A 72,089-nucleotide genomic window follows, 5' to 3' on the forward strand; every position below is an offset into this window, starting at 1 on the left:
AGATTGTGAGTTTATTAATTGAACATCCAGAAACAAATTTGTTTAATTAATTCACACCCTTATTTTTTTTCTTCTTTGCATGATAAAATAGTTGTTACATTTTGGATAGTGCTTCCAGTTTTGGGTTTCCAATAAAGAAGAAAAAATAATCCGAAAAAGTGATAACTAAACGAGCTAAGTGAAAAAAAGCAAGATCATTAAAAAGAAACAAAGTTCAGTAACGAAAAACGGGCATATCCAAAATTACAATAGACACTACAAGAAAAAGCTACGGCAATAACTCGCTAAAAGAGAAGTAGCTTAAATTGTTGATCGCAATAGCATAAAATCAGTGTAAATCCACCAACATAAAGCGTTTACGCCAACAAAGGAAATACGTAATTACGTTATCACTTGTAGTGAAAGACCATATATAAATTGTCGTTTTATTCCTTATTCAGTAAACATAAAAAACCAAGTAATACGTCCACCCCTTCACTGACAATATGCGTGAATATAAAATTGTTGTCTTGGGTAGCGGAGGTGTAGGCAAATCGGCACTGACCGTGCAGTTCGTGCAAGGTATATTCGTAGAAAAATATGATCCCACAATTGAGGACAGTTATCGCAAACAGGTGGAAGTGGATGGGCAACAATGCATGTTGGAAATACTGGACACGGCTGGTACAGAACAATTTACTGCTATGCGTGATCTCTACATGAAAAATGGCCAAGGCTTTGTTCTCGTATATTCGATAACAGCACAATCAACATTCAATGATCTGCAAGATTTGCGAGAACAAATATTGCGTGTGAAAGATACAGATGACGTACCAATGGTGCTAGTAGGTAACAAATGCGATTTGGAAGATGAGCGCGTGGTAGGAAAAGAACTGGGTAAAAGTCTGGCTACACAATTTAACTGCGCCTTCATGGAAACATCAGCCAAAGCTAAAGTAAATGTCAATGATATTTTCTATGATCTGGTCAGGCAGATCAATAAAAAGTCACCCGAGAAGAAACAGAAGAAACCTAAAAAATCCTTATGTGTTCTGCTATAAGACTACAATTTTAAAACAAATATATAAAAGATATGGTATTGATTGAAACAAATAAATAAACAAATAGTGAGGATAAAAAAATGTTTGAGTACCAAGGATAAAATTGCGAAAAACATTGCTGTTATATGTGGGGGTTTTCTAAAGTCCGCTATCCTTCTCGCTGTCTCTTTAGATATACATATAGAAATAAAAACTGGAATACATACATATGTACTTGTAATGATGATAGACAAACAAAAAATTAATAAAAAATTATATTCAATTTAGGCGAAATTTTGAAATGCCAAGTTTATTTTGTTGTATTAAAATGAAATAAGTTTGTATTATTTTATCTTAAAATTAAACTTTTTATATGAAACCAAACGGCAAGTCTAAGCGCAAACATTTAATGTCATTTAAGTGAAACTCCATGTGAAAGTAAAGCAGTAAGAAAACAAATAAGCCGCATTGTCAAAATCATTCAAACCGTTTATACAATTTACAAAGATACTACTTTGCTACTATTTTACAAATTTACAAAATATCTATAACTAAGAAAAAAAGAAACGTATAGTTTTGAATTAACACGCTTGTAAGTTAATATGAATGATATGTATGTATATTACGGTATCAGTAAAGTCAAAACGATTTCTCACACTCTTTCTTTAAGGCATAAACAAATCGGGGTAAATATGTTATATTTTATTTTCACACAAAATGATTCTACGGTTGTGAGTTTTTCATAATCATTTAATACCTCCGATTATAATTGCTCCAAAACTTAAATTTCCACTTTATTCATAGATGTTCTTTAAATTTCATCGTAAAAAATATGTATTTTATGTTAAAAGTAATATATTATTAGCCATAACTGAAATGCGTAGGCCAAATCGTAATAGTTGAAATAACCGTTTTGACTTAAAAAAAGAAACCTAAGCAAAGGAAATGCCAAGCAAATAACTAAAACATAAATTATTGGAAATATAAAAGAAACGGAAATGTTGAGAAAATAAGAATTTTTGCCATTTAAGGCACATAGTTGTATGTACAATTCATATAGACCAGACCAGCACATTTATTGCTAGTCTCTTCTATCAATTTCATTTTTTTCCATTTATTAATGTTTATATAGAAATAATGTAATAGCACTGTCAGAAAGACAAAACGATTCCCATGTGCCCTATAAATAATGAAAAATCATTAGTAATCAGATTATCGTACTCATACATTATGTAGTTGAACCACCTTACATCAAGAGATCAGAATATTATCCATGACGAAATGAAATGCATATTGCGATTACTAGACCAACGAGCCCTTCACCAAACAATCAAAATATAAAAATCCGTTAGTTACCACTTTTCATTGATAAATTATTTGATAAAAAATTTAATGTTTTCTAGCATTATGAACAATTGTATAAATTTAATGAAAAGTTGCAAAAAAGGTTAAATGCAAAAATATTAATTAACAACAAAATCATTTGGATAAATGATTGAAATGGTAAAGACTTAAAACCCGCTAAATTAAAATTAAAATTTTTCATTATATCGTGGTATTTACAACACCCAGCAACAATGAACAATGTATAATGACCTAAAATTTGTGAGCGGTATAAATAAAATTAAACAATGCAATCGCAACAAAATAATATAAAATAATAGAAACAAGTGCATAAACCATAAATCAAAGTGTAACAAAAAATAATAAGAAATAGATTTATTGTCTTCTAAATATTAATTAAATGTATTACGTTTACATATAATAATAAAACAAAAAAATTGAAAACATTAAACATGAGGAAGTCATATCATTATTTAGCTTACAGCGGATAGGAAGTTTAATAGTTTTTTTTTAACTGTGGAAATTTTTTATGTGTGCATAAAGGAATTTAAATATTGATAGTGTTTCCTTGCCAAATGGCACATTTTCAAGGTCTAAATAGAAATAATCATCGACGTCATTTTTAAAACTGTCGGCTTATGTAACTGGAACGGCCCGGATTTTTAACTCGCTAAAGAATGTCCGTCCGCCATCATTTCTCAAAAGCATTTTTTGCAATTTTTTCTGTTGCTACAACAACCATAAGCTGGAATTTGTTGAAATCGCTGGAACGTTTTTAAGAATTTTGTTGAATTATTGTATGCGTCAGTACAAAGTTTCGTTTAAGTCGCCTGAGTAATTTCAGTATTTTGATGTTGCCAAAAAAAAAAAAAAATATTGCTCTCATTACTGTGTTAGTGACACAAATACATAAAGATGTGTATATACGCCCTACTTACATTTGTACATTCCAGTAAATTGAACTAATAAAGTTTTAGATTAGCGACTACATTGCTATTTCCAAAGTCACCGCCATTAGCTAATTTGTTGAGCCCGAAAAGCAGCCCGCAGCCGAAGCATATGTCATACCGCAGCTATTAAGTACCAAGCATGGCCATATTCTCGGCTTATGTTAGTGTTGGTATGTATGCGTTTATGTCAGCATGCTACTATATCAGCAAGCAAGCCGGCCGGTATATTACAGCCATTGAGGGTAGGGCATGAGCACTTGTAGAAATGGTATAAAAAGGCAGAAACTTAATACAACGGTCTTTGTGGAGAAGAATTGTAGTAAGGAATACACTTTGCTATTGTTGACAACGGTCGTTGCCACTGTTTGAGACATTGTCGTAATTATCAGCATAATATATAGCCTTAGGTCATTGCAGGCACTATAAATACGAGAGTGTGTAAGTATGTCTTATAAATATGTTGTTATAAAAATATAAATAAATATTTTCAGCGGAGTAGGTTCAAAACATACAAGTAAAACTAAAGCTTAATCCATTTAACACAATCGAGAGGCGAATTTATTTAATTGAACCTGCTATCAAATTTGTGGAACTCATAACGAATTGAAGGCGTTTCAAAATTCCAGTGGCGTTCGTAACCAAAGCATATCAAAATAAAATACATACACATAGCTTTGTGTGAATGTATGTACATGTACATGTGCTTAGATATGTATGTAAGTATCCAACGTTAAAGAGTCTACGCTCACATGTTATTAAATACATATGTATGTAAGTACAATTATTTCGAGTGAACTTTCCCAATAATTCCGATTGGTGGCGGAGCATTGGAGCCATTTCTGGAGTGACAGCAATAAAGTAAGATTAATGTAATGCATGTGTTTGAGTATATACATACATATATACATTTCATTTTGAACGAATTTGTGGTCACATCGGTGGTGCAATGAATAACTAAAAGACAAGTTTCAAATTCGTCAAACGGAAATGTGTGTGAATGAAACGTGGGAAGACAATTACATACATTCAAAGAAATTGCGGATGTAAACATGACGAGACAATGTAGGAAAACTACTACTTCGCACAGCGAATAGCAAAGTTCATGTACTGCTTGTCTGCTATGCAGATATGTAAATATGCAAACAAAGAGATTTACTATATTTAGAATTAATCAAGTAATAACAAAACAAAATCTTTCAATGGTTATCTACGCGAATATGTAGATTTTTATGTTACATTTGTGCATATATTTAAAACGACACGTTCAGTAAGTAAATAGTAAATAAATAAATTGAAAATCGTACTAATAATACTAAAGATGCAATATGGCGCCACTACTTTGGTGTATATTTATTAAAAAGCTAGCTGTTCCTTACGAATCAATTTATTTATTTATTCTAAAAATAAGAGAAAAAAACGGTCACTTACGTTACACTGATGCTATAACACTCTTCACAGGTTCAGTTTTTCTTAATTTCAATCGGTCAGTTTGTATGGCAGTTACATACATACCAGATTTGCTACAACGTTCCAATGTGAACGGAGATTGCATTGTTGCTTTGAAGAATAAACCATGCCACTGTTCGTGAAGTTAACTTGTCAAATAATTGAGTTTTTCATAAAATAACTTGATTTTGTTCGCTCAGGTTGTATAGAATTTATATGCTCTAGTGATCTGATCTGAACTATTTCTTCGGAGATCGCACTAACTTTCCATACATGCACTTGGATCCGATTATTCGGTTTGTATGACAGTTATAAGCCGTAGTTATACGATATCGGCAATCATCTCCCGCTTTTAACAGAGGAAATGTGTAAAATTCTGTATCGAATAAAAAGAGGAACTACATACATAGTTCGCATAAATATAGACATGTGGACGAACGGGCGGGCGACCAACAATTGGACAAATCGTATCGCGCGAACCCTAGGAATGAATACTAAAGAAGAAGAGTTTGTTTTAAGTTTTCTTTACATTTATTCATGTCTGGTAAAGTTTATTTATACATGCATGCATACGTAATTAGTTTTAACTATGATTAGTTTTTAGTTATTGGTTTTTACATTATATACTTTTTTCATAATTTACTTTGTTAGTATTAAGCATTTTCCATGATACAATTAAATGCTTTATGCAGACAGAAAAGTGTGTCTTTTCACTTGCCACTAATTGCTGCACTTTCTACGCTTCACTATCTTTAACAAAATATTCCATTTTCATCCTACATACAAAGGCATTGAGCTAAATTACGAATTGTGTAGGTATTAGTATGCTGAAATTATGTAATTAAATTACGCATATTCTGTACTTTTAAACTTTGTACATTGAGTTTGGTTCAACTTTAGTTATTTCGTAGAATTTGAGTAGTACACATTTGAAAATTGAAATACCGTTACACGTTCGTTATAACTAAATAGTTATATCAGAAATTTGTATTTAAATATTTTTCCAGCAAAAATCGAGGAATAAATAAAAAATATATTATTTACTTGTTTTCGCCTTTTAACAGTTTAGAAACATTTTGTAATATTAATTTTGAGAAGAAATTCGTTTTTTATAAATCAATTAATCTTTTATATTATTTAATAAGTTTTACACTTAGTTTTTTAAGCAATTTTACTACATTGATTTAATTTTTATATTTTTATTTTAATTTTAAAACATTGAAGTAGGCTGAAGGGATAAAATGTTCAATCCGATTTCTCGTGAAAATATTTTGTACATGTAAAACATTTTGCTGCATTGCCGTTGTTGAATGATATATCTAATAAACTAATATTTGGCACAATATGTACAATATGATATGCATTTTTAGTAGCAAATAATGAAATCATTTAATTTCTTTAAGCTTCTTATTTCGCACTCAATATTTAGAGTAGCATAACCATAATTCAATTACAGGAGGTTGTGTCAATAGCACAAAAACAATAAAAATTGTAAAAAGTGTGGATACATAGTGTCAAAATATGCCGTTTTCTTTTATATTGTTTTGTTTTTACGAATCAAAAATAATTTGTTAAAAAATTTCCAGCAATAAAAAAAGAGTTTTTTGTGTGATAACTCAATACGAATATATTTTAAATAACACAATATAATCAAAATTAAAACGGATAATGCATGAGAAAAATAAAAAAAGTGATTTCGAAATTATGAATACAAAGACTTCTTTCGCAAGAGTAAGCACGCTCTGCAGCAACAGGACCTTTTATAATTGAATCATAAGCATAACACAAAAATATATAAAACAATTTTTCGTTTTTCATTCCTTGTGCTCATTTTATTTAGGTATTGCGAGCAAAATGAAAACACTGACTTTTTTTCAACAAAGTTAAAAGTGAATTAAAAAAAGATTTAAGTATTCAGTTTCCATTATATAATGGTAGTGTTTTCTTGGCTAAAATTCTTCTTCTTATTTAAAATTGTTAGTTTTGATTTTTTTATAAATGGAATTGTGACTAGCGTTATTGCTAAAAATTAGGCAATATATTTTATAGTTACTTAGTATATTATAGTATTATATATATTGCATACATATTCGCTTTATACCGAAGATTCATGGGATATCAGCCATACTGTGGCTTTAGAGTATAATTTTTCAGCTTTAAATGTGAAATTGCATATATGTATTTGTGTTTGTATATGTATATGGCATATATCATATCTTTGGAAGTTTGTCTTCAGACTGGAGAAAACCCAAATAGTTGAAAATTTAAATTTTTGCTACTAATTTTTAAATATGACATTATAATTAACATTTATTAATGGACTTGTACATTACTTTGATATCAAGAGAATATACTCTTTCATTATTTATACACAAGTTTTTAAGTTTACTGTAATATTTAGATTATAATTATGTATATATTGTGGATATATGTATGTATGGATGTAAGTATATACATACGATTTTCATTTTCTTTATGTGTGTAGGTGTTCATGATGTATATTTTCAGTCCGATCCAACATTTTTCTTTACAAACTAACATAATAGGCCCAAACGCAGCATCAAGATAAATATTCTTTTTTTTTTTTTTCAATAATAACTCTTGTGTTGTTATGAGATTCATATTGAACTATAGGAAGCAAACGTGTGCCTGCATCTCCACATTCCACAACAAAAGGAAAATTATATTAACCATCACAAAATTATATAGTGTAGTGCACTTAAAGCAAATTTAATAGCTAAAAAATAAAAAATCTATAACAATTTTATTGCATTTTGCAGAAAAAAAACAAAAAAATAAATGCATTTACAATATACACATTTTAATACCACTTTTCAGTGAAATAACAAACAACAATCAGCCTTCGCAAATCTAAAACCAATTACAATGGCTCGTGTTTATATATTTCAATTATAGTTGAACTCTTTATTGCACTTCTAATATACATTACTCATCTCTTTGTTCCTATGCGATCACACCATTATTCTTCGCAATTCATTAGAGGACAAAATATTTAAAGCATTTTTTTGATAACTTAGTTTACTTAAGATAAAATCTACCATTTTAACGCTTTGTGTACATTTGGAATTTGTCTTTCGTCTTTTACAACCACAGATATATATAAATACATGTGTATATACATATATACATTATTAGTATATATGTATGTATATATGCTTATCGGCATGGAAAGCTTATGAGCATCACGTTAGATAATTGCAATCGCATATAAAGCTTAAAAGTACATAGAAAACAATAAATTTATGAAGATTAGCTGCAACCAAAATGCGAAAGCAACTTATACACTATATCAACAACTATTTGCTTAAAATTAAAAACTAAAACATTACATAATTATTTCGTAACACGCATCATACCACTAACAAGGTGATTATGGGGTTTCCCCAAGTTGTCACACAACTACCGTTTTTTACTTACGTTGTCCATGATGGTGATCCTCGTCGTCGCTGGGCTCCTCTTTCAGAGGTAGTGAATCTATTTGCTTGGCTGTTGTTGTTTTTTTGTTACGCTGCCATGTAAACACACGTGCCATTTGTAAAAACTTTTTTCGTGACACCTTTCCCATATGTTTCAATCGTTCTTTGAATGCAGCGTCATCTTCGCCCTTTCCTTTGCCGCATTGCTCTTTTTCTAACGCATTCATAAATTCCTGATTCCACCGTAACTGATTCATAAATTCCTCATTTTGTAACATCATTGCGAATTGTTCGTCGGGCAAGTCAAAATCACGCACTATTCCATCTTGTGCACTCGGTGTGATCCTTAGAAAGCCTGCCGGTAGTGGGCCGAGCATAGGTGGATTCCAACGTCGCGTACCATGATGACCACCACTACGTTTGGGTGTGACATTTGCAGATGATTTGTTGTTGGCACTTACCAGTCGCTGTTTGGGCGATGCACCAGTATTATGATTAGGTGATGAGCTGACAGCATTATTGCTGCTGAGATTCAATAACACAGCATTTGCAGCAGCTGCTGCATTTTGTTGACTACTTGGTGCAATTGTAGAACATCCGTCAGATGTATCAATTAATTGTGCTGTTGGAGGCTGATTATCTATGCCATGAAGATTTATAAGACTGCGTTGGGGTGATGTTTTTGCGTCCAATTCATTACGCAGTTTTTCATTTTGATTATCCGTCGACATAGCTAATAGCTGATCAATTGTGGCATCTACAGCGCCTTGGTTTGCACGCAAAACCGCTTCAATTACCTCGCGATCCATGTCTGGAAACATCGTCTTAAAATCGGACATGGCCTGCGAAAACTCCAGCTGCATTGTAGAGGCCATTCTTGTAGTTGAGTCCTATTAGACAGCGGTGACAATAAGTTATGTCGTGTTTTTTGACAATTCACTAGCAGGCCAATGTATGGCCAGAACTGTTATAATTTTTTTGTTTTTATATTTGTAGGTAATTTACTCAGCTTGTCGGCGTTTTTAAACACTTCTAATTATGATGGACTCAAATAGCTGCTATTATATTCGATGTAAAATACTAAGCAGCGCAAACGAAAATTTTTGACACCGAAGGAAAACAATGCAATAGCAGCAGAAATGAATCATTCACAATGGTGCAAATGACAGTAAAACATTTTCCGACGATGCGATGGTGAGTGGAGTATTTAATAACGGAAACGGAAGATGTAACGAAAAATATGTACATATACATATATTTAGATATTTGAAAAATATTCGTTATATACAATATATGTATATGCAAGACTCTAAAAAGACTTATCTCTTTTATTGCATATGATTCTTGGGTAAACATCACGTGTTTTTATGTTTTCTGTTCAGATTTGGTTTCGTTTGTTTTGATTATTTTATACCATAGCAAAACGGGGACTGAATTGTCATTTCGTAGTGAAATGAAGAATAAGTATAAATTTGTTTAGAGTGCCGAAATAACAAAAATTGCTTTACAATGTTATGAATCAAGAGCCAAGAAAGTTTGGAACAGAATATTGCATAGTGGTTTCGTTTGTAAGAGATATCGTTTTGTATTTTTCACTAAGTATCTATAAAATTATGATAAATATATAATAAAAAATTTGACATATATTCAGAATGCTCTCCAATCCTTGCCTTTATCCCGCGATGTCTCATTTTGGTATCCCCACAAAACTAATACGGCTGTGTAAGTTGACGTTGAGCAACACCAAAAGCTCCATCAGAATCGGGAAGGACTTCTCCGAGCCGTTCAATACCAAACGAGATTTCTGATAAATACTCCTGGAGAAAATAATACGAGCTGCGGAGCTAAATAGAGAACCATCAAAAAAAGTGTACAACTGCCGGCGTACGCTATCATTGGTCATATCAGCCGTCGTTTTACTTTCTCCAGATAGGACAAAAAATCGAAGCAAATGGGCCTGGTAATGAATGAGGACTAGACGAAATAACTCCTGTCATCAAACATATAGTCGTGGCATTCGCGACATGGCTCCCATGTCACTGTTGAGAGTCATAATTTCGAAGTCGTAGATAATTTCGCCTATCTTGGAACCAGCATCAACACCAAAGCGTAGATTAATACTTTAGAAATTACGAATAACTCAAAAAATATCAATATTAACTTTTTTAGAAAATTTGTATGCTTATTCACTAATTATGCATTAATATTTCTAGAAAATTGTAAAGTATTTTAAGCAGCAGTTTTCTTAAAAAAAATTACAAAAGTCACCTTTTTTGCTGATAACACTAGGTGCGCCCTATAATAGGTCAAGTGATCGAATCTGCTCGAAATCAATACTGTCATAATTCTTTTTTGGTATTTTTACTCCACAAGGTTGATTATGCTTAAATTAAAAAAAAAAAAAACTCATTAAATTTGTGCTAATTTGACTTTAAAAAGACAGAATTAGCAAGAGCAAACATTTAATATTTTGATTCGACACTTTTGTTGTTTTTAATATAAGAAATTTTTGCACAAAATTATAGACATTATTGAATACATATGTTTTAAAATTTGTCTGCACCATTCTTCATGGGTCAAGAGTCAGTTGGCATTATTAAAAATTGGTGTAGAACATTCTCCCATGAGGCGAGGGTCGTATTCATACCGAAAACGGCTAAAGGAATTATCTTTTAATCGAAAGAATATACCATATAGTCTACCAATACCAATAAGTCTTAGCTTATTCCTTCTGAAGATGCATGAAACTAGATGGCTGCATTTCAGTCACTAAGCATAAAGCAAGGAATATGCCTAATATCTCTTCATTTTTTGTCTCAACTCAGTCGATGATATAAAAAGTTACATCTCGTCGAAATTAAAAACGGCAGATACAGACGTCTGTAAATTTAATTTCAAGTACAACCGGGATATTTCTTGTTTAAGATCGACGTATCCGCTGACAGTTTTCAATTAATACTTGACAACTCATTCTGGCCATCTGGGGTATTTGTGCGCGAATTCGAGCACAAACGTGATAAGCCCCCTGTAGTTATCACTAAAATGCCAAGAAACTCCGTGAATACAAAAAACTAATTAACAAGAATTCGCTGACTATTTATTATCAAAATGTTAGAGGTCTTAATACAAAACTCACCGATTTGTATTTAAACAGCATTCATTGTAACTTTAAAATCGTTGCTTTCACAGAGACTTGGATAAAGCCCCACATATTTGATAGTGAAATATTCAATAGCGCATTTGAAATCTTTAGACCGGCTGAAAAGAAAAGGAGGTGGTGTCTTGTTTGCTGTTCATTCTTCCATTCCATCTGAAGAAGTCGATGTTTCGCATGCAGACTTCATAGAATTTAAGTGCATTCGCGCTTGCGCTAATAGTGCCCATATCTACTTAAATTTATCTTATATACCGCCTCACTCGGACATATCTGTATATATGCAGCATGCTTCATTAATATATAATATTTTCTCAATGGCCAATATAGTGATTCCATGATTGTTTTGGGGGATTTCAATTTACCGTTCGTATCATGGAAATCTATTGATGATCACACCATTCCTACTAGTACTCGCTTATGTTTTAACGAGTTCTGAGATGATGTCGGGGTTGGCTTAATTTAATTTCAAACGAATTAGATAAGTTCTTAGATCTAGTTTATGTTGTTAACGCTTCAATGTTCTCCGTTGTCCGATGTGATCCTTTGGTTCGGCCAGAGGACTCGTATTATTCTGCTTTGAAAATTGACATCGAAATCCTAGCTAACTTTGCTCATAATAATACACAAGACCTTTGTTTTCGGTTCAACTTTGGGAAAGCTAATTTGAACCGAAATTAAATCATATTTAACGATACTCTTTCCGACATAATCAATGTTCCTTCAGGCGTTCCTCAAGGTAGCCATCTTGGCCCAATTCTGTTCTTATTATTTATTACAGACATATCATCTGTTGTTAAGTTTTCAAAACTTTTATTATATGCTGACGATGTAAAACTTTTTAAAACGTATACTTCAAACAGCGAAGGATGTCAGTTGCAAACAGACTTAAACAACATAGTTTCTTGGTGTGTTAGAAATGACATAAATCTCCCGACACTCGCTAGTCGTAGGTAGATGCTTGGTATAATATTCCTTGTAAAACTCATGAATGGGTCAGTCTGTAGCCCATCTCTTTTATCTGATATTAATTTTAATGTTCCCGCTCGCTATATCAGGCGGTTTCGACTTACTTTTTAAATTTTCTAGAACAAATTTTGAGCTTAACGAACCATTCCGCCGCATATGTCATGATTTCAATTCTTATTCCCGCACATTTGATCTAACAGACTCACTCTTTACCATTGTTGCAATTTTTGTTTCTTCGCTTAAGATCGCAATGCTTAAAACTCTCTTGCCTTTTATGACTCGGCTATTTCCGCTCGTTCGCGGATTGCGCCCCTCGCGTCGGTTGGGCGGGAGGAGGGTTATCGTTGAGTGTTGTTATTATTCAAAATAGTCTCCTTCTGCTTCAATACATCTTTTTGCACGGTCCAAAAGCATGTCGAACGAGTGTTTTAGCTCGTTGGCCGGTATGGCCGCCAGAATGCCGTTGCAAGCCTTTTGAATGGTCTCTACGTCTGCATAACGCATTTCTTTCATGGGCAAATCATTTTCCGAAAAGAAAAAGGTGCCATACCGGGTGAATACGAGGAGTGGTTAATGGTTAAAATGTGAGTTTTGGGCAAATAATCGGTGGCAAGCGTCGCTCGATGAAGCGACGCATTATCGTGCAACAAACCCCAACTTTTATCTTCTCAAACAATACAGCATTGTCTTCACTTTCGAATTCTCCAAGCCACTCAAAATATTATAAAGGAGGTTTTAGTCCTTTTTGACCTCCTTCGAATCTTTAATTCTGAGCAATTTTTGGTTGTCAGTCAATTTGTGCGGAACAAACCCTGCACACACCTTTCGTAAGCCTAAATGTTCGGTCAAAATGCGATAAATCGATGTTTTGGAGACGTTCAATTCCATTTCCATGAATTTCAATGATGATTTCGGCTGATTTTTGATGATTAACTTTTCACAGTTTTGATGGAATTGCGGTGATCACTAATTTTGATTGACCCGAATTTTTTCGTCATTTATGTTCTCACGACCACTTTGAAAACGTTGAAACCACTCGTGCACTCGCTACGGGATAGGCAATCATCGCCATAAACTTGTTTCATCAATTGAAACGTTTCGGTAAAAGTTTTACCAATTTTAAAACAAATTTAAATATTGGCTCTTTGTTCGAAGCTCATTTTCACACCGATAACACAAACATGTTGACATTGAAAACGCGATAACTTCACTTTCCTAAAAATTCTCACCGTGCAATCGATAAAGCCAAGAGATTCTAACGCGTCAGTCGACATATAGATAGGCGCCACCAGAGGGCGCTAGATTCAAAAAGTCCTGTTTACTTTGGAACCTACCTTTTAGTTATTAGTGTTAAAAGGAACTCTTTAGGGGACTGTTGTAGCAAATAAGCTTCCAAAAAATTTTGTAGAAAGACATCCAAGCTGATAGGCTATGCAGAAGAAAAAGCGGTGTTACGACAGTCGAGTCTACGTAAGCAGAACGGACCAGGATCCTCTGTCCGGTCAAGGACTGTCAACACGGCAGAATTCTGCCGCTACAACGACAACAACAACAACAATAACAAATCGGTGTTATCGTTAATCTTGCGATAAATGCTGTTCAAACGATACGGTACTCTTTACAAGAAAGTACAAGCTTTCGAAATAGAAACTCCTCAGGGTAAACAGGTGAAAATTAACAATTAAAGAGCATAACAAGTACAAAGACACTTAATGTGGAAGAGAGAGGAAAAATGTTTGTGATGAATGTTTGAGAAGATATAAGGATCTATATGGGGCCTATTAGCTGACCTCATGAAAATATTGTTTTAAGAAGTTTTGGTATGGTGGACCGCTGCCATCAAAATAGTACATACATACTTACATACAAAAATCGTTGGAGCGAATTTAGCGATTCGCTGTTCTCTGGATAACGGCTGCACTTCGAAGGTTTTTACACCAACCACCAATAGACATTGCAGTGGAAAGGTGAGCAGCAAAATCAGCAAGTGCTTTTTTCAAAGAACTTCGAACTATTATTACGAGGTATCATCGTGGGAATTTTGAGTTAGCATAGTTCTTTAAATAACGTGTATTTGAGTATAGAGAAAATTAATTAGTCTAGAAGCAGTGTTTTCTGCACGATAACTCGCCCTCGCTTCCATCTTTACAGCATGGCAAAAAGTCAAAACAATTATCCGCACCGCGTGTGAACCTGTTGGGCAGTGTCCAAACAGAATGCCTATAATTGTGGTGTGATTCAGTAGAGAGCGAGTGCTAAGAGCGAGTAGATGTCCTTTTACGGTAACCCTTTGCCAGAAGGATCTTGTAGTCGCACAATTTCTGGTTATTCTGGTAGGTCATGCAACTCTTGACTAGTCTTAAGCGTGCAGTGAGCGCATATTATCACAGTTATATATGTATATTCGTTGTCTTATATAGATACATTCACGGTTACGACTTCAAAGATCAGTGTTTTGTTACTGCTTTCATATCTCTTTCTTTGCCATTTCGCTGAACCTGAACTCACCACAGCACAAACAGAAAGAGGTGAAATCGCAGTTGAAGAACCGCTTTCTCCTCTTTTGCTACTTCGTCGAACCTAAATTCACCACAGCAACACACAGAAAGAGGTGAAATCGCAGCTGAAGAACCGCTTCAGTTCGCTGAAAATGATCACGCATTGAGCGGGCGAGTGCTCGATTGGTGCACGTGAATCATACCGATATTACTGATTAAGCCGCGCCAAGCACCAACACATCCCAATATTCCAATTTTTGGAGATTCTTTTAATGTTCTAAAAAAAAACTTAATCAATGATGAATTGCGCGATGGGAAATCGACGCAATGTAGATGCCAAGTTTCGATGTAAGTATTTGGCGAGCCAACGCATTGTTTAGCCGCACATACTGTGTGGTATGTATGTACATTTGTACATAAGTGTGCTAGCATAATAAAGAACAACTACAAAAATATATAAAATACAAATGATTAAAGCTAAAAGCGAATAAATTTATTGGCAGCGCACGGACAAGCTTATCGGTCAGACCGTGTGAGGATTTAATGAGAGCGCATTGAAAATTAGCAATAATAGCATATGATGATGCAAGAACTTTTACTATTTCGTAAAGAGCGTGTGTGCATAAAATGCCAAAAATTATCTAAATTTGACTCACCTAACAGTTGAGCTATTAGTAGGTGTCATTACACTGAACGCTAGCTGGCTAATTTAGGATATGTGTGCAGCCGGACTTTGCACTTCAACTCAAATGATAACAAAATCTGAAAATTATTCATAATGCCGTCTGGTATTGAAGCACAGTGGCGTATGCGCTTTACGCGAATTGCATTTTTGTAGATGCAGAAATCAGTTCATAAGGCACGTTTGGCTTTAAAACACAGTTCTATGCTTTTGCCTACAGTTTTAATAAAGTTGTGGAAATATATTCAAATAATAGGTGAAATAAACTAGTTATTAATATGATAAATAGTTTATCAGAAAGAGTAAAGCAGCCACATTACTTTAACGCAGTGAATAATCACTCATACGCCATGTTGTCCATTTACATGTTGCGATAAATAGCTACGTTAACAATTAGTATGTACAAATTATACAAATATCCAAAAATGCATAATTATTTGTGCATTGATTATAAACAAGTTTTTAGTTTCATCCTGGAATACCGAAAGTGAAAGCATACAAACGAACGACCATTGTAAATGAATAAAAGCAATAGTATCCAAGTAGCGGAGAGTTTTAAATGTATGTTAGAAATCATTTATTTTCGCACCTCTCATACTATTTAATCATCTCTAGATACATGTTTTATTTCGTAATATTAATAAAAAGGTTTTACAAAATCATCTTCACACCAACAACTAACATGAAATCTGTGAAAGCGTCCTTCATTCCTGTGGCCCCTTTTCGAATTGTGGGTAACCTGAGTGTTTATGAATACGCCTCTGTCGGCAAAAAAATTGGATGGTTGGCGTGCGTGGTCAGAAGCATGTCTCATTGATAAGCAAGGTTAAATATTTCGAAATGTATAAATAAGTTCCTCAAAAAGTGATCACCAACTGCAAAATATCTGCACTCAGAATAATCGAAAAATATGAAATAAATAAATTTTGTGTGGGATCAGTAAAAATATAAATGATTTTAATAGAACAAATATCAGTAGAAATATAACAATTCTAGCAGAATTTTGTTGTTCTTGTATAACTGTTATACTTTACTTTTTTCAATAGCTTTTGTTGACAGATCACACACGAGTCGTACGGCTTTGAAAAGTACGGCTTTTGTACAGCTTGTGCAAGAATTGAAGCCGCTCGACCATCCCAAGTGACATTGCTTCGCTTTATTGGCTCTTGAAAATTTCCTAGTAGTTCCCACGTTTTTGAGCCAAAATTGGTTCAGCGATGAGGCCCACTTCTGAATTAATGAGTATATTAACAAGTAAGCAAAATTGCCGCATTTGGAACGGGGAGCAACCTGCAGAGATTCAAGAACTGCCATTTTGTATAGAAAAAACAGTGGTTTGGTGTAGTTTGTGAAACGCTGGAATCACCGGTCCATATTTCTTCAAAAAAGATGCCGGTGAGAACGTCTATGGCGACCATTAACGCGTCATGATAACCGACTATTTGATGCCTGAAATTGAAGCTCGTGATCTCGACGACATTTGGTTTTAAGAAGACGGCACCACTTCCCACATATCGCATCACTCAATAGATTTATTGACAGAAGACTTTTGTGAGCAGATACTTTCAAGTTTTGGGTCGATCGATTGGCCACCAAAATCGTGTGATATCACATATTTATTTAGACTTTTTTCTGTGGCGATATGTGAAGCCTAAAGTCTATATGGACAATTCTACTACGATTCAGGCGTTTAAGTAGAAGTAGTTCGTTTCATTTAGAGTTATCGAAAATTGGACTCAACGGATGGACCATCTGAGACGTAGCTGCGTCCTACGTTTCAAAGAGAAAATATTCAAAAAATAAATGCCAAAGAATGTTCTTTAGAATGATAATAAACATTCCTTATTAAATTTGTAGTTTCTTTGTGTTTTCTTTAAAAAAAGGTAAGGGACCTCGAAATGAATCATCATTTTTTTTGAAGACTAGCAAGAGTATTATAGTTTTAGAAAATAAGATGGGCTCATGTCATATGCCTAAGTTCTCATAAGGAAAAAAATAAAAATTCCTATATTTTCCAAATTTGTCTGCTATTTAAACCCTTAATAGATTCTACATTCTTATGCTTCCTTGAGCATCAAATAGTGCAGTATTCATTTGTGACACTTGTCCAATTTCACTCCCTACTTGAGCGATAGAAATTGGACATATATTCTTTCAGTGTAGTCTGAGTGGCAGAAAGAGCAGCCAATGGACTATTCTGCTGGCATACATATATGAATATCTGAAGGTCATAACTGATCTTTAGGTGCGTTTCTTTTGACCACTGCTAAATTCTTTTTACAACACTCGGTAAGGTTTTATTAGCGAGTTACAAAAAAAAAAAAAAAAACAGTTAAAGAGTAGTTATTCGGTTTCAGTAGTGGTGTTGATTTAATGAACTTGTGTAGGTATAGTATGTAGTATATACCTAAACTTAGTTGAATGAACAATGCGTTGGAGTATACAGCATTAAAAATGGAAAAAATCATTAAAATACGCAAGTATTTACATACATACACACAAAACGAGGTCTTGACCTTACAGCAAACGCCTATAGACAAGTACATGTATGATCTAAAAATAAATACCACTCTCTACTCATTGATAAGCCTCAAAGTGTTGAATGAAATATTTAATGTATAAGTATCAAGTGTAAAATTTGTGTAGATAAGTATTATCTAACCTTTTTTCGAACTGATGATCACTGTTAACCCTTTAAAGAGTGTATAGTTCTTGCGAATCAATTATTTTTTAAAGGAACTGGCTTTGACCTACATAGGTATATACACAAAGCCGCATCTAGACAATATCTCGCTTAATTGGCACTAACACGACGAGCGTTTAATTGATGAAACTACAAGGCGAGTAATAAATATACACATACATATCTATGCATACAAATATTAATAGCTATATACGGTAATGAATGAATTGTACGAATTGGTGTATGGTGTGTATGATCTATGCTAGTTCTTAGTACACGTTTCCGAAAGTTTATTCACACTAATTACTGCGACCAGTAGGGATTATAAGGTGCATTGACCCACAGTCGCTGAAATTTATAGTTTATGGTTGAAGGATTTCCCTTTTGAAATAATAATGCTTGATAAAGATCAATGAAAGTTTAGCACAGTTGCTAAGTTATAAATTCGTCCAAGTTTTTTCCTCATTTCATTGTCTTGAAATCGTTGCGCGATACACCTTGTTGGAATTTTGCCGGTACCTCTTCTCAAATTTTAATCTGTGATTTATTGTTATGTGACCATTATACTTTTAAGCGCCAAAGAATTTGATATTGGTGCTTTACAACAGTAAAGCAGTTAGAACACTGTTAGAATTCTATTTTTGAAAATGAAATTTTAAATTTTCGATATCTTTAGCCAGTGCACTGAGTCCAGAATCTATGACTAACATTTCACGCAGATCATATCCCCCTTGAAGATACACAGTTACCGATACTATTGTCATATGAAGACATACATATATTCCCTGCATGCTCACCAAATGTTCATTTTCCTGTAAATATTGCTGTTAGACTAAATATACTATTCTTGACTTATTCAGCCGACATTCTATTTTTCTTTAATATTCCCATGTTAATATCTGCTTAGCTGTCCTATGGCCTACTTTTCTCGCAGGTCGTATCTCTCTTGAATACGTTTTCAAAGTCGGTGTTCCTCTTAACTTCTAAACCTATTTCTGTACATAATTTACAGGGTAACGCCGGAGAGTTGCTTTCAAATTTATCATTTATTTTATATTACAAGGACAATTTAGCCAATTTTTCGTTAAAATTGGAGTTTTATTCTTCAAAAAATTGGATATTTGAAAAATCCTCTTGACTTAGGGACAACTGTTATGCAATGAATGAAACTTGATTTTGGCTAGCTAGCTCCAAGTTACTAGGCGCAACGCAATCCTATCCTTTTTTCTGAGGAATTGGTTTCTTTAAATCATTGCTCTCTTTGTGATATATAATATAGTAGAACTTCACATAAAAATATCAAACTATGATTGACGCTTTATAAAGGGTAATCAATTTAGAGGTTCCCTACTTTTTTACAGAAAAAAAAAAACAAAAACTTAAACTTTAATGGGAAATGATTTTATCATTAGTAAGAACATTCTTTTTCATTTAGTTTGTGAAGATTATCTCTTTTAAATGTTGGCCGTGGCTACATCTCAGATGATCCAAGGTGTGAATCGAAGCTGGATTGTCCGCATAGTTTTTCGACGACGTTTCTATCGGTGCACAAACCACCTCAAACCGTTGTGTTTTCTGATAGAAATGGCAGCTCTTGAATCTCTTCAGGTTGCTTTTTGTCGCAAGTGCGATAATTTTCTTTGTTTACATACCACTTGAGCCAGAAATGAGCCTCATCGCTGAACTCAATTTGGTTCGAAAACATCGGATCTTCTTGGAACTTTTCACGGTCTTGGTGAATACACTCAACTTAGGCTGCTATATTTTCTTCACTACGTGCTGATTCGGTAGAATCTTATCCAACAACGAGTGCTGAGTCTCAAGATGGCTGATGGTGTTGCGAATGGTAAGCTCGGTATGCCAATTATGTTGACCATAATTTGAGCGAAGCGGGCGAAACACATTTTTACAGATGAAATCCACACGCCCACACTCACGTGTTATCAGTCAAAAAAATGCTGATCGATTGATCTGCTAATACAAGTGTTAATTTGCTGACTCTAAAACAGAGAAAAAATATTTAGCGGTCTGATACCGGGAGCTCCGAAAAATTATCATTCTTCCCAAAAATTAGGTCGTGTACAAAACTTCAGATCGATATATCAAAAAGACTAGTTCGCGAATAATGATATGCCTAAATTGACTGAGCTTGTCATGCTGATCGTTTATATATTTTTTTTCTATAGTTTCCAGAGCTTCCTTTTGGGTGTTACAAATTTTGGGCTTTGCTTTGCTTACTTCATATACCCTGTTCAGGGTATATACTTTTAAGAAGACACCGCTTCGATTGTAGACAATTTTTTGTTTTGACATCATTTTTTTCTGAAAATAATCATCATCACTTGGGGTATTCTTAAGCAGTATTATTAGTTTACTTTGAGTGCCTACGTAAATAAATATCAAGAGGGCTGACTCTTGCGACTTTTATAAACAACCGTTAGGTGTGTTTCGGTTATAAAAAAAAAAAATAAAAAAAAACCAAATTCACCGTGGGTGAACATTATCAAATATTTCGTTTAGATGTACGAAATAATAAATATACAAACATGCATTATCAGTGATTAGTCAACTTAGAACCCAAATCAGCCAACAGTGACGTGTTGACTTAGAAGTCGAAACTTTGACTACAAAGAAGCTACGACGTGTAGATATGAAAGTGAAAACAGCTTATGTGTTTGCTGACTTCTACATTTACATATATTCATGCATTTCGACTTGCGTTCAAAGCGACGAGACGCAGCTCGTACCAACGCTTACTGATCGTTAGAAAGATACCAAACGATCCTCGGACGTTTGAAATTAGAAGCTTCATATAAATTATTGGCGTGTGCCGGGTTTGGCTACAGTTTAATTTATGTTTTGAATGAGCACGCACTGCTATTATTATTGGGGAAATCGACAAACGCGTCGCAAAAACGCAATAAATTAACGATGAAAGAGTGATGGAATCGCAAAATGCTAATTTTAAAAGTTTCAATTGCAAAAAGTTTCACAAGACAACGTGATTGCGTGCGCCATTAAATATTCGCGGTCAATTTGTGAGAAGGTGAAAAAAATGAAATCAAAGATGAGTGATTAATGGAATATGCAGATAAAAAGGATATTCATCATTATATCCTACAAACGTATAATCGCACAAGCGAGTAAAAAAAAAAAGCAAGCAACGCCAAAAAGACGTCAATTGGCGTATACATACATATTTTCAAACTAATAACTAAGTGAAAGCTCAAAAGTGAGCATTAGCTGTAACTCAACTTTTGCTCGAAGTGACTGTTGCGAAGGATAACTGTAAATCAACGAGTGCAGTTCGGGTCATTTGACGACATTCGAAGGGGTTGAATACGACAACACTGGAAAAGGCTAACTTTCATTTATTTACACATACATATATGTGCGTAGGTGTGTCCATGTTATAGCACCGTATTTTTGTTGTGTAATCTAACTGCTTTAGGAATTTTAGAAGTGGCAGGCGCGAGGATAAGTCAAGTGGTCAACAAAAGCGAACATTGAAGCACTTGTTGCTCAGTTTTGTTCTTTTTTTTCTGAAATATGAAGGCAACAACAATTACAGTTGTGTCGCCATTTGCATATAAACCGAGCCTGAACCGAAAACCTGAAACATTTTAGTGCTGACCGTTGCGCACTTAATAGTACGCGGTTTGATACTTGGCGGAACCGGAAGTGTTTGAACGACAGAGTATTCACAGTTGTGAATTTAACAAGTGTTTTGAGCACAGTTTGTAAAAGAAAATCGTTGGAAAGCGCGAAAATTTGGTAAGTAAAGAAAAAATAGCAAAACAATAAAAATTGTTAAAAATTTTATAAGTAATTTAGTTTTTTTTAGTGAATAAACTGTAGACGGATTAGTTTAGCTTCAATTTGCGTAAAGATTGTCGGGGTACTATACCTTCGAAAGATTAAATCATATATAATATTATGAACAATTATTTTTTTATTGCGGTATGAAGCTTAAATCCTGAGAGGCTTGCAAATAATGCATTAACAGTTGAATTAATTTTTTTTATCCTGTATTTGCGACTAAAATAAATAAAAAAAATTTATCACAAGCATATGTATAATTAAGATTTGAAATAAAGTTTTTAGAGTATAAAAATTTGCAAACATGATGTTGCAAAACATTTTATTTGAAAAAAAAAAAATTTTAGAGTAAATAAAAGTTTTGCAAACATGATAAAAAAATAAATTTTGAGTGAATAAGATAAAAACATATAAAAAAATTTTCCAAACATGATTTTGAGAAAATATGATTTTGAAAAAGTAGATTTTTTTGCAAAATAAAAAAAAAATAATTTGTAAATAATTAGAGTATAAAAATTTTCGAAACATGATGTTGGGAAACATTTTATTTGAAAAAAGGTTTTAGAGTAAATAAAAGCTTTGTAAACATGACAAAAAGAAGAAAGAAAAGAAGAAAAAATAAATTTTGAGTGAATAAGATAAAATAATATAAAAAGAATTGTCCAAAACTTTTTAGTTAAATATGTATGTATGTTTGAATTTTTGAACAAAAAAATAAATTTGGAGTGAGTAATATCCATTTATTTATTTTACTTTAAATAGAATTTAAAATCTAATTTTTAATCCAAAATTTTTGAATGAACAAATTTTCAAACTCAAATCCTGATAGTATAAATTCGCAAACCAAATTTTCGATTTGGAATTTATAACTTTAACAACAAGTTTTCAAAAGGCTAAATTGAAAATTCTCCTTATTCCTGAATATTAAAAAAAATTCAAATTTAAAAAAATTAATTAACAATAATAATAATAATACTAATAAAAAAAAATTTCCATTATAATAATTAATTACATTTGTAAATTAAATTTTTTAAACTAAACTCAATTAATTTGAAAAAGAAAATTGAATGGAATTTGTTTACAGTTAATATGATTTTTATAATTAATAATCCAATTGACGTATGAAATTATGCTGAGAAACTTATGGAAGACTTGATGTTTTGGGGCGTTCTCCCATAAATTCAAGCATTTCATTACTGGTGTCTTTCAAGCACTAAAAGCTACAAAATACGTGATTAATATAGTGATCTATATATTCTACTATAACAGAGATGACACGAAGCTAATCGGTTTATTCAATACACTATAAATTCGTCGTGGCGCAAAAAGCATTAGAGATAAAGTAGTTGGGCTGTAAAGTTTCGGGATTTACCTATATACAATTGAGTTTATGGTTAGCACTGATCCGGCGTGGCCGCTTTTCGTTACAAGAAATCACTTTTCCGTTACAAGAAATCACTTAGCTGGTACAAATGCTAGTTAAAATCATTTTATAGATCGGCGAAGAGTTTTCGGTAGGGAGAAAAATACTAAACCATTAGCTGTGCTCTCGAAGGCTATTTGCTTTTTTTCGTAACACAATATACTTTCAGGCACCAATCGGTGTACCATATATTTTTAATGTCCAATAAATTATATGTGAGTATATCAATACGCTGCAAATTAAAATTAGCTAAATAAGTCTGCTGAACAAAATGATTATTGTTATTGTTGTAATAAGAAGCACCTTGATAAGCTTAATCACCTATTTTATACTTAAATATATAAATGTGGGTATGTCGCTGGCGCCTAAGCCACAAAAAAAAAAAAAATGCCACCGGATTACTTGTCTAGCTGAATGTGAGACATATACCCTAAGTGTATGTATATTTTATATAGAGATATTTAAGTGCATAAGCATCTTTCGTACAGATTTATACAGTTAAACGCTCAATTCCCGCATTCGTAATTTGATGGTGGCTGTGGGCCGTAGTAGTCTGATCTGAAAAATTTCTTCAGATATTATAGCACTGCTTTCGGGAATATTCTACGCTCAATTTGGTGGAGTTATGATTGATCAGTTTGTGTGGCTGCTATATGATATAGTATTCCGATATTGGCGGTTTCGCAAATAAGCAGATTTTTGGAGAGAAATCCAAATGTCAGTGTAGAATGGACACACTATTCGAGGCTCGAGGCCCACCTAAAACCTCTCCACATTCAACTGACCAAGTTTGAGATCTTCCCGCATTCGGGCTTAAACCACAATCACCACGATACTGTATGAGGGACCAGTCCGCATCAGCATGTTGGAGCGAACACCAAGGGCTCCTGCTCTCCGAACTACTAGAATTAAGACTCCTGCTAAATCAAGTCGCCGAAACTACTTCCAGTTTAGGTTCCATACTGTTCTGAACTGGTGAGACAGACGGATATAGCTAAATCGACTCAACGTGTCACGATGATCGTTTTTAAATGTATACATATTATATGCTTGTTGTTGTTGTAGCGATTCCCTACACTCTCTTTGGGGCAAAGTAACGAGTTAGCTGCCACTAAGGTCACTTAACGAGAGGTTAAGCAGTCTCGCGGTGTGGGACCATTGGGAGAAATGGGTTAAGTGAGTTTGATTTATGTGGAATCGTGCACACATTCGATGCATGCAGGACGTAATTTGAGTATGCCGTCATCTGTTCTGGATAGGTAGGAGTTTAACCTGTTACAGAACCTAGGACGAAGCTGCGCTAGGGTCACTCTTGTTTTACTTAATTCCCAACATTACCTGTTCTACGATCCCGGAATTGACCAGAACTTTATTCGACCAAGGGCTGCCATTTCGACGATCTAACCCTGTTTGAATCGGTAAGTAACATATTTTATTGGACCAAACTTCGTGGCAAACCTGTTCATTGTATAAATATTTTCAATAATTGGTTAGTAACTTGGCACACACATTTTATTTATTGACCTCAGGGTATCTCTTGCAACAATCGTTGGAATTCTTATTGAATATTGTACAATAGGCATTCAAGCAGTAGGCTAGAAATCCAGTAGGACGCAAAATCTGCGTCAATGTCATATTGAAGAAGGTCAGGTGTAAACATCCAGGTATTTTCTCTTCCATTGTCCATCCTTTGCAAAATTATTGCTGAAATATCTCGACAGCCATACCTTCGGCGGAACAGCAGACGTAGTCGAAACTGTAGTCATTGGCCGCCCCAACAAATTTTTTATTAGTTCAAAGCGTTTTGTTGATCTAAGAGCGTCTTTATGACATATTTTTACACAACTTCTTGACACCACAACGGTCTGGCGTGATAAGTTGTTAATTGTCTAAGTGTGATATTCGTTTTAGGATTTAACCAAACCTAACCTAATCTCATGGATTATTTAAAACAAAATCAGGCATCTGGATTCCACTTCGGCGCTTTGCGTATGATGTTCGAATTTTGTTCAGAGTCCGCCAAAATACTGCCATAAAAGAACAGTAAGCATAAATTTAAGAGGAACTCAGCAAAAATATTACATTGCAGCGTGGTTATTGTATCTTTTTCTCTATTCGGATACCTCTTGGGATTTACTTGGTGTTGATTTGTTCACAGTGTTGCCAATATGCCATTAGCCATCAACCGTTTTTGTACACAAAGTTCTAACTGGTCACTGCCTGGTGGCGACACACGTTCGCAGAATGGAGCTGACCGATTGAGAAGACTGCCGGAAATGTCTAGAGCAAGGCGCCTAGGAAAGAATTAAGCATCTTTAGTGCACTTCTCCCGCATTGGCAGGACTACGCTGTAATCATCTAAGGTACCCACGGTATGTTACACTGTTGGAGGTCTCGCAAGTGAAGCTGCAGAATCTGTTAAAACTCGAGTCAAGGCATCTTAAACGATGACTACTCTTCTTGGATTTAGAAACTGAACCCCATCTGGTATCGCAAAGGACCAAACTGGTCTAAGCGGGGCACTTGTTGCGTGATTACTTAAACAGCAGCAAACCTAGAATCGGGGCGGCATCCAGCAAATAGAGTAACTTTTGGCTGGTATGCTCTTGCGTCTTCTGAGCGAACTCTGAAAGCACAAAACAAACCATTAAAGTTGTATTAACCCGAGAACAGAATCTCCGAAATTACCAACTGAAATATCAAAATCAATATTTTTAGTGAGAAAATCTAAATCCTATGCATTTTGCATTCCTTTGTTGTCATACATATCCGACATTTATGGATCCATGAAAACTGGGTATGCAATATATTTTCCGAAAACTTCAGTGTCATACCTTCCACATCTTTATCGATCCTCTAGAGCCGTTTGCATTAGTTTGTTACTTACTTAATGCGCCACTGCGCTCAAATAAAGTGCCGCACATGTGATTTGTGTAATTTTAATTGTATCACGGATGTAAATTTGCGTTAAATAAAATCTGTGCATATGTATGTAAGTTTATAAGGAATAATATGGTGCGACGTGAACCACGTGAAACCACTTGCTAGTTGATCTACGCGGCCCTAAGCGGCATTTAGCGGTTTCTTCCGGTTTGATCGGCTTAGCTAATTCTTATATACTAGCCACATCTTGATATATATATTTAATATATAGATATGTATATAATATTTAAATGAGCGCATGCATTTCTAGTATAAACTACAGCGAATTAAATTAATGCTCTTGTTTTATAATGCCGAGTGCTACAGCCTATTTGGTGGGGAATATTAATTGCACAGAGCGTGTGATAAATGCAAATAAGATTACATCAACGCTCTAACACATAACTACATATGGAGCAGTAGATAAAGGCCACAGTCAAAGAGCAAGATGGGACAAAATTGCGTAAGAAAGTCAGTGAATATTCGGCAATCAAAATACTTCCGCACTCGAGTGCCAGCAATCGTATCGTCGTGTCACTAATTATATGCCAATTTGACAGCTGTGATAAAATGCTGCATAATGACATGAAAACTAAAGCAAAATGTCATATATGTTTGGGTGCTGAAAATTAGAACCCTCTGCTAAGCCAAATTTACCAAAGGGCTATCCAGTTATCGTGCTAAGAACTCAATGTAGCTCCCGCTGCTGTTTGAACTGGCGCTGACTAGCGGTTGACTAGTCGCGTAGGCACTATCGGCGCGCCAAAAGGAATTGGGCATTATGTTGGCTAAGCACATCTTATCACTGGAATTAAATTTTGCTCTGATTATGCTGATTGACATGGACGAATGTACAAATACCAGGTGACAGGTGACAGGTGACAATAGACAATACAACGAACGGATATAGTACTTGCATAATCGGGTATACACGGGAGTGCATACTCAAAATTGCCAAAATTAGTTATCAATGCGTACATTTGTATGTGTGTGTGTGTGTTATGTGCGTTGGCAGGGCGGCTACCACTATAGGCGCGTTGTGTATGCTTTTGGTTGGCTTTCTCAGTTCCGTGTGTACAATGGTACACTTAAATGTAAAACCGATTGACCTGTTGCATGTATTTTGTACAATTCGAAATTAGTTTTATACGTATGTATGTTTGTATATACTAGCTTATTGTGCACATTTAAATGTGCTTGTAGGAGTGGTTTAGATTGTGATTACAGTTTCGGTTTGATTTCAAATCATTTGTGATAGTACCTGTCAATTAGTATACTGTAGGTGTTACTGCCATTTGAATTGTTGTTGTTGTTGTTGTCATTATTGATGATTGTGTTGCGTATGTGTTGTTGAGATGCCATCATTACAGTCACACTATAAAGCGTTTGACCAGACAAACTGGAGCTTTATTTAGCATTGACAACTGCTGGTGCAAACAGCAAACGGCAGCAGCTTAACAGTGAAATAATACAATTGTTTCGGTGCAGTTTAAGGACTAAAAATTTTTTCTTGCGATTCTACGAAATGTAAGTGCAATGGAGTATACTTAGTTTACGGTTTGGTGGAGTTTTTCTTAAGCAAAGACAACAGCGGCGAAGCTTCGAGTGAAAAAATATATTTTTAATAAAAAAAATCGAATTTTGTGTGAATACCACAGCCCAGTCAGACAGTAGTTGTAACAGTAGTGAATCAATACAGAAGACTTGTTTCTTTTTTCTCGACTTTGAGCCTATGCAATAGCACTGGTACTAGAGACTCCACCCTGACGAATTCGCGCGAGTATACAAGTATCAGTATCAGAACCGTCTATAGCAGTCAAAATACCAAATACAACCAAAAGCATGATAATCTAGCAGCAACGGTGGCAAAGGATGTTGGACCTATAGACTGGACATCCATTCTTGGATAGACAGACGCCAAGGGGACTTGGAATTCCACCTGAACCAGTTGAAATTTCTAAGTGGACTTGAGAGTATTAGAAGCTATCTGTACAGATTCCATCATGACATTAGTGTTAATATTCGACTTGTACAGAGTACATATTAGACTGTGAATATGTACTCTTTTTTTGCACTCACTTTTTAAGTACAAGAAAATAACTACACTCAGTGGTAGTTTAACGGTGGAAAACTTGGCTACCTTCACACATGTCAGTCCACTGCAAAATGGAAAGCTGTCAGCGAAGCGGCAGCCTCAATCATGACAAAACTGCGACATAAGTATACATCTGATTGGCGTCCGTCAGTCCGTATTATAGAGGAGACTAAAAATGTTTTATCACTCCCACGATGTAATACTTAATCTGATGGTTCCATGAGTGAGACATGTGATGGGAGTAGGTTAAGTTGAGCGGATTTAAGTTCCGCGCTCTGACTTTCGATGCTTCCCGCTGCTATGAAAAGAGTAGTAGGGTTTGTAATGGTACGTTTAGCAATGCCTAAGTCTTTGTAAAGATCTCATTGCTTAGCTTTGCACTGACTGTGGTCTGAAGAGTGCAATTTTACACAAAAAGACTTGAATGTTGAATTACTAGAAAGAGTCTGAGAGTGATTTTCGCATAGTTATAACTAACATAACTACGCTCAGTGGTAGTTTTATGGCCAATGGAATGCTGTCAGCGAAGCGTCAGCTAATCTTGAAAAAATTGAGAATTTTTCAACAGATTAGGTGTCCGTCCATCCGTACCATAGAGTAAGTTATATGTAATCCGATGGTTTCGTTGGAGAGATATGTGTTAGTAAGGATTAGTCAATTAAAGAACCGAGCTCCGGGTTTCGATTGTTTTTTCTACTACTAAAAAATACTTCAGGTAGAGTTTGTACGTTAGTAATGCCGATGATTTTGTAAAGACCTCGCTGCTTAGCATCAAAAAAAAAAAAAAAANAAAAAAAAAAAAAAAAACAATAAAAAAAAATCGAAATTGAGGTTTTTATTTATAACCAAAACTCCAAAATTGTTTCAAAATAAGTAAATGCTATAATATCGTTTTTCTTTCCCCGGTAAGCTTATGAAAAGTGATGTTACGTTATTTTGCATTTTAGGTGACGTTATATGAATTCTTAAAGATAATCTTTAATGCAAAACGAAAGCTCTTCTTTTTCAAAACTCATATTATCAATTTTGATAGATTCAATTATTTTGGTTTGTAAATAAGCATAAATTCCAGATGAAATATTGCTTTGTAAACAATTTTTATAAGCTACCACTAATGGCTCTGCTATCAGAATGGCATCAGTATTATCAACGAATTATGTAGTTGTGTTACTTTACCTATCAGCAGTTCATTGTGTTAATAAGTTACATAACCTTGAGATCCGCAAATGAGACCCCCAATGAATTTTACGTATTTTAATCATAATTATAGCTATTATAGCAATTACTGACGCGTTGCTTAAAAACTTATCATGGTGGAATATGGCTTAGGCGTCAATTAGGCCATCAGATGCGATTAATAATGGGCGTGCGAGAAAAAGCAAAATTCAACAAATTTATAAACATAATATTTTATGACCTACGAGGTGATATGATAACTGAAAACAAAAAATTAAAATAAATTAAAAATGTATTTTTTTTTAGAGAGGACACGATGATTAGGGTGGGATAATGAGTACATTTTGTGATTAATTATTTTGAAAATATTATTTGTTATATACAAATGGCATAACTTTTTCTTGCAAAATTATTGAAACTGAGCTGAGGAAAATKTCTTCTTGTGCATTTACAGTTACGGTACTTACGTGCGCCGCAAAGTTTCAATAACTTTTCGCTGCCGCTAAATGATGTTTCAGCTGTCACGTGCAAATGTGCGTGGTACAAAGCGATTGCACATACATTTTAAATAACTTCATGCAACGTGAGAGCCGTCAAGTGTTGAAATTTCTACACTTGTTGAACTTTTGGTTTCAACTTACAACTTTGACGCTTGTTGTAATCGAAACCCCTTAACGCCCCCCAACTGCTCATAAAGCGTAGACGCACCTGAATTCCGCTAAACCTTTGAAATGCTCACTTGTAAATGAATTTTTTATTTTTACCAAAAAAAAAAAAAAATTTTTTTAGAAAATACTTCAAAGTTGTAGCATACTTTACAGCGCCTTCGCTTGCTCTGACGTGTACATTTTGTTTGCTTTTATTCTTATTTATTCCATTTATATCATTTTATATTTTGTGTTTTTTTGCAGCGAGTGCCCTTGACCACGGAAAGCAACCATTATATCACCATATTAAAATGGCACAGCAACATAGACCTACTACACTGACAGCCGTCAACTATCAGCGGATATATCTCACTTTGGTGCTGTCAATTGTGTGGTTGGTGAGTGACGCTTGCGCAGCGCCGATGGTGAATGCGTTGGCGGGCATACCGCAGTACGGCACGCGTCAACAGGCCGATAAACAACTGACATTGTTGAACGAATTGTTTAACAACGTTAATGATGAAGCACTCCTCACTGAATTGGTGAGTATATGAGCATAACATAGGGGGGACTTTATAATGAAGTCGTGATTGCTTCAGATTAAATGTAATGGGAGAAATACACACAGTTTTACAATATAAGGCTGACAGTCTGCAATTAAAAATTCGCTGCAAAGAAAGGTAAGTCGAACAAACAGCTGGTTTGGGTTGAAATAGGACGTCAAGGTCTCAGTTATAGGCGAGTTTACAACGACAAGTTGGAAATTCAAAGCCAAGTAAGGTCCATCGCCCCCGGTCTTGCTAACGGAGTGAACGTCTTCCTTTTCTTCTGCTTCCACCGGCAGTTACTGCATCGCACACGCTTAGAGTCAGAGTGTTTTCATTCTTCCGTCATATTTCTCGAACGGCTCATCGTTCCAGCGACTGCGGTATTCGCGGTTGTCAAAGCGCAAAGGACCATAAATCTGCCGAAATCTGCCTTTCTCTCGAAAACTCCTATCGCCGACTCATCAGATGTTGAAGCAGCTCGAATTATTTTCTCCAAGAGTGGATTGAAGAAATGGCGCGAAAGAGACTCGCTTTGGCTGAAACCTCGTTTGGTATCGAACGGCGAGAGGACGATGTCATCCTCGAAGTGTGTCTTCTTTTCACGGATTGCTGATGTTCCAGCCCTGATGCCACACTTATATGATCTAATCTGTTTTAAGATGGAAGACTTTAATCTTTCTCACAGTACGCTCGCTTTTTCCACGGTAGTTGGCGTCGATTGTGGGGTATCCTTTTTTGTGGATTGGGCAGAACACTCTTGAATTCCAATCGTCGGGCAACCTTTCGTCCGACCATATTTTACAGTTATCGCCGCCGGATTTGAAAATTTTGGCCAGCAATACATCGACAACCGCGGCTTTGTAATTCTTCAGACGGGTAATCGGATATTCGAACTTCTTCAATGGAATGTCCACTCATCGTCATCGATTGGGGAGGAGCTTAGATTTTGGAAATTCTTAATTGCAGAATGAATAAGCAGACAAAAAATTAATCGGATTTGCTTGAAACATGTTACTCGGGGGTTTTCGGGGACGATGATTACGATCAAAAGCAAGATTTAATTAGAGTCTTGTATGCTAAAGTATTTCTTTTTGTAGGGTATCTAATGTTTTACGATTTTTTTTTTTAATTTGTTTATGAACATTTAGTCTGAGCTTTTAATTCGTTATTTTAAGAATTTTTTTTTCCAGAAAAAATATCGTCGGGAGCAGCCCAATTATCTGAGTAAGTGGCCCGGTTTACGCGATCTCGTGCTAATGTCTGACTACGCGGACATCGTTCTCAATACCGATGATGCGGACGACAACTACGAGTTGCCAAGTTTCGAAGAGCATCTAAAGCAGATTTCAACAAATGCGCTAGATGGCACTGAGGTTGCACATGATTCTTCAGCAGGCCGGAAAGACAATATTGCATTCAAGAATCAAGGTGTTAAGAAGAATTTACAATGTAAGTCGAGTGTAGTCATCATAAATGATCTAAAAACAATTTCGTTGCTGACTAAATAATAATCTTATCTCATTATTGCATTCACATGACGCTGCGGCAACAAAACGAATCTCTGTTACTAATCACACTTATTTTTGCATGCCTACATACGCCCATGTATTATTTACTTACAGTACACAAACAATGTAAGCACCACATAAGCATTTATTTACCGTTATTTACACACTGAATGTAACCACAATATTAACACTGTGCTCTTTCTTAGCAGATATGTCGCCTTGCCACTTCAAAATCTGCAACATGGGACGCAAACGGAATGCCCGCTACTTCGAGGACTAAGTACAGTTAGTTACATGATGTCGCTAATGTCACATTTGTCTAATAAAAAATGAAATTCTGATCGGCCAAAGCTACTTAATAGTTCAACTACATACGTACATACATACAAACATGCACTAACTTATAGTATAGAGAATTTAACGGAGTTGTTGTAAATTTGTAGGTAACCCATAATGCTGTGTGGGGGGAGACGTACGAAAAGTATTTAGTTGTAATTTAAACAAATTCATTCACATTTACATATATACCGTTCTAAAAATTAAGAAGAAGAAACAACAACAAAAACTAGAAAGTATTTATTGTCTTTGAATGTATTCACATGCACACATGTACGTAGCGTTAGTTTTACTTAATATTTAAACAAATTATACACGATGTGAACACACTCACACATACATATTTATTGAACATAAATACAAAATACATACCAAATTGGCGAGAAATGTACCAAAAACTTAAGAAACATATACATATATTAAGATTTGTTGAATACCGCAATGCATTCATACTTACATACATACGCATATGTTAAAGATGCATTTGATTTTTGTTCGAAAATTATATGAAAACCTCAAATTGGTAAATTTCTTGTTTTAATGTTGTTAAGGAAGCAATATAATCGCGTATTTGGGGAATGTTCTACGGATCATTCTGAACAAATTTGGTTTCGAGGCAGAGTTTTTTCAGACAACGTTGAATAAATCTGAATGATCGGTTGTAAGAGATATGTGCTATAAAGGGTGATCCATTTCGTTTATTATCATTCGAAAGAACATTCTTTGGCATATATTTTTTGAAGATTGATTAAGAAGAAATTTGTTCGCGGCTGCGTCTTACATAGATGATACATTCGTTGAGTCTAATTTTTGATGATTCGTTCGAGCATTTCAGCTGGTAACTGGCGAATGACACAAGTGATGTTTTGTTCCAAGGCCTGAATTAAAACGGGATTGTCCGCATAGACTTTAGACTTTACATATCCACCACAGGAAAACATCACACGATATTGGTGGTCAATCGACCGGCACAAAACGTGAAATTGTTCTCTAATAAATCCATTGATTGATGCGATGAGTGGAAAGTGGCGCCGTCAGGTTGAAATCAAATATCATAGAGTTCACGAGCTTCTATTTCAGGTATCAAATAGTCGGTTATCATGGCGCGATAACGGTCGCCATTGACGGTTACGTTCACCGGAATCATTTTTAACGAAATATGTACCGATGATTCCACGGCCCACAAACCACACCAAGTCGTTGTTTGAATTGAAATGGCAGCTTTTGAGTCCCGTCCTCTCAAATGGCAATTTCACTTATTTACAATCCCATTGAGTCAGAAATAGGCTTCATCGCCGATCAAAATTTGGCTCGAAAACATCGGATCTTCTTGGAACTTTTCATAGCCCATAGAGAGAAGCGATGTCGCTTTGGTAGGTTGAGCGGCTTCAGTTCTTGCACAAGCTGTAACGTCTCGTCGTAAAATGCGCCAAGTCGTTCCATACATTAGTCCGAGTTGCTGCGAACCCCGCTGAATCGACCCAAACGGTCAACGTGTACACTCTTAGCTACGGCGTGCTGTATGTGGTCTATTCGGTCTAATATATTCCAGTAGTGAATACTGGGTCTCAAGACATGATAGCTTTACACGACTAATGTTTGATCAGTCAAAAAAAGGCAACTGAAAAAAGTACTTATATTTGGATATTTAGATTTGCTCGATCTGACCGATTCCGGCAAAAGATTAATATCAAAATATACACACTATACGTATTATTTTTCATTCGAAAATTTCAAATTCTGACTAACAAAATTTTCTGATCTCTAAATCGTTAGCTCGAAACCGGTTTCCGATCCGCTTTTAGACAAAGTTGTTTAGAATGATCTGAAGGACATATCCAATCTTAGAAGCTTCATCAATCCGATAAAAAAATTTGGTTTATTTTTTAGAATTTGCTTTTGAATGTTAATTTTCATACTCAGTTTGGCATCGATTTGTTTCGTTGAGTCAGTGAAGATCAGTTCGAGATATTTTTGCTTTATTCGTTAAAAGCATAACTTTCGTTTTATTAGGGTTAACACCTAGTTCGTTGTTTGCACCCCTTGGTTGAAACCTTCGCAGGGCTCTTTCCACAATCTCACTGATTGTGCATGAAAACATCCCTGAGAAACAATACAATGTCGTTTGCTTTTGCAATTGCTTTCACCTCTTCTCCATTGAAGTAGTAGTCCTTCCTACCGATAAAAGCTGGGAAAGGACACCTCCTTTAGTGCCTATGCTTGAGCAGAGTGTTAGTGTCGGTGCGCCATTTGATTCTACGAACATTCTATTGTTGTTGTAGTGCCAAAAATATTACGGAAAAAATTTGGAGGAATGGTGCTAAGTTCACAGTTCTTGGGCGGATAAAAAGCCGAGCTCGTTCCGTTTACTTGGATCCGGAGGTTGCGTGTGCAGATAATCATTATGTTGTTGTTGTTGTAGTGACAGAAAACATTCTAGAAGTAATTTCGAGGGATGGTGCCAAGTATACAGTTCTTGACCGTATAAAAATCTGGGCTCCGACTGTCGCTGGATCGAATAATCATTCTGCTGCTGCTTTTGTTATGGTGGTAAAATTCTGCTTAGTTGACAGTTCTTGGCCAGATAAAAATCCGTTATCTGTTCTGGTTAAGTAGACTCGATCTGCAAACCAAGCCCTTTATGCCGCCATGTGACAGAGAATCAACAATCATGTTTATTTGTATATTGTTGAAGGTTCTGATGTTGGTGGAAGGCTTAAGAAGGTTTTGTTTAAAAAATCGATATTAAAAAAAATTTTTTTTTCAAAATGTCGTGCTCTCAAAAGAAGCTTTGAAATCAACGAGTTGGTGGTGTGTGTCGATCGTCTTTTCACGGGTCTTTTCCAAGATTTGACACATGGTGAAAATCTCGTCAGTTGTTAATTTTCCAGCCCTGCAGCCACATTGATGAGGTGCAATCCGTTTGTTGACGGTGGGCTTTATCCTTTCAAACAATACGCTCGATGTTTAGGAGAATTATCCTACGGTAGTTGGAACAGATTGTGGGGTCTCTCTTTTGGTGATACCCGTGAAAACTTTACTAATTAACAAATAATTCGAAAAGTATTTGTCGTATTTGCTGCAAATTTTCAGAGAATATCTTTAAGATATTAAACGAACATGTTCAAAATTTAATTGCCATTAGATATGAGATATCACTGAAGCTATAAATAGTCATCATAATTTAAGCATTTTATTGATATTTCATTGTACATAATATGTATTTTCTTACTTAGTTTTACAAAAACTTTTTTATTTTTTGTTAAACATTTGTTGAATTCTAAATGTCGTTGGAGCTTATATGATTCACAACTTTGTTTGTTTCAATATCTTTCAATATTGATTTCACCGCTACAAACTATACATAAATACTATATATATATATATATATATATATACTTGTTATTTTTTTAATATTTGCAGTAAAAACTACAATAGACCTCACATAATATTGTAAAACTAATTTTAAAAAGTAAAAGTACATATTTATAATTCGTTTTTACTTACTCTTATTTGAAGCATCTTCGTACACATTTAAACTCTATTTTACAAATACATACTATAGTTTATAAAAGTAACATGGCTGCTGTATACAGTTAGTTTGATTTTTCGTCTTCTTTGGATTAATATTTACTTATTTTGTTTACTTAATTAATATGTTTTTTTTTTGCCAATCTCTATATTGGTACGGACATTTTTTAAATGCTTATTGAAATTTTTACACAAGCTAAAACACCCGATCTATTTTTATTCTTATTCTAAAACCATGATAATTTCGTTTATTACTCTATTAATTTGTCTTTGTATGGAAATTGAATGCGCAAGTTTTAGGCAGTTGTATACTTGTATTATTATCAGTATAAATAATTGAAGACTTAACTATGTATATGATAATTAAATTTAAAAGAGCATCACAAAGATTTTAAATTTTGCGTTTTAGAAAATAAAGATTGCTTCACTCCTTTGTTTTTGATAAGCTTAGTATATAATGCACAAATAAACGTATGAACATGATTAAATTATGCAATTTGCTATAAATACATATTTAACGTTTTTTTTAGATAAAACGAAAGCATAATATCAAATAATTCAATTAAACTAAAATATCATGCAAAATTCTGACACTTGCAGAACACTGTACATACATAATTTAACACTTAATTGAAATCTGTGCAAATAAAGACCGAAATTTTGATGAGATTTTAATATACAATAGTTAACAAAATAATTTCGCATGCACAATTATGTTGGCAGACAAATTAAATCTTTTAATATTTCTACAAGTTGACTCACTTAAAGCAAGAAATAATAAGCCCAAAATTGTATGTAAATGTAAAGTAAAATAATAAACTTTTACAATATTAACACTAGAACGGTTATTTATGTGTGTGTATGCATAACATTAGCTGGTATCCGTTCCGATAGACAGATAATCAGTGGGTGATGACGTACAGCAAATTTAGTGTTTCGCTTAGTTGTTCCATGGCACTTTGGAGTTTTACAGTGTGCGCATAAGATCTTGGCATGCCAATTTTAGTCGGTTCCTTTGACTTTACCTAGGGATTCTTCTTCCTCTTCAAGCTGCTTAATTTCTTTAATAACATCCTTTTTCCGCTTCACTTTATCTAGTTGATCTTTTTCGGGTTTCTTCAGTTCACCACTTTTGATTCTTTGCTCGATTGTCTCTATTTCACGTAACTTTTTTCGAAGCTTTTTCAATTTTTTCGATGTATCAAGTCCTTCATCTGACTGGATTTGCAGCGATGCCTGCAATTCACTGGCTAGTTTAACAACAGCATCGTTATTATTTGTACTTGTCTTATTAACGTTGGTATTAACTTTGGAGGACGTTGCCTTAGACGTTCCGTTGTTAGCCAGAACGAGCAATCCAGGTATTTGTTGTGTTTGTGATTGAGGTTGCTTAACTTTTTTATTGTTACTCGTTCCACTATTAATTGATTTAGGCCCGACGGAATTTTCCTGTTGCTTTGCGACCTTCTTTGCTTTGGCACGCTCTTGCTTTTCTCGTTCTTTTTTTGTCTGCTCGGCCACAAGTGGACACATACCAGGCGGAAGCGTGCTCTTACGTTGCGCAAATTGCTTACCTTTGCTTTCGTACAAGGGCACCTCTTCTTGTGGTACATAGCCGTCTTTAACGCGGCGAGCTTTGCGCCATGTTCCATCCGGTCGTTGAGTCGCTGGGATAAATTTTCCATCACTATCGGTTAGATAGGTAGTCATTTTTTGTAATGTTGGTAATGTTTTCTTTAATAATAGGAAAATCACAAAATCGTCGATAAACTGCTTAAAATTTTTGCAGTAAACCAGCAAAAAAAAACAGTGAATGTCAGATGTCGAATGTCAAAATGTATGGARTAGTGTTGCCGGATGTGTATAAAGAATTATAGTAGTTTCACTGAAAGACTTCTTTAATAGATGTCGCTGTACTTCGAATTATCATGCAAGAAGCAATTTTATTATAACGAGTTTTTATGTAGAAATGCAAAAATTTTGTAAGTRCTGCAATCACATTATAAGACATGGACCCATGATGGAAAATTCTTTTTATATTTTTATTTCACTATATTGTTAATCATTAAGCATACATTTTTTGTTTTTGTTRTTGTTGTAACACGTACATAAACCCCGTTTGATGGTAAGTATTAGATAAGTTGTYATCCAAGTTGTCCAACGGTGGGTCCAGGAAGCGTGCTGTTACGACATGTTCGGAATATGGGGAGAGTGGTGTCAGATGTGTACRTATGTTTGACATGTCAGGGATACGTTTCTGGATAAGGTGGAGATTAATCTGCTACAATAACCAGAACGAAGCTGCTCAAAGCTCACTCTCGTTTCTCGTGGAAACTCGATATCTTCGTCTGTAATGGGTGATGGTTTGGCTCCAAGTAAGTAAGCTATTCGGAGTGATTCTCCTTTGTTGCTGCGTTTCTAAGGTTTTAATAGTGGAGCCATTTGTCCGATTTTTCACACAGTGGTCAGCGACATGTTGGTGAGGTATCTTCCTCCCGTTGAACCTGGGTGCTTTAGCATCAGCATGTAAGCTTTATTCCATTAGGGCCAGGTAGAAATTTTGCTTTATTGATGACACTCCGAACCTCCTCGTCCGTGAAAGTAAGTGGTGCGCAGTCATTTGGAATTTTGCRTGACCGTCGGGTAACATAGCGTTTGGCTTTGTCTATCGAAGGGTGCAGTGTGAATTGCCGAAGAGACATGCCCATTGAGCTGAATTTCAACTCTGTTATMAGGTCTCTTTAGGTTAGACAAAACCTTGATAGTAGTTAAAAACTTACTCACGCCAWTGGAGAGGTYGCAGGACTTCAGGTCTATCMACTTCGTCCGCTTATGATGGTTTACCATTTGCCGGGATGAAGCGATCGGTAGTCGTGCAGTATGAAGGCTAGGCCTCCACCATTATCTTGCTCGCAATCCCTACGCTATTTAACTTGGATTCATGGGCCGCACCAATCCATTCGCGTTCTCGGTTCATAAATGCAACTATCCGCACGAACTTACTCTGGAGTCCGTAACCGTTGAGTTGTATAATTCGAGTTTGTCGCGGGTGTCCGTGAGTGATCTTGTTGTGAGGGAGTTGCGCGTAGGTAAGGAAGCGACATCAGCCAGTACAATAATTGAAGGTGACTGATGTAATTTTCCGMCGTACGACGGTCTRACACACGGAACAGACGATTGATTTTAGCTCTTTGTGATTCCTTAAACTTCTAGATATGGATCACCAGAGTGGGATTGGTTTTTTGTTAGTTTAACTTGTAACTTCTGGCACTTTTCTTTTTCCTTTTAAATATTTGTTTCAAGATATTCCCCAATTCACTATTTCCAAGTACAAAATATCTGAAGTCGCTGTTAGCGGTGTGAAGTAATCTGAAACAAATTTTGATATATTGTTGTGGCAGCAGTTCTTGGTCGAATATTAGTTACGATGCCTTTATTGCAGTATTGGGAGAAATCATCCCATAAATAATTTTGATGTACACTTTCGAGTTGACAGAGCTTCACCGGATATAAAATCAGGTCCTTTACAGATATGTAAACTCGACAGTCACAGGAACAACACGACCTTTTCGTCCACTTTAAAACAAGAGAATATTTTGGGCGTTTGTTATATACTGAGTCCCTTTATTGCGACAATTTGGCAATTTGGTATCGTCAATTAGTCGCAAATAAGTAAATAGTCTTAAGTTATTTTCAAAATTTTATGTTTTGTTATTTTTAACACCATTATATTTTAATGGAATAAATAAATACTTTTTACAAACGAGTCTAATTAGATATTAAAAAAACTAAAGTAAAATAAATTAAGGTTAAATAGAAAAATAATTAAATAAAATAGAAATTCGCTAATTGTCAGTTAGTGTGGCTTGCGAGCGATGTTTCGACACCCACTTGCTCCAAATCGATTCGATCTACCGCGTGTTACAGGAACCTTTGCTTTGCACCGTTACATCTGTAAAATTGGAGAGCGAAAGTGAAAAGTTAAAGTAAGTTTAATGTTTTCAAATGAGCGGTTAGGCGTTTGTTAGAATTTCCAATATATATATTTTTTTGCGTTTACTTGAAGAATAATATTTTAAAAATATTCTCTGAAAATATGAAATAAATCCGACAAATATTGTTCGAGTTTTTCGGAAATTAGCAAAGAGTGAAGTCATGTTTAGAAATTCACGCAAGTGAGGAAAGTGCTTTGAGCGCCATTCACTTGAGCGTGGCCAGAAACCATTCTTTTACATATTAGACCAAGTATTATCTGGGTAACCAAAAAAAAAAAAAAATCGTTTGAAGGCGAGCTAAAGTGAGAAGGCGAACCATCCCTCAACCAATGAAAAGAAGAAGCAGCCTAGAATAAGGCACCCCATTTTGATGACGACCCCTACAAACGTGTTAAGGAGTTAGTGATTATGATTGCGTGTTTTTTTAAATCTAAGCACTTTGAACTGGTGGTCAAAAACCGCTCGGTAAATTTCAATGATATTTACTCGGTTTCTTTTAAATATAAAAAATTAGTTTATTCCAGTCGAAAGCTTATCTGATGATGCTCTCTTTTTACCTTTATAAAATTAAATAATTTACTGGCAAAAAATATGTGTAAAATTGTATTTTTCTCATGGCTGTGACTACGCAGCCTCTCTAATTAAAACTATCGTGAATTTTGGGAATTTTGCTAGATCTATTCAGGATTTACTATAATAACTTACCAATGTGGAGGCATGAGGCATAGCATTCCATTTGGGACTCGCTTGTGTACATGTAACCATCCGAGCCGCAGACGATCTCCTCGTCCTCGTCATGCACATTGGCGCACATGCGCTCGCAATACTCTTCGGTGTCCTTCTGTTCAACCGGTGCTGGTGAGGTTGATATCGAAGGTGCATCGCCAGGGGTTGATTGACGTACTGGTACGCGTCCATAGAAGTCCTTAATTTGACAGTTTTGACTATGCTTTTTAGATGTACTAATAAAATATCGTGGAGTTTTGTGCACTTACCGAACTGGCGCTTTGTACATCCTCATCGTCCTCTGGATCATCCGCACTGGGCGAAGTGTCGCTGTCGTAATTGTGGAAACTTGATATAGGCAAGTTTTGCGTAGTGGTGGTGGATAACGACGCGGCAGCGGCTCTATAACGTAAATGCTCATTGTCATTTACGTAAGCTTGCGGTGGCGAGTTCGTGTACGCCGCGTGTACAGCGTCGCGTTCAGTAAACTCAAAGCGCAGCGGTTCAGGTGTGCGGCTATGTAGCGCGTTATAGCGCACCTTGGAATACGCTGGCGCCAATGTAGTGGGTGCGATTGTGGTGGGCGCCGGTATTACATGCTTAACGGCCTTATTACCGTCTGAATTTACCACAAATAAGTTACTGCCGGTCTGATAGCTGCCACGTACAATGGCGGGGACGGGATCTTCTTGATAAAATAGCTGAGATACTTGTATCGGTTTGTTAAGGTAATTGTTAGCAGCGGAAGAGCCGGAGCCAGAGGCTACATTGTCATTGGTAGTTGTTGGCTGGATGTATTGAATGTGTTGTGTATGCTGCTGTGATGGCAGATAGTGAGCATGACTACGTTGGGCTGGCTCTGGTGCGGCTGGTTGCTCGCGTTGCAGATACTCTTGGTGCCGCACGTGGAGTTTATCGCTTTGTGTGTCAAACTGTTTATAGTTGGGTTCATGCTTGGGTAGAAAATAGTCATTTGAGTTCATGAATTTTATATATTCTTCAGCTTCATGCGCCGCTGCGGTCTCTGTATCGGTGTGTTGTGGCTGCTGTCGCATGCTTGTATAATGCTGCGCAGCCTCTTCGGTTCGTACTGTGGGAGGATAGTGTGCATAGGGATGCGAGTACGGCACCTCTTCCTCAGCCAGCTCATTATTCTCATAGACGGCATAACCAGCGCTATTAGGCACCGGATGCTCATGTTTCACGTGTGGATGCAGTACAGGCTCTTCGTGCGGTCGAATCATTTCATAATGAAAAGTTGGTGGTCGGTTGGGCGATTGCTGCTTGCTCTGCTGAAAACTTGGATATCCTGGATAGGGCTGCTGTATGTGTGGTTTCTGCAGCTGTTGTTGTTGTGGTATGGGATGTTGTTGTATCATGTGGTGTGGCTTGCCAGCGTATTTTTGTAGCTGTTGCAGGTGCTGCCTATAATTTGGATCGTGTGGTTCGAGTAAGGGGCGCACAATTGCTTTGCCATTGTATGGTGGCGATGCCTTGAAATTAAATTCTTCGTATTGTTGCAGCTGTTGTTGATGTTTTACCGTTTGAGCAGGCGCAGTCGACTGCGACAGTAAAGCATTTGGATGTGTTTGTGGTTGAGAATGTGCGGCGAACGGGTAAGGCGGTCTGTATACGGACACTTTGCCAGCATTGAATGGGACCGGACCTTTGGAGGGTAAATGGTTTATAACCCCCTTAGGCTTTTCAAAGGTGAAACGCGTCGGCGCGCCATTAACAGGCGGAATGTTCTGTACGCGGCGCATAATCGGCGGACGCGATTTTTGTTGAGGCGGAACGCCCGCTAGCGGCCGACGATTGGGCATGCCTCCGGCTTGTAAATTATCAGCGCGCGCCATGACGCGTTGTGCAGCGGCACGGTAACGTTTGGCGGCTAAAGCCTTCGGGTCCTGCAAAATTTTTATTAGTCGCGCATAGCGTGTGCTATTCGTAGCGATTTGCGCAGCGTCGGTGCCAGCGCTTGGAGGCGCGTGTGTGGCCGGCTGCTTCTCTGTCGCTTCGTTGGCGCATTGCGCGAAGCTGCAGAGTAAAGCAGTCACAGCTAACAGATATTGAAAAATAACCGTAAATTTCGCCATTTTCTGGTGAACCGCGAGTATTTTATACCGAAAAAAGTTTTGTATATATATTTTTTTTGTTTTTTTTTTGTGTATTTATGAGTCGTTTATTGTCCAAAACTTTATTTGTCTTAAAAACATTTTCTTTTATCGAAGGCGATGTTCACTATTATTTGTAAATTTGTATCTTTATTAGCATTTTCACAAAGTAACACTTGATTTAAAGTCCTTTTGGCTTTCTATTACATAGCACTTGCTCTCTAAAAGCGTCAACACTACTTTTCAATTTATGTTTGCATACAACACTCTTAAATCCGGTACATCCGCGTATGTCGAGCGTTCAGTAGCGCGTCCAAATCACGTTTGAAACGGTGATGAGTGGTGGCGCATGCGCTTAGCTAAGTTCCAGCGCCGGCGTTGGCCTGCGCTCTGTCGTGCAGTTACTTTTACGAAAACTGGTTATATCTCTTTCTATTCTACTTCATTGTTGCATTTCTTTTCTCGGCCACTGGCTGGCTTTGTGGCTTCTCGTGTTGGCTTATTGCTCTGTAAACGCTACTCTCTGGTAGTTTATAGGCTTTCGTTCCGTTCAGCGCCGATTTTGTATGAAGGCGCCTTCATACCTACATACATATGCTTATGGGCAGCTAGTCGGCAGCACTAGTTTCGGTTACTACTCAGCTGGTTTGAGTTACTATACCAAATTATATGTGTTTATCTACAAATGTAGGTGTATAATTTTCTTCTCACAGTGTTCAAAAATGAAGGTTCTAGAAAAAAGTTGAAGTTTCGAAAATTGTGAACTTTCAAAGGGTCAATATCATTTATACCGCTCTCTTAACGTTTCAGAAAGTAATCATTTTAACATGTTCGCTCTCTTAATTTTAAAATCTTTATTTCTGCGTTAAACTTTACTTTAGAAAAAGGTTTGATCTAGTGACTGCTCTGGGCATACTGAAATTATTGAGAGAACACTTCTTCAACTTACTTAATGGCAGTGAAAGCATAACACCATGAGATGGGGAAGACGATTCCTCAATCGATGACAATGGAGCAGACGACCATGAAGAAGTTCCCAAGCGGCGGGACCGATGGATTTCCGACCGAGCTTTTCAAATACGACGGGGAAGAGCTGGTAGAGAGCAATGATCAGCTTATTTGGAGAATATTTTCGGAAGAATGCATGCCTGACAATGGGAATTTAAGGTAGACTACACCGTCTGCGCCAACTATCGTGGGATAAACTTCGTCAACATTACATGTAGGGTTCTATCGAACGTACTGTGTGAAAGATTAAAGCCCGCCATCACGAAACTGATTGGACCTTTCAGTCTGGCTTTAGGCCTAAAAAATCAAAAACTGACCAGATATTCACCATTCGCCAAATCTTGTAAAAGACCCGTGAAAAAGATTGAAATATCTCTTGTCATCAAACAAACAATCGTCGCACTCCTGACTTGGCTCCCACGTCATTACTTCGAATGCGTGCATTTCGTAATTTCCTCTACCTTGGAACCAGTATTAACACCAACAACAATGTCTGTCTCGAAGCCCAATCTTGCCAACAGGTTCTCTTCAAACTGAGTAAATAATTGAGAAGTAAATTCCTCTCTTAACGAACAAAAATCAAACTCTATAAGTCATACATCACTCCCGTTCTGCCGATACAACATCTGATGAGTCGGCATTTCGAGTTTGCGAGAAGATTTATGTATATTTCAGTCGATGGAAGGATGATCTATACGAGGTGTACAATAGGAGTGACATAGTTAGTTCAGCATATTAAGAGACAACGGCTACGTTGACTACATTATATCATCTGAAAAGTATTCAACACAGTAACCGCCGGGGAAAGCAGAGGAACTGAAAGACCTGCACTCCATTGGAAAAACCAGGGGTAGAAGGAACTAGCAAGACTTGTAATCTTCAATTGGCGCCAAACCGCGAAAAGTAAGAACGACTGAAGCGCTGTTGTAAACTGGGTTATAGCCGCGTACGTGGTGTCTAAGCCAATAATGAAGAAGGAGAGGAAAAAAGGTATCAATAAATTGATTCTAATCATAAGGAGAAGCAAGCCAAGGAAGGTAAGGCTTTTTATAAGCTTTTTTGGGCATGTGAGTTTCAAGAAAAAAATCAAGATAGCTTTATTATAAAGATAAGAGTTTTCCATTATGTTTTAAACATTATTTCGAACTAGGGGCCGCCTCCGATGACTCGAATAAATTTTAAAATACAATTTTGCAGTGATTATCCATATGTCAACAATAACGTGCGGAATTCTCTCTTCACAGGCGTCAATCGTCTCGGGATTATCTGACAAGCGATTCCCATAACTTTACAATAAATAGTCCAGCGATCTTATGTCGTTCTTGAAGACCACGTTATACGCCCATGACGAGGGATAATACGTCGAGCCGTTTTGTAGAAACCAAAGGTTATCCACGTCGACATCCTCAAATTCATGTACAATGACTTATTTATTATCATCACTCCCAAGGCGACATTGTTTTTTATTAACGTATCCATTAAACCAAAAGTAAGCTTCATCGCTGAAAAAAAATTTCTTGTGAAAATCGAGAATGGTGTCCATCATCTTTTGGACTCATTCACAGAAACTTTTGAAGGTTTTTCGACTTGAATTTTGTAAGCCAGAAAACCAAGATCCTTTCGCAAAAGCCCAAAGTGGATGAGCATGGCTCCATTCGTTGCGTCTCGCGAACCGACCCGTAATTTTCTAAAAAATTTTATAGAAATTTGAGGCGTCTTAACCATATATGTATAAGAACGATGGTACCATAGCATTAAAGGCGAAGAATGAACGTATTTTGATGCGGAACTKATTTTGTTTCACAATTTTTGTTTGTAATTTTTCTGTTGTTGTTGTTGTTGTTGTAACGGCAGAGTTCTGCCGAGTTGACAGTCCTTGGCCGGATAAAAATCCGGGTCCGTTCCGGTTTCCGTAGATCCGACTGTCGTGGGAACGGTTTGTAATTTTTCTCATTTGTCCCACTGTGCTCTTCGTGTTACCATAAAATTCAAACGTAGTAATTTAAGTTTAAGTGCAGCTGTTGGATGTAATATGTATGAAGGCAATATGTTCGATATTTACTAAAAATACAACTTTGTACAAGCATACACACATTATTGGGTGAATTGTTAGAAGGAAGTGAGATCAATAGATGTAAAATGTGTACTTATACAATACACAATGGAGCTTAATGACTTTATGGCGTCAAATACACGTCTGAATGGTTGCTGCGAGGGGTCAATTTGTAACTAAAAGTACACATATGTAAACAAGTTCGTGCTAAATTGGAAAAAGAAAGGCATGAAAAGTTAATTTGCTCAATTTCCGGCCATACGAATTCCCCTGAGGTGGTAAGATTGCATAGATAAAAAAAATCGAGAAGTTGGCAATTTCCCTAGCCACATTACCAGCTGTGCGCGTAGATTAGATTAAAGTGGCACATCCCATCAGGTGAACCAAAATAAAATTCTCTTCTTTTCAAATATACTTACATACGTACATGTGAGTGTGTTTGCATGTAATAAACACCATGATTTCGCTGCCGAATGCCGACAATAACTTTCTTTTTATTTCTTGATTTTTATTTCTCATTTTGAAATTTCAATCCAAATCTGCTGCAGGCATACCTCTATATAAATAGAAAGAGTCAAGTGGCCGAAAGTCCAAGCTGTCGATGTCAAACAGCGATCGGAATTGAGTCGCAATAGCTGCGAACAATTAAGGCTGCGGCTGTAGCACGCTTCTCAGGTGTCGACTTACATATATACACACATTCGGTCGGCAAATAGCGGTGCGCCCGTGTTCCTACTGCCTCATCTCGTCTATCATTTTACATACGTGTGTATTCGGAATTTCATTCAATTAATTGAACCGCATTGCTGCGGCTAACCACCACACCTCATCTCCAATTTTAGCAGCTCTGATTCCATTACAAATGACTTTAGCTGGTTTTTGTGCGGCTGTCTACGACGCGAAAAGAAAATAGAGAAAAATGCGTTCGAAGCAACAGAAGTTTCGGTTTGCTACTTGCAGCCAAACTAGTTTATTTTGCTTCTTCTACGTGTGGCACTGTCTCGCCGCCAGTCGCTTCATCTGGTGCATAGCAATCTGGTTTGTTGGTTCTCTTTACCAATTTTCGCGGAAGCCAAAACATTATCACATAACGGTTTTTTTGTATAAGCAAAATGTGGACAAGTGGTCAATTTGCTATTAATAAATATATGCCAAGTCATATGTAAATATGAAGGCGCTCTATACAAGACCATTCCATTGGCTTCGTGAAGTCGCAAGATGTTTTGACCTTACGCAGTTTCTCTTCCTACTTCGAAGGCGCTCTTTACAAGACCATTCCATTGGCTTCGTGAAGTCGCAAGATGTTTTGACCTTACGCAGTTTCTCTTCCTATTTCGAGGTCCTCAATTTTTTTAAAGAAAAAAAAAAACCAGAAACTTCAGTTTTAATCGGGATTATCATTTGAAAGAACATTTTTTGGCACTTATTTTCTAAAGATCATCTCTTTCAAATGTCCAATTTTTAATGATACATACGCTCGAACATTTCAACTAGTAACTGGCGAATGACACGCCTAATCTTTTGCTCCAATGACTGAAACGTGAAATTATCTGCTCACTGAAGTATTCTCTCAATAAACCCATTGATTGATGATGTGTGGGGAGTAGCGTTGTCTTCTTGAATTCAAATGTCGCCGAGATCACGAGATTCAATTATACGTATCAAATACTTGGTTATCATGGTCATTGATGGTTACGCTCTCCTTTCAAGAGCACATACTCGTAGGTCGAGAGGCTTCGGTTCTTGTACAAATTGTATTTTGACGCTTAAGATCTCGACGTATAATGAGCTTTGAGAGTACAGCGAAAAATTGACTCTCCATAGTCTACGTGTACATTCTCAGCTACGGCTGTTATATTTTCTTCTCTGCGTGCCGGACTTGTTCTTATTGGTCGAGTATTATCGAGATGGATGATGCGAACAGTACGCTCAGTAGGCCGATGGAGTTGACCATAATTTCTTTACAGAACGTGAATTTTCGTAATAAAGTTGATTGATTTGTAAAGGTTGTTTAGGCGCAAAACTTTCCACGATGAAATGCCAAACAATACTGAATAAAAATATCATGACAACTTGACACGACTTAAGTGTAAATGCGAAAAAAAAGACTTGAAAAAAGTACCTTGACAGTATCTGAATGAATCCGAATACAAGTGTATAATGATTAAAGCAAGAGTGATATTTTGACGACTACAATTGCCATGTGTAAGCTAGTAAATTTCGACAGGCAAAGAGTTTAGAACCTATGGTCTCTTGTAACCGTGTAATATATATCACATATGGTCAGAAAGGTTCAATAGTCTGAATAATTCCAGGAGCTTGCTGGGCGCGATGGAGGTACACGTAGATGGATCCTAGGGTCACCAGCCTGCCTGCTTCTACAAATTTGTGGGTAATCTAGGAGCAGTTGCTATGGAGTTTCCTGTTCTATGTCGCAAAACCGGCAGTTTGTGCCAGAGACTAAGTTGGACAAGTGCTTCTTGAGCCTGCTTTGTCTCGGGGGTGGTTGATAATATCATTAAACTTTGCTAAGTTCTAACCGCCAAGAAGTAACATGCCGTGGCACACGTAGTTGTCTGCTACCATTGCCGTTCTTTCCCCACTCTCTCTTTCGAGCGGAGCAACTCCTTTAGGGTGCGGGACCCTTTCGCAATACATGGTTCTGGCCCCATCATCTTGGAATCTGCCGAAGAGCGGGCAGACCGGCTACCCTTTATTGCTGCTACCCTTTATTGCCCTGGCACACATATCAGGTGTACACGGTTGTAAACTGATAAGCGGTTTAGCCTTTATATACACTCCTCCACTAATAGCGATTTGACTTTATAAGCTGACATCGCTTTAAGTGCCACTTGACTATCGCTTAGTATATCAATGTTGTGATAGTTGCGATTGAGATTGATTTCTGTACACGGACTCATAGCAAAGACTTCTCCTTGAAAAGTCTCGCAATGCCTCCCGGTGTTTTCGAGCCGACAGTATAGCACTGGATGATACTGGCCCTTAGTAGTATGTTTAGCGTGGAATCATTCCACTCCGCCTTACTGCCGAGAATAACTATAACCTTCCTTGGGACGTTTAGCCTTTTGTAACGCAGTCTCTTGAAAGAAGGGCCAGGGGTGTGTCTTCCCCTAAAGCTTCATTCGTTGAGACGACATTATATTCTCCTTGCCAAAACCTTATACTACCATAAGCTTCGCAGCCTGTTTGATCACTAAATGCGGCGGTGTGAGCTCCAACATGACTTTCAACGTGACGAGCTAAGTCGATTTAGTCATATTCGTAAATCCGGATGTATATAGCGGAACTAGTTCCTTAGTTTTTCAGATGTCAATCTGATATTTTTCATACCTCCTTTACTCCGAAAGAAGCTGTTCGTGTGTGGGAACCACCAATATCGAACCACTACAGCATCTAGCTGCCATACCCAAAAAAAAAAAAAAAAACGAAAAAGTCACAATCAAGTTCTTATAACTGCCATACAAACTGTTCAATTAACAAGTGAGGAAGAGCTAAGTTCGGGTGTCACCGAACATTTTATACTCTCGCATGAAAAAGTGATAATCGAGATTTCAGGCGTGGTTGTCAACCGATTTCACCCATATTTGGTACATGTCATCACGGTGTTAAGAAAATATTATATACCGAATTTCATTGAAATCGGTAGAGTACTTCCTGAGATATGGTTTTTGGTCTATAAGTGGGCGACGCCACGCCCATTTTCAATTTCTAAAAAAAAGCCTGGATGCAGCTTCCTTCTGACATTTCTTTCGTAAAATTTAGTGTTTCTGACGTCTTTTGTTAGTCCGTTAACGCACTTTTAGTAATTTTCAACATAACCTTTGTATGGGAGGTGGACGTGGTTATTATMCGATTTCTTCCATTTTTGAACTGTATATGGAAGTGCCTAAAAGAAACGACTCTATACATTTCGGTTGACATAACTATAGTAGTTTTCGAGATATGTACAAAAAAGTTAGTAGGGGGCGGGGCCACGCCCACTTTTCCAAAAAAATTACTTCCAAATATGCCCCGTCCTAATGCGATCCTTTGTGCCAATTTTCATTTTAATATCTTTATTTATGGCTTAGTTATGACACTTTATAAGTTTTCGGTTTCCGCCATTTTGTGGGCGTGGCAGTGGGCCGATTTTGCCCATCTTCAAACTTAACCTTTTTATGGAGCTAAGAAATACGTGTACCAAGTTTCATCATGATATCTCAATTTTTACTCAATTTACAGCTTGCACTGACGGACGGACTGACGGACAGACATCCGGATTTCAACTCTACTCGTCACCCTGATCACTTTGGTATATATAACCCTATATCTGACTCTTTTAGACTTATAAACAACCGTTATGTGAACAAAACTATAACACTCTATTTAGCAACTTTGTTGCGAGAGTATAAAAATAAGTTCTTGCACGGAACCTTTATATTTCTGAAGGGTATATAGCCGAAGTTTACTCAATTACATTAAAGTGCCAAAATAACACATGAGTATAACCAAAAGAACAGTGACAGTAAAAATGACAACAGTATGGTATACTTTGTACGTAAACATTGATGTTTCTACCAAAGTAAGTATGTGTTGTTGTGTAAAGGCAATCAACGGCAAGAATAAACAAAATAACACAAAACATCAACAAACATGCCATGACACCTAAAACCAACAAGAGACTCAAGCTGACAGGGCAACGCCGCTGGCCAACGTGGACGCGAGCTACGTCAATGTCGTCGTCTAACTGCCGTTATGAAAGCCATCAAGAAATAAAACCGAAAGCATCACAATAAAAATAATCGCTTTACCAACAAAAAATGTGAACAACAATTTCATATACTTATAATGTGAGGGAGTAGTGCTGATAAGCACCAGAAAATGCAGCAATCATCAACAATGCGCGCCAATAAATGGTATAATAAATAAACAAACAATGTCAACAGCCACTTTCAGTCAATCACAAATACACAAGAGCACTTGCTTTGGTTTTATAAAGTCAGCCAACATATAGTACATTGAGTAGCCAACAGAAGCCAACAAAAAGGGGGGATAGAATTACATTTGATGTCTGTGTAACATTGTTGTCATGCTTTCAACGTTGTCTTCTGTGCTGAGGGGATATCTATTCTGAACAAGTTTGAATTGTAAGTTGGTGGGTGACGGCATTCGCGTTTTCATGCGAAAAACCCAACTATTTTTGATAACTGATATCATATAATAAAACGGAGATCATAACAGTTATGATAACAAAGCAAACATAACTTTATGAAGTAATATCCGTATGAATCTCCTACTTAAATTATCCGCTAATTATGTATAAGCATGGTCCAATTTGTGGCTCTATTATTTGGTGGAATTTACGCCGATCATCAAACCATTCGAATTGATCTGGGAACCATTATTTATATTTTTTGTTTTTAAATTCAAAACTGAAAACATTTTACGATTTACCTTCGTCTCTATTAGCATAAAACTGTGATAATCGTTTTTCACAAGCTTTTTTTGAGGCAAATTTTTCACCGGCAAAATCACACAGACAATAACTGATAGTAATTACTTAATCTTCGGTAGAAACCAAAAGGTGGATGCTTAAAAATATCCCAACCAAGCTTCCGAACTTCTTGCGAGTTATTATCAATGTGTCTAACGCTGTCTTGAAGGGACAGAATTCGACTCCTATTCACCAGATCTTAGCTTGTGGGCGATTTTTCTCTTCAAAATGTTCAGTTGCTGACAGTACAGGTCCATATTACAGGACTGATTACACAGTATAACAGCTAAATTGGGGGGTGAGAAATTCCAAGTCAGGGTGATGGTACTAGGTCAGTATAGTAAAACCCTCAAAGGGTTTGGCGTTCGTATGTGTCAGTTTTTTTTATGACCTTTTAGATTTTTTCCTTATTTCTCATGGTTTTCCATCTTAATAAATTAATTTTTTCCAATCAGACGTACTAAATGGTCCAGAAATACGAAAGCTGATTAAAAGTGACGCATTCAACAATATTTTGATTGATATACATTGAATGCATGGAAGGCAATCAAAGAAGTAATAGAAGGCTTGTTGGGAAAGCATCGTTCTAACAACTACGATGTTTCTGTCGCAAGGATGTTAAGAGATGATGTTAAGATAAGGAAAAAAAGGGTCATAAGGTCATAAAAAAGTGGCACATACGAAGGCCAAACCCTTTGAGGGTTTTACTATAATAATCCCAGAAGTGTTCCACAGTGTTATTATCGGATATACTCTGAAAATTGACTTGTTGTAAAAGAACTCTTTATTATATCCAGAACAGGCGATATAAAGTTTGGCAGGAAGTTTGTAACATTCAGAAGAAAACGTGTGATTCTATAAGATTTAAATAAATAATAGAAATATTTAGCATGACGATTGGATTTAGCCATGTCGGTCTCTCCGTCTGTATATAGTCCGACACTTTTTCAGATATCGATCTGAAATTTCGCACAATTTTACCAAATAGCTGCTAATTTTTCGTAACCCTTGCTTTCAGAAATAATGACATATAGTTGCCATACAACAGACCGATCGTCCTTTTAAGGAAAGCTTTTTTGTTTAGAAGATATCTTTACAAAATTTGAGACAAAATCTTATACAAAATATCGCAGCAATTTTCGAATATATTGTATTGTTCAGATCGTTTTTTATTATTTTCCGTAAAAAATGAAAAATCAATGGATATAGAATCATTTTGACTGCCCTCGAATATATGAAAACCATTTGGCCCATTACAGCCTATCACAAATAGTCTCCTTGTCATGCTCTGTACAAGAAGCTATTTTTCAATATTGTCTACTGCCGGTTTTGCGACATTGAACAGGAAACTTCAGAACACCTGATTCTAGAATGCCCAGCAATTTAAAGAAGCAGCCCTAATGCATTAAGAGCCATCTATGAGGACGAGGCTCACATCACATCATCTCAACCTGGAATTATTCAGAATGGTGTGCCTGTACCTGTGGGACCTCATATGATATAGGGGAGGGCACAACAGGCATAGGTCGCATTGCAAAACCTCAATTATTTTCTATTTGTCTATCTAATCTAGGTTAGGTCAATGTTATCTGAACTACACTTTTTATAGGTACACGCTATAAATCCAAATCCACTACAACCTAAAAGCATTCATAAAGCAAGAAAATTGAAACTAACAACGTACCTGTCTTGCTGCAGTAGAAACAAGAAAAAAATGGCAACATTGGTTGCATCGAGCTACAATACCATTCCAAAAAAAAAAAAAAAAAAAAAAAAAAAAAAAAAAAAAAAAAAAAAAAAAAAAAAAAAAAAAAAAAAAAAAAAAAAAAAACATAGAACACGTATTGATTTTAATCGGTTAATTTGTATACAAAAAAAAAAATGCTATAAATCTGATCTGAAGAAGTTCTTCCGATACTGTAGCGCCTCCTTGGGCAATAATTTATAGAAAATTTCGTGAAGATATCTGGTTAAATAAAAAAGTGTTCCATACAAGAAATTAATTTTGAGTATTCATCTTCTACGGCAGCTATAAGCTACGGTAGTCCGCTCTGAATAATTTCTTCAGGTATATTCCAGATATTAAGAAAATTGTCTGTATCAAACTTTATGCAAATATCTCTTTAAATAACAAAGTGTCCATACAATAGCTTGATTTTGATCGTTCACTTTCGATAAAAGCTGAGGAATTTTTTCGGTTCGGCACTGTTCGCAGCGACTCGAGTATGGAACGACTTGGCGAATTTTCCGGCGAGATCGTATTATTGAAAGCCTACAAAATGCAGCTTGTACAAGAGCTGAAGCTGTTTTACCCTCCCAAGCGACATCGTTTCGCTTTATGGGCTCTTGAAAAGTTTCGAGAATATCCGAAGTTTTCGTAACAAATTTTGTTCAGAAATGAGACCAATTTCTAGCTCAATGGGTATGTAAGCAAGCAAAATTGCCGCACTTGGGACGAAGAGCAACCTGAAGACGTTCAAGAGCTGCCATTTCATTCAGAAAAAGTCGGGTGGTGTGTTTGTGGAATCAGTGGTCCATATTTTTTCAAAAATTATATTAAGTCTACAGCCGAAAGCCTATGATGCTAGCGCTGCGTACTTTAGTTTATATAATAATTTGTTTATTATGTTAGTTTTAATAAAATAAAAATAAAAAAAAATATTAAGTCTAAAGTCTATTGGGACAATCCCGCTGCGATTCAGGCCTTTGGAGCAACACATTACGATGATAATTCACCAATATTTTCATTCAATATTTTTTCTTAAAAAAAGGAAGGAACCTTGAATTGTATCACCCTTTAGAATAACAGAGAAAATCATAAACTAACTCCAACAGATAGTTGTGGAAATAGAGCAAGAGAGAATGCTACAACTAATATTTGTATCTGGATATGTACATATGTACTTATGTATGCGAACAACTGGGTGAAGAAAAATAAAATAGCATCAAGCGGTGGCGCTTTGAACCTGTTCCAGAACTCACTGGTGTATGTCTGTTAGCTTTAAAACTATATACACATGTTTATAGTTGTGTTTGCATATAGTAAGTACATTTTTAGATTTGTGGGATTGACCGCCATGTCGTTACCCAGTTGCCACAATTTTCTTGAAAATCATGCGCTGATGATTGTGCTTTCATTACCAGTTAACACCTCGGTTGCCAGTTGGTTTTGAATTTTTAATGCTTTGCTTACCTACGCACGTGCATGCGAATGAACTTACGTATAGGCTTGGCCGTTAGCTGCCAATCTATGTATGTACCTATGACTGTGTGCTTTTGCAATTTTACCATATATCTGTGTGTATGTTTACTAGAATACCGCTAATCCGAAAAAATTATGAAAAGTGAAATTTATGTTTTTTACGCCACAAAACAACTGCAAAAGTCAAATGCAGAGGCACCTCCACACACACACACTACTCACTATGTGGTATAAAGATATGTAAGTCCGACAATAAATGTATAACCTCCGCTTGGCTAGTAGGAAATATATGTACATACATACAGACATACTTGTATGTAAGCGAGTATAAGAAACAGTAAAAAATAAGTGACAGTTGTGGCGACATTGAATACTAAAACTTTCGCTTGACAGCCACAATGACCACAATAATACAGCTGCATATGCATATGTTCAAAGTGTATGTTTGTATTTATGTATGTACCATACACCTGGGACGTTGACTTATTAATTTCTTACTGAACCACATTTATTTGTTGTTGTTTCTGTTATTCATATGCTTATTCGCGAGATGCGCAAAGAATGCCGTTGGCAAAGTGGTAAGACTGTTGTGGCTGACGTCTATTGGAAATCACTTCATTCATATTTTAATTTTGCCGTTATATTGCCTGTTTTCTACACACATTCGAGTATATTTATTTTACTGGTTTATTAGTATACATGCTGTTGCTCTCTATAGAAACGGAATGCACAATGCCCCAATATTTCTTCACAAGTTTAGTGGATCCAAGTAAGGAAGTCTAAGTTTGCACACAGTCAAGGCACAGTGTGGCCAACAGACTCAAAAATTTGCCATAAATAAAAGACACAATCTAGCGAGCTTAATCTCAAACGAGTAAAATTAATTCCAGTAGCTTTCTGGAGTCAGTTTAAAGAGTTTGGCTTTTTTGGGAGATCCACAGTAAAACGATAGCGTGATCACATTCCTAATTTAAAAGAAAAAAAAAAAAACTTCCAATTTAATTGGGAAGTTTATTATCATTCTAAAGAAGCATCTTTGACATTTATTTTTTGAAGAGTATCTCTTTCATATGTTGGCCGCGTTTACCTCTCAGATGGTGTATCCATTGAGTCCAATTTTCGGTGACTCGTTAGATCAATTCGTTTAGTAACTGGCGAATGACACGTGCGATGTTTTGCTTCAAGACATGAATCGAAAATAGATTGCCCACACAGATTTTACAGTTTACATACCCCAGCAGGAAAAACACTAACGGTGTAATATCACACGATCTTGGTGGCTAATCGTTACTGAACAAAAATAACATGACAGCTTGACACTCAAATCTGGTTTGTCAAAAAATGTACCACTACTTCGATCACCCATCTAGATAATACTGAGTGTTAAATAAAAAGTTTTCTCTAAAGAACTAAGTAGTCGAATATGGCGACTCGACTCTGCTGGTCCCGCTGAGCATATACGTACTTATATATTTTTGTAGGGTCTTCGAGGTTTCCTCCAGGGTTTTACAGATGAAAATTTAAAGAACAGGAAAAAAATATTAAAAAATGTAAAACATCTGTTATACCCAGTTACTTCCGAGATCAGTCCTAAGCTATTAGCTTAATTGACTGACTGTCTTCCAAAGTGGCTCTAAATTGAATGCGCCGATAAAAGCCTTGAGAGGGAGATATACATTTGTGCTTGGTCGCAAAGCTAAATTTGGAGATTTTGATTTGAACTACTTTGTGTTCCTGAATTCGATATAATAATAATAAAACTATTAACATAACAATATTAATAATTACAATATTGCTAATATATATAATTAATAAATATATATAATATATGTACTAGAGGACCCGTCCACGTTTTACTGTGGCTGATACATAGGTAGTACAACTAATATCATCTATATGATTTCTATTATTTAGATTATAACTATTAGTAAATGATATATCGCATTTTTGGTGAAGCAACTTGTGTTAGTTTACAAAAGAATTAATCAAAAAGCTTTTCGTGCGTTAAGAAAGCATTGGTTTTTGGGGGAAAATTGAATTTGGGCTGTGCACCAGTGAAATCAATCGAGTCGAGTCGACAGTCAGCCTAGTGGACTGCATGTTATGAAATGGTTCTCGGCTGGCAGGTTGTGGTATCAGTCTTTTGGGATGCCCGTGGTATACTATTCATCGAATGATTACTGAGCTAGTTTTAATCCATTGCACTGCGCATTTGGTTGCAGTTCTATTTCACTATTCCCAATATTTAGGAATTTTATTATTTTTTAGGAAAGATCAGTTTGAAATATATATACTTCATCGTTACCGTTTAAATATTGCACTGCTCTATGTAATGCTTCGAAAAGATTGCTGTATATCTCAAATTATAACAGACTTTTTTTTTATTCTAAATATCGCGTTTGGTTTGTTATGAATGCATTTGCGTCCTTCGCCCATAATCTAACAAAGTATTCGCAAAGCCTTGACGACGCTTGTTATGCATTCTTGTTCTCTCCAATAGCTAGCAGGTATGAAAAAAATGTAATGGCTACCCATAGATGTATTGAATCACCCAATTTATTACTTAAGAACGAACAACCCTGTCCACATTATGAAAACTTGCTGATGGTCTACAGATGTCGCATTTTAAGGTTTGAATATTGGATACTGCGATGGTAGCGCAGTCTATCGGATCCAATGTAAAACATTCCAAAATTACCAGTTAATTAAAAATGAAAAATTAGTTTCAAAAAACATTTGCCAGTGGATCAAATTGTGTATCTAAACCATTCTCGAATCTCCTTGAACACACAAAAAAAATATAGTCAAAATCGGTCCAGCCGTTTAGGAGCAGTTCATTTACAAACATACGGTCAGAAGATTTTTATATATAAAGATATACATATATTGTCACCTGAAATGCAAAATAACGTATCATCAAAAAAATTCGAAATTGAGTGTCTTATTGATTACGCTTCACTGCTTCAAGTTACATACATAATATTACATAAGTTCAACACTTTTAAGTTCTGCGGTCAGATATAAACCAGTTTTAACCAGTATTAACCAGTATTAAAATTTTGTTTCACTCATGCTCCATTTTATTTAGTGTTTCATTCATGCCACTGTAAATTTACGAAAATGTTGTTACGTTATTTTGCATATCAGGTGACGATATATGGTTATGTACATAGCTTTATTGTTATATATAGCTTCTTTTACTTTAATTTCGCACTTGTCCCAAAGAAATAAGATTTTCAACATTTAGATGCTCAGTTTCAGTTACGTTATTTTCAGCACGTGCACCGTTGCTTGCTGCATTGTTTTAAGATAATTACTTTTGTGATAATTACTTGTGTGAAGAAATTTCAAACGTCGCTTTCCACGTGTAAACTATTAAGCAAACGTTATCTACGTTCAATGGCTTTATTTAATGAGACATCTATATTAAGTGAATTATAAAGAGATCTATGAGAGATATATGAACAAAATATATTTTCGGAAAGTATGATTTGGACGTTGAACCGATTTAATCATAAAATATGTTCTGGTTGAATAAACATAAAGTAAAATTAAATTGTCTCCTACTGGACATAATATATTTGTAATCGTTTAAAAAATTTACCAAATGTGTATGATCATCTTTCGACATCATACGTTTTATGAAAAGTTAACGGCCCACCAAAGTAATACAATTTTTTTTTTTGTGAAATTCGCTTTTTTAATCCAACACCTTCACGGGTGATACGGCGACACTCAACTGTTCGACACAATTTTTGTAATACGACTTGAATTCGATGAAAATTTCTTCTCAGCGGTTACTCTTTTAAGATCTGAGATAAGAAAATATTCGCTGGAAGCGCGTTATAGAGAATACGGTGGATGCCGACGCAATTCGAAGACCAATTCATGGATGTTTGACGTCGTTTTCACTGACATGTGGCACGGTGCATTCTTTTGGTGAAACATCATATTATTTTTCATTAAATGCGATCATTCGGTGATTTCGTCTTTCAAACGGTGCAATAACAACGCTGTTGATGGTCCTTCCTCTTTCAAGGTAGTCAATAAAATTATTCCATGCGCATTCCAAAATACAGATGCTATACACTTGCTAGCCACTCAAAGAGCTGTCGATTGGTTTACGAATTAATGCAGCCATGTTTCATCCATTGTTACACATCGACGCAAAAATTCGGGTTTATGACGCTTGAACATCTCCAAGCATTGTTCTGAATCATAAACTCGTCGTTGTTTTTCTCGTTGGATTGTGTAAAATCGTCGAGTGGGCAGGAAACGCAATGGCGTCTCCAAAAATTTACTGTTTGGTACGAGTATACCATGACATACCATGTCGGCATAATCGGGCGTAATTTCGCTCGAAATATGGTAGTAAATTGTTGAACCAATTTTTCGCGGAATTTCATGAAATCGATGCGGACGATCACTATTTCCATTTCCAGCAAGACGATGCGCCGTCTCATGGTTTACGTCTGAAGATGGACACATTGCGTGCAAAGTTTGGCGACTTTTTCATTTCAAGAAATAACCCAGTCAAATAGCCGTCAAGATCATACGATTTATCGCCTCTAGATTATTTTCTCCAGGGGTTTGTTAACTCAAAGGCAAAGGAGCTCAAAGATAACATTCAGCACTATAGCTGAAAGGCTGCACCGGGCCTTCGAAAATGGGCGTAAAACGATATGCAGATGGAACAGATGTGGCCATGCAGCCGACATTTTGTTCAACTCACAAATGTATGCCATTAAATGTATAACAAAAAAAAAAAAAAAAAAAAAAAAAAAAAAAAAAAAAAAAAAAAAAAAAAAAAAAAAAAAAAAAAAAAAAAAAAAAAAAAAACAAAAAAACACATAATTAATTTTGACCACATTTGAGTATTTTATTTTCTTTTAACGTCAAGACGTCTTGTTGGTAGGCAGTCTAAATAAGATCATAATTTGGGAAAGAGAAATATGGTTTAGCGGTGTGCTCTAATTTCTACCAAAGTTAATATTGGATAGTCGAAAAAGTTTTTTTATTATAGCATTTTGTCAATAGATGTCGTTACAGTGGTATATCTCCAGTGTTACCAAAAAATTAAATTCGGGGAAGTTGAAAAAAGTTTCAGCTGTTGTAAAGCTATATTTTGAAATTTTTCTATAAAAAAGGGAAGAATGCCAGGCAAGCCACCAATGAAATTTGTTTGTGTAGCACAACAAAGGTTCGCCGCTTCCGTTCTTTGTTTACTTATTTATTATAATAAATATAAAAAATTAGTTGATGTTTGATTAGAAATACGAAAAGACCTTTTTGACTACTCAATATTATGATAATATACACGTCCGTCTTTAATTATAATAAATGAAAGTGGAAGTTAAACGTGTACTCTTGGCTAATAAAATGCACACGAACGCGCACATATACACATAAACATGTTTATGTATGTATATACAAGGCGTGGCAACTGTACAAATTGGCATAAAATGTGCAATTAGTCGAAAGCGAAAAATGCAATTCGAATACATTTACGTACATGCAACCAGGCAAGTGTTGAAGACGTTTCAGCACGTGAATTAATCATGATAAGCCCTGTTCACGTAACTCAACGTAAGTGCGTTAAGTATATTACACATGTGTATGTATGTATGCTTTGTTGTTGTTTAAAACAACTGTCAATTGCCAGATGGCCAACTACAACACCGTGCCTCACGCAACTTTGAGCATTTGGAAAATTTTTGGTATTTCAGATCAAAGGTAATAACGCCATTGAATTAATCCAGTTCTACAGTAGTTCATCTTTGGACCAAGGGTTAAAGTAAAATTATACTCTATGTGAATGTAAGCATATGCACATAAGAAGCAATAAAATAATAACTTTTTTAAATTCTGAATTCTTTGAAAAATAATAGCTAAGTAATTTCTCATAAATAATGTTTTATTTCAACTTTTTTAATAAATAAGCTACACTTTAAAATGTTAAACCATCAATCATTCCAAGAGTGTAGCGTCACGCCAGTTTGCTAATTCATGGCATTTGAAACTTAATTAAACGGTTCGTCCACACACAACCACTCCGTGCCATAGCTAAAGCCCTATTAATATTGCTTAATCACTGCTAATAAAAAATTTATAAACAACTTTACACAAATACAAACATCTACATACATATCTATGTATAAGAAAGTGAATTTGAAGGCATAGTCAAGGCGATGAAGAAAGTTTTGCTTTCAAGCTGTGACTAATTGGTTATAAATTATTTTTAGTACCAACTTTTGTTTGTAAAACACAGTAAGTTAAATTAAAAAAAGCAATTGTTTCAATAAATATGCTAATGAAGTATATGAATGTATATTCTTTTTCTACTTTACTAGCATAGAAACCGCTTACGTGAGTGGGACGACTGTCTCTTTGAAGGCAGGAGATATTTTGTCTTTCCTTCGTTCACCACCAGACACATTTACTTCGCTTCCTTATAAAATCTGGATAAAGCAGAACAAACGGCGCGGATGGTGAGGCCAATGAATTATTTCGAATTATTTTCTCTAAATGTAAGTAGAAGAAGTCACACAAAAGGGAGTCGCCTTATCTGAACTTCGTCTGACACAGAACAGTCCGGAGAAGTCCTTCCCGATCCTGACGAAGCTTTTGATATTGCTCAACGTTAGTTTACACAGCCATATTAGTGTTGGGGGGATACCAAATTCAGACATCGCGGCATAAAGGCAGCTCCTTTTCGTGCTGTCGAAATCAGCTTTGAAATCAACGAAGAGGTTGTGTGTGTCGATTCTCTTTTTACGGGCCTTTTCCAAGACTGTTAAGTTCTTTAATCTTTCACACAATACGCTCGATAGAATCTTATATCCCGATGTTGAAAGGGCTTAACCCACGGTAGTTGACGCAGATTGTGGGGAGTCCTTTTTCTGGATTGGACAGAGGATTCTTAAATTCCAATCGTCGGGAAGCTTTGTTATTGGACAGATAATTTCTATTTGGACTTCTTCACAGTCGGACAATGGAAAGTCTGCTTCAGCGCCATTGATTGAGGAAACGGGTACGTCAACTCCTGATGTTATGCCTTCACTGCCATTTAGCAGGCGGGAAAAGTGGTCCCTCCATTACTGAGTATGTTCTAGGCATCGGTTACTAGGGTTCTACAAGAGTATGCTCCGAACTCGAAACTTTCTGTTAATCGCCGCATCTTTTGGAGAATTCTCGAGCATTACCTCAGTCGGCCAGCTTATCAAGCACTTCATACTCACGCATTCGGCTTCTCTCTTTTATCTCAGCAAATGCGTCTCACTGTTGTGGCAAGGTAAGCAGTGTGTTTTCTCTCCGATGCGATACGGCACTCCTCGTCGTACCAGCAGTTCTTTTGCACTTTCCAAAAACCAATGGTTTCGGTTGCAGCTGTACGTAAGGAATTTGAAATGCCGTCCCACAGTTCCTTTATATCGAGTTGCTGATTAGTGCTCTCAGAGAACAGGAGTGCAAGCCGAATAGAAAACCGTTCCACTGTTTGTTGTTATTGTAGCTTCTTGACGTCGAACCTTCCTTGTGTTTTTGGAGATGCGTTTTTTGATGCATTAATGCGGGTGCACGATAATGGTCTCAGTCGATGTTAGGATATCGGAGCGTACGCACATCTAAAATATTCAAAACATTTTTTTCGTTTAGTGGCTTTTTGATCTGGAGACAGATAAACATATTTCGGGCCCCGGCGAAGTCGATCGGTATCAACCCAGTTGGGGATGTTTCTTCACGCAGGGTGAATTTCGATTCGTTGTGCAAAATATACCTTCTTTAGGACGATCTTGACATCGTGGCGGGAGAAGCTCTCATAGGTGAGCTCTAAGCGCTCATAGAAGATATCTTTGGTTACACTGTCCTTATCTTTCGTCGGAGCGTGGACGCAAATCAGCGATATATTGAAGAATTTCGCTTTGAAGCGGATTGTGGCTAGACGTTCAACCACAGGGCTGAATGTCAGGCCCACATCGAATTTGTACTCCTATATACTCCTTGTCCAGTCCATCGCACTTCTTGGACGGCGGTGATGTCAAACTTTATTTTTACGTGGACGTCAACCAGATGGGAAGCGGCACCGTCCGTCTGTGCAAGCTGTAACTTGAGTACAAATTGATATATCTCAATGAAACTTGGTATGTTCCTTAGTAAAAAAAAAGTTGGAGTTCGTAATCGGACCACTGCGACGCTCACGAATCGCCATTAACCGAAAACATATAAAATACCATAACTAAGCCCTATATATAGATATATGTAAAGTTGTAATTTGGTACAGAGGATCGCAGTATAAGGGGTACTTGTGGGAAAATGGGCGTTGGACCTGACCACAGATTTCTCATATAAAGATTTTCGAATTTCCATGTGATTGATTTTACTCCTTAAAGTATTTCACTGCCTTTGATTCTTGCAAGTTGCTAGAGTATAAAATGTTCGGTTGCACCCTAAGTTAGCCCTTCCTTACATGTTTTTAAATCTGCTTAAATAAAAATTGAAAGTGATCACATTATTGTGACATGAATATTTTTAAACAAAAATATAGTTAATGGTTTTCCTTAAAAATTTTACTAAAACTGAATCTGATAGAAATAATACACATGCATACATACATACATATCTATGTATGTATCAAAAAAAGGTAATATCAAAAGTGCTTACAATCGTATGTATTTAATGATGTCTAACATATCTAAACTTGTATAATCATAATAGCATTATAAAAACATAATCATACCATGTATTATAATAAAAGCTCTGTTGAATAAATATAAAAAATTACTATTATATACATTTACATTAAAAATTGACATAAACTTTTAATTGTTTATTTGCAAAGCGAAAAATTACTCAAAATTTTCCGGTTAAGTAACTAAAAAGTTAGGAAAGGAAAGAAAATTAGTCATTGGATAAAAGTTAGTGGTCAACAGTTTTTGCCAACAAAGTGTTTATATAATTGCACCTATGGATGATTGCCAGTTAGTTATTTTATAATTTTGGTTGAAATTAATGTCCATTAATTTTCTCGAAATTGGACTAGATGTGTGAGAGGAGTTCTACCAAGCTTTATAAAAAATTATTATATAATCACTTTACCTTTGTATATTGATTGCTTCAACTTAACTTTTTCTCACAATTTTTTCTCAAAATTTTTTTTCTCAGATAAAAAATTAAATAAAATTTTTCCCAAAATTTTTTGTTCTCAGATAAAAAATTAAATAATTAAAATAGAATTTTTTATCGTTACAAATATACACTATTAACAAAATTCTGAAAATTTTGGAAAAAAAAAATTTTAAACTCGGCCATTGCGATGCCAGTTCCGGAGACCAATTGGAAAAAGATGTACCTCCGTTGGCAGTATAAATCCTTATAGGATCATCTGAAGTGAGAAAATATGTGTTTTAGTTAAAATCTTAAGTTACAACTTGGACGAAGTAAAAAAAAGCTGAACGGTGAATTTCAGTGAAAATTTCGCGATATTTTTTTCAAATAGTTGTAATAGAGAAGAAAGTCCTGGGTTCAAGTTTTTAAGTATTGTATTTCAAAGACCTGTGTAAAATTTCATAAAGATGGGTTGAGTAGTTCTCGAGGAAAGAAAACTGACTTCAAGAACACAGTTTCGAAAAGAACCTCTTTGAACAAGAGGGCGCAATTAGCTCAGCCAAGTTCTCAAAGTTGTATCTCCGAAACTAATATTCGGATCAACTTGAAAATTTAAGGCAATATTTTAATGGTGTTGTAAAATTTAATAAGATAATAAAAGAAGAGAGGAAAAAAACCCGTAATCCCATGTAACCCCTCAAACTTCCATCTCGATTGGCTTGAGTGAGTTGACATAGCAAAAATAATATGAGATCTTTTTGCAGACCGTGATTAATCAAGTTAAGGTAAGAAATCTTGAACTTGTGAATTTTTTCACGCTTTTTTACTAAGTTTTTTTTTTTAAATTAATCCTCTTATTGTTGCCTGACTAACTTATCTGCTGCCGTCGACGTGTTTTGGATGGTAGAATACGTTAGATTTCGTACCCTTAAAGAAACTTGTGTGAATGCCCTCAGCTCTATTTCCAATTGTGTACAAAAGTGCTTCAATCTACAGTATAAGAGTATAAATAATAATTTCGTTTTTCGTTTAAGCATCAACCAGCTTCATACAGTGACGGTCTTACTAATTTCGTTTACTTTCGAGCGCTTTTCGTGGGTCACGACAGGTCAACAATACACTTAAATTGCTGCAACAGCTGTTTTTCGACAACTTAATTGCTGGGCCTCTTTCATAGCGCATAAAAAGCACTCGAAAACAAGTTAACGCTTACACACATAGCTCAAAGAGAAAGGTCAGAGGAAGCGCGACACTTCGCTTGGCGCTTTTCCCATGAACGACTCAAATGTTTGTGTAATCATGACATCTACATGTACTTACATCAAGTTGAATAAATCGATTTTGTAACAGTTCATAGCGAAAAAGTGACAAAATAAACAACGAGGAAAATAAGCGAAAAGTCATTTAACGTCACGCGCTTCATATGGGTTTGATTACATATCTACGATGAAAACGCGTGAAAAATGCAGTAAAAAAAGGAAAAAACGTTAACTTCGACAGTCCCGAAGCTATAATACCCTACACAAGCCAGTTTGAATGCCTGCTATATGCTGTAGTGGTTTGGCGGTTCCGACAAATTTTCAGCTACCTGGGGGAAAAAAAGGGTCGATACAATTTTTTTTTTTGGACTTAATTATCGATCTATCTCAAAAACTGAGCTAATAGTTCATGTATATACAGATAAACGAATAGATAGACAGACCTGTCAAAATAGTCTCTGCTCCTCATATTGATCAGTTATTCTACTAGGAGCAAAAAATAGTAAGACTATGTTCACATTTTTAAAATTCTTACTTTAGTCTTAAAAATCTATATCGTCTATTCGTATGGAATAATCTTGAATGCGGGTAGCAATGTTTTCAATTAACTCAAAACGCTTTCTCCGAGCGGTCGTTTGCTGGATAGCTAGAAGTCGCATGGAGCTAAATCAGGTGAACTGCGGCATGAAATTGGTTGAAAATTTTGCGAAAACTCATAAAGATCCTGCAAGATGTTATCGTGGTGCAAAAAGCCAAAATTGCGGCCTCATTTTGCGAATCGCTTAGTGGAAACGAGGTATAACAATCAAGTATCAATTCCTTGCTGACAATTTGGCCGGTAGGTTGGAATTCGAAGAAAACTGTTAACTTTTCGGTTTCGGGTCTCCTTTGCCACCATACTCGGCTGATTTATCGACTGTTTCCAGATCGGAAGCAAAGAACCAAGACTCATCGCATTAGTAATACGTTTCATCACATATTGGTAAAAAGTTTCACATATATTAACGCGACGCCGTTTTTCGAAAAAAAAAACTAAATAATTTTGAAGCCAATCGTGCTTTCTTTTTTCCTGGTCTGAAATCTTTCAAAATAGTTTTCGCCGCTCCTTCCGATATTCCAACGATGCCAGTAAGATCTATGGCGGTTAATCGTCGATCTTCAAGCAGCAATTCGTTAATTTTGTTGATGTGTTGATCATCGGTTGATATTGATGGCCGCCGTGGACGTGATTCATCGTCAACGCGTTCTCCACCCTTTTTGAATAAATTGCTCTCGACAAAAAATTATCACCTAAAGCCTTTTTCAACATTATGAACGTTTCGGAACCAGAAATTTGATTCTGCGCACAATATTTACTGGAACTTCTTTGTTGAATAATTTCACCCATCGTAAAAATCGCCGAATGCACTTTATGTACTTTGCGCTAAGGCCATGTACAAGGTGCATTCCAAAGCAAACAGGACGTTTTGAATCTAGAGCCTCCTGTTGGCGCCATCTATATGTCGACTGGACATTTCATCGATCGATTAGTGTTACCGTTGCGAAAATGAGCTTCGAACAAAGAACCAACATTAAATATTGTTTTAAAATTGGTAAAACTTTTATCGAAACATTTCAATTGATGAAACAAGTTTATGGCGATGACAAAGTAGCTAATAAAGTTTCCTACAAGTTTGTCATGAACAATTTTTCTGTAGCTCTTGTCATTTACGAGATAAATACAAAAAAATGCGAATTTCAAAGAAAAATCAGGTTTAGAGCCCTATACTACCTCGCTGGTGTGAGTTACGACTTTGTTGCAATAGGCACTTTTGTGGAGTGTTCGATTCTGAGAAATATGCGTCTCAAGTCAAAGCGATGCCATAAAATACTTCTGATATGTAGGAATTTAAAGATAAAAAACCACGATTGTAGTGTATTTTCTATGGAAAATTTGAACATGCCTTGGTTAATGTTAACATTAAGGGTTAAAATTTTCAGGGAATTTTTTTAGGGTATTTAGAAGGAAATTCCGTGACGGGATTGCAAAAAATTAATTGTTCCAAAAAAAATATAATATATAATATCTATACTATACATGGATTTTCCAAATTTTATTTTGCTTCATTTTACGGTCTACATTTTTCGCCACTTTCAGTTGGTTAAATAGGTCATAAAGTCTTCTTATCCCTATACATTATAAGCCATATTATTCGCATTCTGAATCTGCGTGATATCGCAAGAACTTCTACGATTCGCAGTTAAAAGTAAACAGAGAAGTGAAAGGAAAGAAACCCGAATACTGACCAATTGGTCGACAGAAAAAGAAGAAGATCGAGACAAAAGTGAAATTTCGGTAGTTTTCTGGTTTTGTTTTTGCTTAATTATTCAGCGTTCATTATATCTGTTGTTTTTGTTGTTTGTGTTTGTTTTTATTGCCACTTCTTTAAAGCGCTTTTATAAGTAAACGTGCAAGTATTTGAATATTTTATTTTTATTTTCTTCATAACTGGGATATTAACACGTTTGTTTTGTTTTTGTTTTCTTGAATTTTAACGGTTCAATTAGTTTATTAAGTGTGCTGTTAGCTGCCATGGAAGTGTGTAAATAATGCTCCATAGGCCGGCTCAGCAGTATTGTTGTAGGATTTTAAGTTTTCACCCAAGCACACATATTATCGTTTTGTTTCTATTCGTTGTGAGCAATGACAAGACGAAATATCTCCTATCATCAAACAAACAGCCATCGCATTCGCGACTTAGCTCGCACGTCACTGTTGACAGTCATAATTTCGGAGTCGAATATAATTTCGTCTACATAAGAACCAGTATTAACACCAGAATCAACACCAAGAGTAATTTTAGCTTTAAAATCCAACTCTTGCTAACAGGTGCTTCTTTGGACTGAGTAAACAATTGAGAAGTACAGTCCCCCTTCGAAGAACAAAGACCAAACTATACAAGTCACTTATCATCCTGAGTGTTTATGGTCCTTTGTGAATTGACCACAGCGAATATCGCCGTCGGCGAAACAAAGAGCTTTATGAGATATACGGCGACTTTTACACAGTTCAGCGAATCAAGAGACAGCGGTTGTGCTGGCTAGGTCATGTTGTTCGGTGGAAGCAGAGAAATTGTTAAGTCGGCTATAACCGCGTCAGCGGTGTCTACGTCAGTAAAGAAGAAGAACAAAGATCTTAAGTGACACATTATAGTTAAAGTTTTTCAAGTTATTGGAATATTCATACTATTTTTTATCTTGAATATAAATCCCTTTCATTTATTGCTGTTTTTGGCAGCTATTACGAGTATTTGATTTATATCTACCTACAACAACCAAAATTCAGTCGACATAACCGCCCAGCAGAGTCGGTAATTCCAGCAAACATGTATAGCTTTCAAAAAAAAACTACTCTAGCGTTATCTGCATCCTCAGAGACGCAGAGTATCGAAGAAGATCAGAAACAGTTCATCTGCCAACTCATGCAGCTACTGGAACTGTGCCTATGTACTTTATGGAAGATTTTCCGGAAGGATCTTGGTTTACGTTTACAAAATTCAACTTATGGAAGAGTTGAAACCGAACTTTCGGTTAATAAGCTCACCGATCTCGATTTTCAAAAAAAAAAAAAAAAAAAAAAAAAAAAAAAAAAAAAAAAAAAAAAAAAAAAAAAAAAAAAAAAAAAAAAAAAAAAAAAAAAAAAAAAAAAGTGTGTTCAGCGATAAAGCTCACTTTTATCTGAATGGACAACAATAAGACAATTCGTTGAGGTTGTACATGAGTCCCTGTCGATCACGGTGCTTAAAATCATATAGATCAAAACAATGCATTGATCAGCGCCTCAAATAATACAAGCACCAATTGGTTAGGTGGAAGAGGACCTTTTCCCCACTGATCGGGTTCACGTCTGACCTAAAACCTCTGCCGTGGTGTGGGTCCGGTATCCGACCACAGTGCGACTCCACAATGAACTGAATTTTCAATTCTACCTCCCTTTAGGTTTAAACCACCGAGAGCTAACTACTTACCGTGGTACCAGGTTAACGTCTTCGCTCAGACCTGGCAGCTTTTGCGACTACCAGTTGAGCACCCATTAAACTCTTGACTTTGGACATATGTAGCTGGAAGTCTATAATATCAGTTCAATAAGACAGAAACAATTAATTTATTAAAGGAAACTTTTGCCGAGCACCTTATCTCGCATTGGCCTGTCATGCGATGAAGCGCCGCTTTTTGCGAAACTGAAAAGAAGAAGATCGGAGGCAGTTGCTTTAATTTTTCATTTAAAAATGTTCTAGTGTTTCATTATCTGTCCAATATTTGCCTGTTATAAGTTGTAATGCGTTACACCAAACATGAGTTTTATTGAATTTAAGGTGTACTGCTTTAACTTCAATCATTTGTAAACCGTAATAAGGGTACGGCATCTCCAGATAGCAAATACTTCCACGTATAATTTTCCAATTGTTATTTAAATCTTATTTACTATATTCATCTGCTCAAAGATTCATTTCGTTTAATTAATTTCCCTTTTGAAAGTATTTGGTAGACCAAGAGATTGCCTGCGGCTTGCCGTTTGAACTTTCAGTGATTTCCTTTTCATATGGCCTCTGACACTTTTCCCTTGTAACTGTTTCTCTTTTTTGCATTAACTTTATTTTCTTTTAATGATTTGTCGGTTATTTGTTGTGACGGCCATACCACCACGCTGAGTTAGTGTTGCAAAAATTGCTCTTGTCCTTCGATTTCTCCGTTTTTATGTTCTCTGTTGTTGTCGAGTTAAAATGCAGGTTACAAACAAGCCTTCAGCTTGATGTTGAATTTATGGAGTATTAACATGTATTCAAACGGTGCGCACATAAGAAAATCTAAATAAATATATATGCATTCTAGTATGTGTAATAATTGGGGAAAGAAAACTTATGTTGGCATCATGTTCTGCATTCACTGGTATCTTTAAAAGCGAAAAACAAGAAAAGAAAATAAGTAAAGAATAAATAAACTTTCAGGTGCTGGCAAAACTTTACATTAAAGAGATAGGAAGAGCTAAGTTCGGAACTGAACCGAACATTTTGTACTCTTGCAATTTGCTCTCGATGCTCGATTATGCCGCAGATTAAAGTCAATTGGAAGCTTAAAATTCCTGCATTAGTTCCACTTGTAGATTGTAATATATTAAGCCACTTCACAAAAGTTTACCTTTCGGTTTAATAATTCTTTTTTTCTTCATTAGAAATTATTTATAAGAAAAAAATTCTTTGGCATTTATCTTTTGAATAGTATCTGTTTCAAATGTTGGCCGCGGCTACATCTCAGATGGGCCATCCGTGGAATCCAAGTTTTATAACTCGTTTGAGAATCTCGACTGGTAACTATCGAATGGCACGCCTGACGTCTGCATAGACTTTATGCTTTATATATTCCCGCATGAAAACGTGAAATCTCTCATTGATACATTGATTGATGCGATGGGTGGGAAGTCGTGCCGTCTTGTTGAAACGAAATGTCGCCGAGATCACGAGCTGGAATTTCAGAAATCGAATACAGTCGCCACAACCGGCATCATTTTTCAAGAAATATCGACCGATCATTCCACCGGCTCACAAGCCGCCCCGAATCGTGTCTTTTCTGGATAAAATGACTGCTCTTGAATCTCTTCAGGTTACTTGTCGTCTCAAATGAGGTAATTTTGCTTGTTTACATATTCATTGAGCCTGAAATGGGCCTCATCGCTGAACAAAATTTGTCACGAAAACGTCGGATCTTTGTGGTACTTTTCGCATAAGAAGGACGAGCGGCTTCAGTTTTTGCAGAAACTGCATTTTTTTCGCTTTCAGTTTAAAATCTCGGGGAAAAATGCGCCAATTCATTCCATACGTCAGTTCGAATTTCTGCACTTTATTTTCTTTAGTGGATGCTGGACATGATCGATTAAATCGAAGATTTGGCTGTAAAAAAATGTTCTTGTTGGATTCACAACAATTTACCAGTCGCTCATAAAAAGGATGGGGTAGTTGGCGGAGAAAAGTATTAAAAAAAGACGATAGCGGTGTTTTGAAACACGTCGATATCTTTTTCAATATGAGCCGTAAGTTGTTCATGCACGAAGCATATCCAAGATAAAGGTTGCCTGTTTTTTGGAAAAACTGCAAATGCTGCAACAATCCCACTAGAACAATGCAGATCAAGAAACTCTGAGTGGTATCCGATCGTTTTTTGTGCTAGTTATCTTTCAAGAAATCGGAAAAACCCACAGCCGACAATGCGAGCACTCAAAATGTCGAACTCGTGAGTCATCCATCGTATAGTCCTAACTTGAAATCAAATGGCTTCTTTTTAACTAAGAAGTTAACGTGTTCCGACCCCAGAAGGGGTTTTAGAAGCATTCAGAGTAAATCAGAGTGACAAAAGTGCTTCGACAATTGGTTCAAACTTTTTGCTAATCAATTATCAATTACATCAAAAAGATATTCATTTGGAGCTAATTACATCATAAAGAGATCTGTGGGGGCTAATTCATTTTTATCTGTATACTATGTATTTAAATTTCTAAGATGTATTTCTCTAAGATTTTATTCTGTTTCTTTAATTATTTAGTGTAACCTTTTTTATTTGTACTTAAGTATTTGAATCTGAATTGAATTTGATAAGTGTGTTAGTTTGTTATTAATTTGTTTGTTGTTTTGTTTTATTTTTTCATTCGTGAAAATTTCTTTTTCGAGCCAACTTCTACAACAGCTGGCAGCTGTGCGAGTAAGTGGAAAGTGTGAGAAGTTCACGGGTTCTTCTAGCGCACTTGTCATTTGTATTAGTATAGGAATGCTACGCATTAGTTAGCAAAAAAAAGTATGAATTTTCTTCGTGCCGCCATAAATTTTATGGTATAAGATGGCGGGCGATATATTCGCGTTAACAACGCGAAAAAATATCGCCGCTTAAAACGGCAACAGAAGTGATCTAAAAATCTTCT

At 36.0% G+C, this 72,089-nt stretch overlaps 5 protein-coding genes across 11 annotated transcripts in view; 2 read left to right on the forward strand and 3 right to left on the reverse strand.

Moving 5' to 3' along the window:
• LOC108972690 (ras-like protein 3) overlaps nucleotides 1–1,233 on the forward strand; it is a 1,824-nt gene extending 591 nt beyond the window's left edge. The window contains exons 1-2 of one of the 2 annotated variants that reach the window (XM_018939401.1): nucleotides 1–5; nucleotides 92–1,233. The exon at nucleotides 1–5 is cut by the window's left edge and continues 591 nt beyond it. In XM_018939401.1, coding sequence (XP_018794946.1) covers nucleotides 486–1,040 — 555 coding nt within the window. In that variant the 5' untranslated portion in view covers nucleotides 1–5; nucleotides 92–485 and the 3' untranslated portion in view covers nucleotides 1,041–1,233. The remainder of the gene's footprint in view (nucleotides 6–91) is intronic. The other variant, XM_018939402.1, reaches the window with a different exon arrangement.
• A 6,417-nt stretch (nucleotides 1,234–7,650) lies between these two features.
• On the reverse strand, nucleotides 7,651–9,444 carry LOC108972691 (CUE domain-containing protein 1). Its single transcript, XM_018939403.1, has one exon. The coding sequence runs from the start codon at nucleotides 9,069–9,071 to the stop codon at nucleotides 8,190–8,192; it is 882 nt and encodes a 293-aa protein (XP_018794948.1). The 5' UTR covers nucleotides 9,072–9,444; the 3' UTR covers nucleotides 7,651–8,189.
• Nucleotides 9,445–24,671: 15,227 nt separating this feature from the next.
• LOC108972687 lies at nucleotides 24,672–32,651 on the forward strand. Of its 6 annotated transcripts, none has more exons than XM_018939392.1 (5): nucleotides 24,672–24,842; nucleotides 30,529–30,806; nucleotides 31,988–32,261; nucleotides 32,435–32,446; nucleotides 32,527–32,651. In XM_018939392.1, exons 2-5 carry the CDS (start codon nucleotides 30,576–30,578, stop codon nucleotides 32,598–32,600), a joined length of 591 nt encoding a protein of 196 aa, XP_018794937.1. In that variant the 5' UTR covers nucleotides 24,672–24,842; nucleotides 30,529–30,575; the 3' UTR covers nucleotides 32,601–32,651. The 6 variants fall into 6 exon arrangements, with proteins under 6 accessions (XP_018794937.1, XP_018794936.1, XP_018794938.1 ...); XM_018939391.1 differs by lacking the exon at nucleotides 24,672–24,842 and adding an exon at nucleotides 27,767–27,873; XM_018939393.1 differs by lacking the exon at nucleotides 24,672–24,842 and adding an exon at nucleotides 27,767–27,873 and having other exon boundaries at nucleotides 32,530–32,651.
• A 3,839-nt stretch (nucleotides 32,652–36,490) lies between these two features.
• On the reverse strand, nucleotides 36,491–37,989 carry LOC108972688 (partner of Y14 and mago). Its single transcript, XM_018939397.1, has one exon. It carries the CDS (start codon nucleotides 37,895–37,897, stop codon nucleotides 37,190–37,192), a length of 708 nt encoding a protein of 235 aa, XP_018794942.1. The 5' UTR covers nucleotides 37,898–37,989; the 3' UTR covers nucleotides 36,491–37,189.
• Nucleotides 37,990–39,955: 1,966 nt separating this feature from the next.
• Nucleotides 39,956–43,368, reverse strand: LOC108972684. The gene is made up of 3 exons (XM_018939389.1): nucleotides 41,178–43,368; nucleotides 40,888–41,107; nucleotides 39,956–40,139 (listed from the first exon to the last, which is right to left on the reverse strand). The coding sequence occupies exons 1-3, from the start codon at nucleotides 43,002–43,004 to the stop codon at nucleotides 40,099–40,101; spliced, it is 2,088 nt and encodes a 695-aa protein (XP_018794934.1). The 5' UTR covers nucleotides 43,005–43,368; the 3' UTR covers nucleotides 39,956–40,098.
• Nucleotides 43,369–72,089: the final 28,721 nt, after the last annotated feature.

The sequence above is a fragment of the Bactrocera latifrons genome, unplaced genomic scaffold, assembly GCF_001853355.1.
Source record: "Bactrocera latifrons isolate USDA-ARS-PBARC rearing strain unplaced genomic scaffold, ASM185335v1 scaffold_416, whole genome shotgun sequence".
NCBI lineage: Eukaryota > Metazoa > Arthropoda > Insecta > Diptera > Tephritidae > Bactrocera > Bactrocera latifrons.

Coding starts and splice junctions, on each gene's coding strand:
- LOC108972687 (XM_018939392.1), top strand. CDS start 30,576: ATGGCACAGCAACATAGACCTACTACACTGACAGCCGTCAACTATCAG. Junction 30,807..31,987: donor AAGCACTCCTCACTGAATTG/GTGAGTATATGA, acceptor CGTTATTTTAAG/AATTTTTTTTTCCAGAAAAA.
- LOC108972684 (XM_018939389.1), bottom strand. CDS start 43,004: ATGGCGAAATTTACGGTTATTTTTCAATATCTGTTAGCTGTGACTGCT. Junction 41,108..41,177: donor ATGTACAAAGCGCCAGTTCG/GTAAGTGCACAA, acceptor TGTCAAATTAAG/GACTTCTATGGACGCGTACC. Junction 40,140..40,887: donor TGCCTCATGCCTCCACATTG/GTAAGTTATTAT, acceptor CCAATTTTACAG/ATGTAACGGTGCAAAGCAAA.
- LOC108972691 (XM_018939403.1), bottom strand. CDS start 9,071: ATGGCCTCTACAATGCAGCTGGAGTTTTCGCAGGCCATGTCCGATTTT.
- LOC108972688 (XM_018939397.1), bottom strand. CDS start 37,897: ATGACTACCTATCTAACCGATAGTGATGGAAAATTTATCCCAGCGACT.